Source organism: Lygodium microphyllum, chromosome 2 (assembly GCF_053477565.2).
Source record: "Lygodium microphyllum isolate KBCC chromosome 2, Lygodium_microphyllum_v1.1.10, whole genome shotgun sequence".
In the NCBI taxonomy this organism is placed as follows: Eukaryota; Viridiplantae; Streptophyta; class Polypodiopsida; order Schizaeales; family Lygodiaceae; genus Lygodium; species Lygodium microphyllum.
In genome coordinates this window covers 142,426,864-142,498,952 of record NC_141136.1, presented here as the reverse complement: position 1 = coordinate 142,498,952, position 72,089 = coordinate 142,426,864, and the positions used below count along the sequence as shown (strand labels likewise).

The window sequence follows — 72,089 nt, the reverse complement described above, 5'->3', positions numbered from 1 at the left end:
CCAAGGTATCATGCATGCAAGGAAGTTGGAACATGAACATCTCATTCGGCAACTTCATAAAAACACACATACCCCTCCCCCTTACTATGCATGTCATTTATTAGTCTTGCTACCACAAGAAAGAACCTTGGAGCTTTGGAGATAGAAGCCTCAACAATTGACTAATGTGCATGAGGGTCTCTACTCATAGAGCATGCATGTTGGTGGTACTAAAGAAAGGCCAAAGCAAAGTAGTCTCCAAAGGGACCCTTAAGGTAGGTAATCTTGGGCCAAATGATTGGAGAAGAGCTTCTTTAAGGATCCATTTAGGTTTGCCTCATGACGGAAGGCTTCTTTCCTAACTCATATAAGAACTGTCACATTTGTTGCATTGAGGGAGAGAGCCCAACCATAGATCCAATCAAGCTTGCAAAAATACCTTATTGGTCATATCACCATGCTAATTAGCACCATTTGGCATAGAAAATGATCTCAATGCTAAGAATGAAAAAGAAAATGGTCAAATATCTCACCAATAGGCATGGAATGATCTCAATGATGGAAAAGAAAAGGGCATCGGTAGCATCTCACACTGCAACATAGTATGATCTTGATTATCTTTATGAAGTTGATAAGGAAGAGAATGCATATGGTAATACCTCCCTATATCCTTTTGTTAAACTATAATTGTAGTCAAACAAGATTCTCACCTAGGATCTAACATGACACTAAAAAACAACACACACATTAGGAGAAATATGGACTCTCTTTTTTGCCCCTTGAGGGGTTTCTCTCACCTCTCTCTCTCTCTAAAAAGAGATTCCAAAATAATATTAGAATAAGAGATCTTCTGCAATTAAGTAAATCTCGTATTTGTATTTTCAATAGATTTCACCTATTATTTTATTCTCAAACTGTAGGATAAGGTCACTTTTTCTCAAAATCCTCATAACTAAAAAAATACAATTCTGTTTTTTGTAAAAACCGAGCCAATCATTAATATATGACTCTTTAATGCCCTCATGACTTTTCAACATGAAAATATATTAGAATCATTCTCATTATTGCTTCTTAAAAGGGTGGAAGTTAAAAAACAATATAAAATGATGTACATATCATATTTTAAATTTATTTTTTACTTAGAGATACCTTTTTGACTCAAGAGTTTTCTTGTAAATTTTTATTGTTTTTGAACAAGTATATGCCTATTTCTGGGCATTTCTTCATTCCCTCTCAAAGCTCTAGTTTTGTCCAAAATTTTGTATACTCTTCTCCTTCCCTCCAAAATATGGTTTCTTGCATACGAATTCTTCTGAAGCAATACTCAATACTATCTATAACACTCTCTACCCTGCTACAAGAAATCTCCCTCTTCAGTACTATGCTATAAGATATCTTCCTCTTCAACACTCTATACTACAAGCAATCAAGTGATTATGGAGGTATCTTTATTTTTTAAATCTCTATGATGTTATTATTCTTCATAGTTGTTGTTTAATCCTTAAGTGCCAATTCATAGAGAGAGATATATAATATTTTGGATAGAACAGAAGATAAGATTAGATGCTGATTAGAGGTAGATTAAAAGCTAAGATTACATGAATATTAGGAGTTGATTAGGGTCTATAAAAAAAACGTGGACCTTTGGGTTGATGGGCGCATTTATTCACCCGATCCAATTACTCAAAGGCCACCACAATTTGAAGGGCTTATATCATTTGTAAAGTTCGTTTGTGAAGGCAATGAAGGATTGTATGGATACACATGTAGACTTGTCACATAAGGATTAGCAAGGGTTCATCAAGCCTTGATAAATATGTTGACACGATTATAAAGGAATATACAGTCTTTGATGGAAAATGATATATTATTAGCTTGGAAGGATAGAGAGAATGAGAGTCTACAACAAGCAATGTGTGTCATTGAAGATGCTATGCAAGCTACACACGTGCAAAATATGGAGTTACAGTCTAAAGTTATAGACTTGGAGAAGGAGAATTGAAACATAAAGAGGAAGCTCATAAAAACTTTGGAGATTGGGCCCACTTTAAAAACCAAAGAAGCACGTCGGCGCATCTAATTAGTTAAACCAATTCACCAATTAACCAAAGGAAGTAGACAATATCATAGACAGTAAGAAATGTGTTCCCTCATGCAAAGAATGATATTATTGCCAAAGTCCTAATCAAGGATATGGTCAAAAGTGCATTGGAAAATCGCAAATTCAAGGACATTGTAGATGGTGTCGCAAGTGAACATCTTAGGGATGTGGGCAACTTGTTTATTGCTATAGATGCTCAGGGATTATGTGACAAGGTGGGAATGAGTTCTGAGTCATATAGTAAGCTCTATCAACAATTGGATACAGGATTTAAGCAAGTCTTCAAAACTAAGTGAGTAATGCCTCTGCCAAAACCATTTCATGTGAAGAAGGCTCGAGAACAACTAAATGAGAAAGTTTTAGAACTAATTGGTGAGCCAACGCATCTAGAAAATACACACATATTAAAGTATGGTTCCAAAGAAGTTGCATTTGTATTGAATGCATCCAACAACTTTGTATTGGATATATGTAGGGTTCAAATTGCTATGGTCAAATTCTACAATATGTCTATGGAAGAATGTAGAGGCAAGCTTAAGTTTGTCCTTAAAATTAATGAGAGTGAGATTATTAATGGGCAAAAACTTGAACGTGTGAGTATAACACTTATGAATCGAGCATTGGATCCCAACATTGATGAAAACCATCCTTTATACTTCAGTGTACAGCCAGAGAATGAAATATGGTGGCTTGTTTGAAGTACCAAAGGAGGACCATGAAGTACTTAAAGTTTTTTTTAACCTCACTAATAAACCCAATGTTATTCAACAGTAAAATAATGGATCAATTTTACACATTGAGGGGTTTTGGGACTATCAAGTTGAATGGCATCTTACAAGTGATTTAGAAACATTGAAGTGTATGTTTAGTTTATCAAATGCAGCGAATGCAAATTTTCCGTACATATACTGCATGCAAACTAGGAAGCCAAGCGGTAGTTTCTATCTCTGCATCCATGACCTTCTTGCAAGTCACTAGCGTTGTCGCATCCTCAGTCTTGAGAGTGACCTTTGCGTCCGTCTTTTTCTTCCTTCTCCTTCGGCTCTTCTTTCCTATTGAGGCTACATCTAAATTGTTGGACCCTAGCAGTGATATGCGTGCCTACTTCTGGTCATGACATGCAACGAGATGGGTGTGTCCTCCCTGTCGAATGTCTCAACTCCAAACAGCCCCAAGGACACTGATGGTACGATTGCCAAGCTAGGGGATGGCTTCCGTCTAGGGAAATTGGAAAAGAGATGAGTGATGCCACACTTGACACATCTAAGGTCGGCTTTTTCCTTATTCACTTGTTCTCTCTCTAGAGAGTGTGTGAGGTATGGCCCGGGTGATCGCAAGTCCAACACGAGATTGGATCTTGGGTCGGCCTTGCGAATCCTCTTCCCCTACCTCTACCTAATGCCATCACCGACACCGGTCGATAGTCCATCAGGACTTGGTTGCCCTCTTTATATAGGCTTCATCTTCGTTAGGCTCATCCAGGTAATGGACTGAAGCATCACTCGGTGGATGGATCATGTAGGGTCATGGCGGCAGGAGTATGCCCATTGGGTTGATCTCCATCCTAGGGGTGATAGGTTTTGCGTCGTGTGGTGCTAGAAGTGTGCCAGTTGGGCTCCTCTTCCAAAGAAATTTGGTGGCATGTTTCCCAGGTATGGTGGGGTGTACTACTAGACATAGGGGATCTCCTAGGCAACCTACAATGTGCATAGCATCGTGGCCTTATCTTCCACAGTTTGCGCAAGGCCTAGATCTAGGATCCTGGCACTCAGCTGGGAGGTGGCTGTCATCGCAATGCATGCATTGGACGTGTGGTCGCGCTAGTCTCCTCACCAATTCTTGCACTCGTGCTAGCTCCATCCTCACCTCGGCTAGCTCCTCGCCTCGATTCACACTCTTCTCCCTGTCCTACATGCTTGGGGTTGATCCCTCGCTAGAGGTTGTGGTCCTCTCAGAGGTCCTCTAATTGGAGTTGTCGTGGTTCAAACTTCGAGAGCTTCTCTCTCTCAACTGGTCATCCACCCTAATTGCTGTGTCAAAAACCCTAGCTAACATATCTTACTGCAAGCTAGAGTTACTCGCTAAAACCTTGTACAACTCCTCGCTGCGATTCCGTGCTCAAATGCACTGTGTGCTTTCTGCAGGGTTGATTTTCTCTTCCAGCGGGGCTTCCATCATGGTTCTTTGCTCTTGGTATTTCTATCGCTTTCTTCGTAATGGTTCTTTGTGGGGTTGGTGGTCTTGTGGTGACATGGACCTTAAACACTTTTGTACTAAGACCTGTGTCATCCTACATTCACTTGGGAACTCATGAGAGTACATGCAAGTCATATGTTTCAATCATAATGAACATGTGTAGCTCAAAGAGACATCACTTATCTAAATCCCATAGCATTGACTTTGATGCATATCACATGCACTTGATTATCATTACTTGTGTGTGTGTTGGCTTTGCTTTTTTGGTATTATCTATACACAGTCACAAAACACATGTTTATTTATATACATGTGTATAAAGCCATGTTGCTTCGTGAGGATAAAAACTAATTGTAGAACTCAGGATTATACTAGAATGTGGCTCATACATCTAGTACTCATAGCAGCCTACTCAATAACAACAGATATTTTGTAACATTGAGTAGCATGGTACCTTGTCCGAGTCTATTGGCAACATATAGCTCCTCCTTAGTGAGAATTTTATCAATCAAAGAGTTCTCTTGGCTAGTACCGGCTAAGTCTATATCCCAAACAGTAGTTAGTACTTGAAAGAAAGTTGGCACCACATAGGTTGGGTCTCTTTGAGACCGCCATTTGGCCAATCGCTCCTCTGAGATTGTTATAATTTGGGCTCCAAGTTCGGCCATTGTAGCATGGTTTTCAAACCAACGTTTTTAAAAAATTGACTTCGACCCTCTAACTATCACTTTAGTTGCTCTATCTCTAAGAGGTTTGGTTGGCAAAGCGCTTCGTTGAATGTTACAATTAAGCATAGTTCGTTGGCTTCCTCATTAGAGATGAGTCACATGCGTTCATGTAGGAGTTTGTCATAGTGCTCATTAAGATATTCTTGCTCTTCTTAGGATAGCAGATATGCCAAATATTCCTCAAGCTACTCCCTAGGGAACGTGCCCACATCCTCAAGGACATAAGCACGTGCGAATAATTTGAGTTTAGCCTCCAACTCGATCAAGCACTCTGTGACACTTCTATGTTCTATGAAGGCTTTCTCGATTGCTATCTCATGCAAGGTTTTGGGAGTTTCCCTAGGCTTTAGTATAGCTAGGGGCTCAGGCCTAGATGAGCAAGATTGGTCAATGATAGGATTGCTTTTGTCCTTGGGATTTTCATGTTTCTCTTGAGGCTTTGCTCTTATTGTGTCATGGTTCTCCTCGGATGTGACTAGTATAGTTTCGTCAACCTGTTGTGACAGTGTTGTATCCACTCTTGATTGGTCAATGTAAGTTTTGTTATCAGTGGATTGAGCATTGCAAGCAACCGTCAATGGTGATGGTTACTTTGACTTATCAGAACACATGGATGTGTCTGAGGTCTCACCGCTACTAGGAGATATGGCAATGGGTTCATTCATGGGTGGACTCGATGCTTTATTTCTCAGCTCTTCAACATTCTTGGTCTCAATCTTCTTAGCCTCTACAGCCACTTTCAACTGTCGTTGTTTTCTTCTTTTTTTCTTGGGCAATTGAGGTGTATCCTTTAAAGGCTTAGAACCCTGAACTAGGTCAGTCATTGATGTGCTTGGTTGGGCCTTAGTATTCTCTTTTTCTTGTGTATCCTCATGGGACATAGCTGTGGCCTGCTAAATAGCCTTGCAAGGTTGTGAGGGTACAATTGCCTCTCTTCATGGAGAGTCAACTCTTTAGCTATTTCCCCTATGTTAAGCTCCTCATCCCATTGCATTGGGAGTTGCTCCTGGCCTGGCATTTGCTCTAGAATCTTATCCTTACCTATTAGAACATGTCTCCATTGCTTCTTATCAAAGCGAGTATTGTGTTTAGAGCTATTTTTCTCTTGCTCAGGAGGTTTGAGTAACTCTAGTGTAGAACCAAGAGATGGTTTAGGATTCCTGTCATGTAGGCTTGGGTGTAACCAACTGAAGAAGTTAGGGTTGTATTGATGGGAAGCATAGAGATTTAGGATTGCTGGGTCTTGAGTGAGGCAGAAGACATATGCACTATATCAAGTACCACACTCCCTACTCCTAACCTACTAGCCATGTGTAGATCTTCTTTTACAAGCAGTTTATCATACAAGGGATGTTTTTGGACAGTGGTGGCAGAAAGATGGACCTCGTAGACCATTTCCAACACTCTTAATGAGGTCGGAGCAACGTTCATGGGATTATGTATTAATGTCCAAAGGGCTTTCCTTTGCTCAGTGAGTGTCATCAGTCAGAGGCCAATTTCAGTTAACTCTGATTGGAGTACCGTTTCTACACAAAGTTGCCTTGTCCTTTCCCTTTTCATTTGATTTCTTCAAGCTTTTCCTTGTTTGTCTCACATTGAGTAGTATAGAGTGAGGGTAATCAAGTGCAATTCTCTAGCTATGGCCTTTGGGATGTCCTTTATGACTTCTTCAAAGACAGCTACATAGCGAGAGCAAACATATTGTTGCTCGTCCCAAGTTAGGGGTTCGAGCTTTGTGTGCTCTGGTGTTGGCCTTCCAATGTCCACATGGACATATGCACGTGTGATGGCTGTCAGCTTGTGATCAAGCTTCATCATCAGGCACTTCGTCTTTGGTTCATTGGTAAGATGCGCCATCTCCTCGACCAAATCTTCAAGACATTTCTCCTCAAGCCTAGGCTTTAGGTGCTTTCGAGGTGCTAGAGGTGTCAAGGATGTTGGTTGCGACACCTCTTCCACAGGTGAGTTGCTAAGGACATGTTCTGCAATAAGGGGCATCATAACGGTCAAAGGCTGTGACTGCTATGATTCCTAATTGGAAGTAGTAGCGCCTAGTTCAGTGGATTGTTAATTGTTGGTAGATTGCGGTGTCAAGTCCTTAGGAAGATTGGAAGTGGTTGTGTCTTTTGTTGCCCTTTGAGCATTCACTTGTGTAGATCGAGCATTAGTTGAGCTAGCCATGATGGATTGTACAGGCATATCCCTAGGTTGAGAATTAGGGGTACTATCAGGTCTTGCACTTTGGACATTTGGAAGCTCAGATGGAGATAGAGATTGGGATTGAGCAGCTGCACTTGATGACTGCTGTTGTGACTCCTGTGTCCGTTTAGGGAAAGAGGGTGTAGGAGATTTGGGACTCTTAGGTGGACTTGACACTAATGGGAAGATTTGCTCATTGCTATTTGACGATTTTGCCATTTGCTTTGTTGAGCAATCAGTCTTATCATGAGCAACATTGCGCCTATGGTGCTCATTATCCTCTTGGGAAGTCAAAGGCTCCTTGGGCACTAGTGGTCTTTGTGTACACTCGACGATTGCATCTGATATCTGCTTGTTAAGCATGCTAGACCGAGGATCTACCTTTCGAAGAGTCATGGTTGGTTTCTTGATTTCAATCGTGAGGGGCAAGCTTTTAGTTTCAATAGTTACAAGGATTTTGCAATTCCTTGTGAGTGTCCCTCGTAAGGACTAAGAGTTGCATTAGTCGGTGTGAGCTCTGGTTGGCCTAGTAGGGTCCATGCTTCATAGGTCAAGATATTAAAATTTGCTCCTTCATCGATGAGAGCATCGACACTATGCTCTGTTTTTGCAATGAGTTTGACCCTAACTACACAACTAGATTTGGATTCTCCATTGATATCTTGGGTCATTTGTGCGGTGTTGTTCAAGGTGCATCTATCGTCAGGATTGTCATGTCTAGCCATCCTCGCAGTAGGTTGATGCTGTTGCATTCTGTTTTGACTAGATGCAATCTGGACGCAACCTCTACATGTTTTTGTGGTATGGCCTTTTTGCCCTTGTTGGCTAGATTGGCCCATTGAGATTTTAGAGTCTCTATTTGTCTTTGTTCGGGTATGGGCTTTTGGTTGTTGTTTTGCAAGTGAGAATCTATGCTTGTGCAGCCCTTACTACACTAGGATCTAATTTGGAGGACTTGTCACGGCACACATTTTCTCTCCAACCTACTTAGGGGAGGTGAGGAGGTGATTAAACTCCTCAGATTTTCAGAAGTCTAATTTTGAGGATTCCGATTATCAGAATCGAACGTCCCCGATCGGACGATTCGAGTCCAAGTGGTCTAATTTTGGTATGATTCTAGTGGTTCAATTATGAGTTGGTCTGATTTTCGTGTGTCCGATTTTGGTGCATTCGATTATAATCGGACGGTCCAAGTTTGGGTAGTCCAATTTTGGTTGATGGTCTGAGTATGAGTTGGTCCAATTTTCGTGTGCCCGTTTTTAGTGCATCCGATTCTAGGAATCAGACATTCGATTATGGGGTGTCCGATTTTGGATGGTTCGATTCTGGGATGTCTGATTTTTGAAATCGGACAAGGTATGTTCGATCAGACAGGATGAGTTAGTATAAGTTTGAAAATCGGACCGTTTGAGTCTAATTCTGGGAATCAGACTTTAGTAACAGTGTCCGATTCTTGAGGATGAGTTTTCAGCGATGATGAAAATCACTTGTTTCTAACGATTTTGGTTATGAGGGGTCACACAAACTTCCAGAATGTAAGAATAGACCCTAATGAAGGATTGTATATTCCTGGAATAGCAAATAAACTCCAAAATACAAATTGGCAAAAAAATCAAACCCTCTTGCCCTGTTATGACAACAGAAATCCCAGTGCCTGTTTTCCTTTCTTTTGTTTTTTGCTACCCTAAAGTATCCAAGTGGATGTTACTGTCATTTGTGAGGGCTGCGAGCTCCTAGTGCTACAAATGGAGGACGATTGGCCCTTGAGTATAATGTGCCAGGAAATTACAATGTTAATGGAGAATCCACCTGCTAGCTTCTATTTTAAACTAGATAGTAGGAAAATTTGAAGTCGAGTTGAGGATACTATTACCAGTGGAAAGTGTGTGGCTCCACATATTTTAAAAATTGTAGAGTCTCCCTAAAAATCGCAACACCACAAGTTGTAATATCCAACAGTACTTGTAATTTTTTGGATTTTTTTGGCCAATAGAATATTGTCACTTGCAAACTTGCAATATTTAAAAATTATGATATTTATGCAAAATCATACACTTGCTATATACTTTCATTTAGTTCATGCATATAAACTAGTTTATTGATTAATTAGTTATTATAGTGATCAAATAGTATGAAGTAAACCATTGGTATATTAATATTACTTAAGTTGTCTATTAATTTATATATTAGTATTAATCATTTCATAAAAATCAATGTATTAGTATAGTAAAACTAATTAATTAGTTAATATGATAGTACATTAATATACTAGTTGTATGGGATTTTTTTGGGGAAAAATGGAGAGAGAGAGAGAGAGAGAGAGAGAGAGAGAGAGAGAGAGAGAGAGAGAGAGAGGTGTGATGTAATGTTCAAGTTGTTTATTTGTTGGTTTATTTTTTGTTTGTTTAGTTTAGTTTAGCTTATTGGCTATATTAGCTAGTTTAGTTTATTAGATTGTTTATAATTTGATATGTGATGTGGTGTAATGTGGGAGTGGGAGACAAAGAGGGGTTTCGGGGAGGGATTGTAATGTTTATGTATTTGTTAGTTAGTTAGTTTAGATTAGTTTGTTTTACTTAACTTTATTTATTTATTTATGGAATGAGATGAGAGAGAGTGTGTGTGTTTCTAATTATTAAAATGTTGTGATTAGAGCTTTGATCGTGTGGTTGGCAGTAGGTTGGTTCATCTCTCCTTCCCTGCTTAGTGTTTGATTAGTAGTTAAGTAATGTTAGAATAATATGTAATGCTAAAAATGTTTAGTTTAGTATTTGCATTTGAATATTTGAATACCATTTAGGTGATTTTTTATTTTATAAGGAAAGGAATAGTTTTAGTATTCTTAGCAATTTATGTGATTTCATTTTGTAAGCAAAGTATATATATATATATATATATATATCTCTCTCTCTCTCTCTCTCTTACATCCATAACATTTTAAGATTTCATTTAATATTTCAATATTAAATGGGAATGTTGAGTTCTTTCTTTTTCTCTCTCGTGCATAATATTTTTTGCTAAGTCAATCAACCATAGAATCCTCATTGGTTGTTTATCAGAGTTATGTCATGTATGATTGTAATGTAATTGAGATTCTTACTATTTTCATACCCAACTATACCTAGTTTTAAGATTTCTTTGTCTTTCTATCCCCTCTTTCCCCTTTCTCTCCTCCCTTTTTTTCTTTTCTCTCTCCTCCTTTTTCCTTTTCTCTTTGCTATTTCTCTCTTTCCTTTTTTTGTTCTCTCTTTCTCTCTCTGTTCATATTCTCTCATCATCGTCATCATCATCATCACCATCATCTTCTTCTCTCTATCTCTCCTTTTAAATTTTATCTTTCCTCTCTTTATAATTCTCTCTCTTTCTCTCCCTTCCCCCCTCTCTCTCACATGTCCCCTATTTTTTCTTCTCTCTCTCTTCCCTCATTTCCTTTTTTTTCTTCTTCTTCTCTCTCTCTCTCTCAAATTTTTACTCTCTTTTCCCTATTTTTTTTCTCTCCTTTTTCTCCTCTCTCCTCTCTCCTCTCTCTTTTCTTTTTTCTTTTTTTCTCTTTCTCTCCCCCTTCTCTCCCTACTTTTTTAATTTTCTCTCTCATCTTTCATCATTGCTTTTCCCTCTCCTCTCTCTCTCTCTCTCTCTCTTTTGTTTATTCATTTTCTCTTTGCTTCTCTCTCTTCTTTTTTGTTCTCAGTTTCTCTCTTTTCTTTTCTCCCCCTCTCTCCTTACCTTTTATAATTCTCTCTTTGTGTTCATCTTCTCTCTCTCTTCTTCTTCTCTCTTTTCTCTCTTCCTCTTCTTCTTTTCTCTCTCCCTTCCCCCTCTCTCAAAGTATGTGAAAAATTATATCAAAAAAGTTTGAATTAATTTTTTTAAAAATATTTAATTTAAAAAGGAGAAAAGATATTTATTTTAAAAAAGTTCAACTTAAAAAGTTTAATCTAATTAAAAGAGGGAAAGAAGAGAGAGAAAAAAAGTTGGTGATTAGAAAGGAGGAGAAAGAAAAGTTTGATTTAATTAAAAAATAGGGAGGAAATAGAGAGAGAGAGCCTACACGTGAGAGAATTTAGGGCTTTCCCAACGTAGAGCAAAAATAATATAGTAATATCTTGCTACTATATTATTTTAGCTATAGGTTCGAAAATCCTCGAATCTCCAAGAGGGCTTCCCAAACCTACCCCCTTTTTCAAACCTCTTTTCTTTAATCAAAACCCCCTTCCCTCCTCTCTTTCTCAGGTGTAATATCTCATTTTCTCTTCCTCTTCCCTTTTTTTCATTAAAGCCTCCTTTCCTCACCTCCCTTTTTAAAATTAAAACCCCTTTCCCTTTTTAATTAAATTCCTCCCCTCTCCCTCTCTCTCTCTCTCTCCCTCTCCCTCTCCATCTCTCTCTCTCTCTCTCTCTCTCTCTCTATCACACACACTCTCTCTCTCCTTTAATTAAATTAAACTTCTTTTTAAATCAAAAGTTTCTCTCTCTCTCTCTCTCTCACAGTTAGATTAATTTTTTTAAATTCAATATTTTAATTTTTTAAAAATTTATTTTTTTCAAACATAGTTTTTCATACACTTTGAAAAGGAGACAGAATAAAAGAGAGAGAGAGAAGAAGAAGAAGAAGAAGAAAAATGATAAAAAGAAGAAGAGGGAGAGAGAAGGGGGAGAAAGAGGAAAGAGAATAGTTTTTTTTTAATTAAACATTTTTCTTCTCCCCCTCCCCCCTCTCTCTCATACATAGGGCCTAGGTTTTCTCTCTCTCTCTCTCTCAGATTAAACTTTTTAATGTAAACTTTTTGTTTAATTAAAATAAGGAGAGAGAGAGAGATATATATATATATATATATATATATATATACAAAGATCAAAAAAGAGGGAAGAGGAGAGGGAAGGAACAAAGAGAAAAAGAATTATAGAGAGAGAAAATATAAATTTAAGAGAGAGAAAGAGAAAAAGAAAAAATAAAAAAAGATGAGAGAGGGGGGACAGAGACAGAGAGAGAATTTGAACACAGAGAGAATTATAGAGAGAAGAAAGATAAATTTAAAAGAAAAAGAAAAAAAAATTTAAAGAGAAGAAAAAAAGAAAAAAGAAAGAGAGAGGAGAGGAGAGAGGGGAGAGAGAGAGAGAAGAAAAATAAGAAAAAGAGAGAGGAAAAGAGGAAGAGAGATGGGGAAAAAGAAAAAAGTCTTTTTAAATTTTAAATATTTTTTGAGAGAGAGAGAAAAGGAGAGAGGAGGGAAGAGAGAGAGAATATAAAATTTAAAAGAGAGAAGAGAAAAAAAAGATAAAATTTAAAAGAGAGAGGGAGAGAACAAAAAAAGGAAAATTAGGAGAAAGGGAAGAAGAAAAGGGGGAGAGAGAGAGAGAGAATATAAACGTAAACAGAGAATTATATATAAGAAAAAGATAAAATTTACATACTTTGAGAGTCTGAGAGAAGGGAAGAAAGTGAAAGAAGAAAAAGAAGAGAGAGAGAGAACATGTAGAGAGAGAAAATGAGAGCTGGAGGGAAGCACCCCAGCCTTCTCTCGGCGCGAGGCACGGTACTAAATTGTTATGGACACAAAATCACATAGTTGACGCCTCAAACTCACCTTTTTATAACGTCTGATAAGATTCCAGCGATGCAGGTCTATTTCTTGTCTGTATAATGAATACGCTCAGGAAGAAAACATGGTCCTTGATCTCCTTTCTGGGAGTCTTCCTCCTCCTCGCAACTGCAGGTATGGGGAGGCGAGAACGCTTTACTCTGTGCAGCTTGCTTTGTTCTAGATCTCAGGCATGCTTTATGTGTTCTGTATATCAGGGCCTATGAAACTGATTTCTATTGTCAAATGTGATGCCAGTTCCAACAACTGAACCAAACTGAGCTCCGTACGTGTACATACAGTGTATTCAAATTTTCGATTTTCCTGATCTAATAACAACTACGCTGACTGATTCTCTGATTATTCCTGATCTCATGATGACCGGAAAGGGCATGCTATTGATGGCTGGGAAAGTTCTGGCTCGCGGGTTCTTGCATACATTCTCAATTGTCATTTACGAGGATTTGCGAAAGTGCTGCAGCAATATCTTGTGCATGTGGTGGGCAATCTGTGATCTTTCCATTACTTAACTGGCATTTGCTTGCCGCATGCACGCGTGCACACATGAGTGAGTCTGCGTGTGCTTTTGAGATTAAAGCAGGTCATGAGGCCTACAGGACTTGGTGCAATCAATTGCTAGTGTGGATGGACCTGTACCTCCATATGTTGGCTTTGGGCATGCGTAATTTTTTGTGGCCAATTCATTACACACTTTTGCCGTATTGTAAATTAGCATTGCACTTCTTGCCCATTTCCGCTGGCATTCTGAGACAAAGTTGTTCCATACCATCAGCTTGAGCTGCTGTGCATTTGATATTGTCCAGACTTCTGGTATTTTAAGCTTAAGCCTCTTTGTAGGGAAGATTGTTCAAGAAATTTCTTGAGTAATGGACTCCCTATGATCTCCAACGTGAACTCAATCATTGGCAAATAGAACGCATGGGACAAATGCCCATAATCTCCTGAAGAGGCTGGGGGAGGTGTTTTTAGTTCTGCGAGAATGGCCACAGATGGAGTGTGGACATTTTCTGCATTATAGGTCAAAGTAGTCCTTGAATAATGTACCAAAGGGACCTTTGTCATACATACTCTCAATGCAAGAGGGTCTCCATTTCCTTTGAGCCAAAATATCACGGATGAAGACTGGTCCCTCTGTACTCTTTTGCATGATGCAGTTTTACTGTAGCCAGCAGCCAGGCTGAACACTGCAGGGCCTATCTTAACATGGGCTTTGTAATCTTTTGTAGCTGATCCATGAGACTTGTTGACAAGTAAATTGTGTGCACTGGAATACTTGGGGGACTGCTAAGTTTCATAACATGGGCCAACTTTGATTATGATTTTGACAATTCTCAAATACTGGGCTTGCTGTATCAGACTCAATATTGACTGCTGTTTGGACTGTCTGATCACTTCTGAGTGATGTGACTGGACCTGAGGCTTGTTCCTCTCGTGCAGATCATGGTTGGAATGCTAATCTGCTCAAGGAGTTAAGATATGCTAGGGTTTGCTTAGAGAAAGCACTTAAGAGTGTATGAACACAATGAACTCAGACAAGAATGCAAAAGAAAGAAGAAGAATGTAATAGGTGAATAAAAGAAAGAAGAAGAATGTAATAGGTGAATGAATGCTAATGAGTGAATGAGTGGAAGGAATGTGGTATATATGTAGAGAGCTCAAGGAGCAGAGACTGTCTCCAAGAGTCATTGTCTCTTGTGGAAGCTGACTGAGGGAGAATGACAGAGAGTGTCTTCCTCTGAGAATGGATCCCAAGTGCAGCAAAACCACTAATGATGATGTTGATGCACTAAAGTGGAGTTGAGGGGGATGAAAGCATATGCTGTTGTGGAGCAGCTGGTGGCGAAAATGCAGGTGCCTGGAGATGAATTGGAAGAAGAAAACTGCCGCAGATGAAGATGTTGACGCCGGACAGCAGCCTAGAACCAAAAATCCAGGTTGGGGTGATGTTAGATGGCGGCAACTAGATGATGAAGAAGAATGCTGATGATGAAAATGCAGCAGCTAGCAGGTCCTAAGGGGAAACACATAGCAGTTGGAGTGATGTGAATGATGGTGAGAGCAGGAAGGGGCCTCCAGATAGGCTGGCGGCAGCCCATGAAGCAAGGGTGGCAGATTGGTAGTAGGGGTGGCACCTCTTGGTGAGTGGGTTGCAGGTTGCAATAGGGTGTGGACAACTGGTGGAGAGGTTGCTGATGATGATTATGATGATGATGATGATAATGATGGAGTGCTTGCACAATCAGTGAATGATGGGGATGAAGATGGAAATTTGATGCCCACAATTATATACATGCCTTTACTTGGGATTTTGGGCATTTGTCCTTTTGATAAAATAAAAAGACCCTGTAGTGAAACGATTCTTTTTAGGACTGTTATTCTGGGCTAAATTTGGGGCTTAATGTACGATAATTTCGTGTTAATGCGGTCTTTTAATTTTGTACCTGTTGTCACTTGGTCTCTAGGGACCTTGCATTGTTATTGCCTACTCCTAGAGTTGATCCCCTTGACTGGAAACCACCCTGATCAGCTGGCGATGGCTGCAACAGCTTACTCGCTCACTATTTCACCTCTAGAGTGACTCTCCTCTCTCTCTTCTAGCCTTCAGCAGTCTTTTCTTAATTGCATGGAAAACTTTTGCTAAGTGATGACCTTCCAAATCCAATTTTCTGTATTATCTAGCTTTATTAAATTATTTTTCAGCATATTAATTTTTTATGGCTCAAAAAATTGATTTGCATTTTTGATAATGTAAAAGTTTACCTTTTTACAAGGCTGGATACTCTCCCAAATGATTTTAAAGCCTTTGCTAGAAGTATATATGTCCTTGGTATTAATGAAATGTGTATGATGGATCATGGACATTGTATGAATCTGAGGTCTTTTTGACAAGGCATTAGCTACCTTATTTTGCTTCCCAGGAATATGCAATATTTGAAAGTTAAATCGAGCTAAATAATTGGCCCATCGAACATGTTTCTGGTTGATCAAGAAAATATCTCAGATTGTCATGGTTTGTTTTGTTGAGAAATTCTCTATCTAAAAGATAGTATTTCCAATCTTGTAAAGCTTGAATGATGGCCATAAACTTGTTTTCATTGGTAGCAGTATTCTTTGCTTTATTTTGTAACCTTCTACTTGCATAAGCAATTTCATGTCCTTTTTGGTTTAAGACTGTATCAATGTAATTTTATGAAGCATGACATTTCATAAAGAAAAGTCTTGACAAATTAGGTATTATCAATTTTGGTCCTTTGGTGATATAGAACTTTAGAGCTTCAAAAGCTTTCTTCTCAAGTTTGGTTTATCGGAATGTCATAGCTTTCTTGGTCAAATCATGTAATGGTCAAGCAATCATTGCAAATCATTTAATGAATCTCCTGTAATAATAGCATAATCCCAAGAAACCTCAAACTTCATGAACATTAGTCAATTTTGACCATTGTATAATAGCCTTGATCTTTTTTGGATCCATTTGAATCCCATCTTTGGATTCAATATGGTCCAAATAGTGAATCTCTTCCAAAAAAATTCATGCTTTTTGCCATTTACATAAAGTTTGTGTTTATAGAGTTCTTGAAACACGATTTTCAAGTGTTGCTTATGTTCATCATCATCTTTTGAGTGAATTAAAATATCATCAAAGAAAATGTGTGTAAACTTCTGGTATGCTGAGATTAGCCTTTTTTTTGTGGATGGGTGGTAATTCCTTGATTACAACTTAGCTACAACAACAATATCTATTAGAAAATTGAGAAATGTAAATTAACTTACAATCTTGGACAATGGATACCTTGTTGGTTCCAAAAGTAGTACCCCTTTCGGTATTTCTTTAACTTAATTGAAGAAGAAGTTGATGTATAATGAGATTTTCCCAATCCCTTTTGATATTCCAACTCCCCTTGTTATCCAAAATGACGAGTAAGTCTTCAATTTGATTTGCCCCTTGATTCACGCAGTCAATTGGCCTTCATCTGCTTTGAAGGAGATGGAAAATGTGTCAAATTCATTGATTTGCTAGTCCTTCATTTGAATTTGATTGAAAATAGCTTCAGTCTTGTTGAATCCAAGTCTTGAGGCTTTCAATTTCTGGCACTTCCTGAGGCTGCTGTTGCTAAACTCTAATTTCTGATATTGTTAGGGTTTATAACCTAGGAATTTAAAATTTCTCAGTCTTTGGTGATCTCAATGCCGTAATCTTTGGAGCAAGGCTGTAGATAGACTAGAAGATGAGAGAGAATGCTGAGGAGAAAAAATTTAGACTTTCTTCATGAAGAACTGAAGAAAATCAAACATTTACCGTTGCTGTTCTGTCACAACAGCCTATAGATGCTGTCTCTTGTAAAGAAACTGCTAGGGTTTGGACTGAGGACACAGAGTGTACGACCACGATAGAAACACAAAGAGATAGATACAGACACAGACACAGAGGAAAAAACTCAAACCCTAAATGCAAAACTTAAAACTTAAACATAAACAAAAGAAGGGGGAGAGAGAACACAACTTTGAAGTGAATGAATGCTGTAAATGAATGTAAGAGTGTATAGTGTGCTCAAGGGCAGAGCAATGTCGGAGTGTGATGTCCATCGGAGATGGATCCCAAGTCAGTGACCACCATTTGGAGTGTAGGAGTGATGAATAGTGAATGGTAGCAGACTGGTTACCAAAACACATCAGTCTGGAGGCTGGAAACTGGTAAACGTAGAAGTATACCGCTGATCGGAGGCTGGAAAGTGCACATAGTCTGCTGTAAACAACAGGCTGAAACAGTGTCTGATGTGGCTGGCGATGACTGGATGATCAGATTGCAGCAGATGATGTCGCCAGCAGCTTACGTCAGCATGGATGAAGATGCCGGCAGCAAGAGCAAACATAGATGGAGTGGCAGCAGTCTCGAGGGCTAGACAGCCACATGAGAGAAGGCTGATGGCTGAAATCTGCACGTGGAGTGAGAAACCTGCACAGACGGAATGAGGTTGAATGGGGGCAGCCTGTCTATTTATAGATGTGGAAGGGCACCCCAAAAATTAGGGTTTCCACTAAACTCTCTCGAACCTCTCTCCGTTTTAGGGTTTCCACCGAACGCTCTTGAACCGCTCCTCACTTTAGGGTTTTACTTTAAAAGAGAAATTTTTAGTGTGTTTTGGGGCTGTTTAAGAGGCTAATCAATAAGTAATGCATGTTTTAGCTCAACACCTCCTCTTTGGCCCAAAACTAAGCCGAAAGGTTAGGCCAACCACTGTGATGTTTATTGATTCCAAGGCGTTCCACCCCAAAGCAGCCAGGGCATCTAACAAAGGTTGCACGTCAGCTGCCCAGTGGTCTTCCAAGACTACAGAGGTGATGGTTATTTTACCAAAGGAATCTAAGTAGTCACCCTAGAGAGGACAAGGCATTAGACAAAGGGTGTACGTCAGCTGTCCAGTCGCGTACTGAGCCTTACAAAGGAGGATGGAACTACATGGAACTTTTTTTTTTTTTGAATAAGTGAGGTAAATTTTATGGGATGTGGCCAATTGAGTAAAAGTGACCCAAAAGACGGGAGAAGAGAGGAGCACAAAATAGTATAAGCTAATCCATCCACTCAGGGTGTTGACGAGGAAAAATAGGCGAGATATCCATGTGATGAAGGATGGTGGGATGGTAACAATAGCCGTCAGTGGAAACAACTTAGGATCCGCTCAAGTGGTGCTCTACACAGTGAGAGGCAAAGTATACTACATGCTGAAGAATGCTCATGCAACAGGTGCCACTTGGACAGTGTCCCTCATAGAAAAATTGTTCACTTGCCCAAGCGTCCTAATACAAAGATGATGAAATCATGCAATGCAAAGGGTACGGTACAATAGGGGGAAAAAGCCGATGTCGAAGACAAAGTGCTGAAGCGTGTAGAATACCAAGAAGGGTAGGAATCCCCTCTCAACCTAGATGTAGATGCCAAAGAAGGAAGAGGAGCGTGATGTCGGTCTTTAGATGGTGTTGAGAACCATAAGGAATGAAAGAAGAGGAAGTGGATGAAGCACCTCGCTAGAAGAGCAAGGTAGAAGTCATTGCCATGATAGCATCGAGAGAGATGCTGCACGATCCGCCTCAGGAGGGGAAACCGCCATTCTGGAAGAAGAGTAAGTATTTCTAGGATGATGAAACTATGAAAGGAACAACGTGCACACTGCATCCCCATGTCTCTAGCCTAGGTAGGACCGAAGCAATCTGCAAGTTAGCCCTACACTGAAAGACAAAACCCTGCAAAAGAGATGAGAATTTGCAAACACAAAGGTTAGTGGTGAGATGCTCCAAAGCAAAACATAACATAAAGAAAATCTAACTCAAAATAAATGCAATGAATGTGTATGTGGGTGAGTAAATGCAGTAGAAGACAAAAGAAGGGAAAAGCTAAGGACAATGAATCCTATGGGTCCGACTATAAGAGTGTGAAAAATGAATGCTAGATTGGTCTAGGGTATCCGAAAGGACCTAGAGACATACTGATCTAAGAAGGTGGCCACCATCATGTACATCCAGTAGCAGGGCTCCACTAAGGGAACGCTTGACGAGGTGGGGAGGAAGGTGAGATAGAAGCATGAAGTGCAATGGGATCGGAACCTGCAGACCAATCAGCTAGTCCCTTAGGGGTAGTGAAAAAGATGGGTTGCTGAGGCTGTACTCGAGCCATATGTCTAAGCAGCAATAACAGGTGCTGAAGGAGCAGATGAAGCAGGAGCGAAAGGTGTAGCCCCACTGGACTGTGTAGTCGTAGCGGTTTGCAGAGGTTTTTTAGGTGGAAGGCCTTGGGCCTTGGAGCGACACTCCTCGTGCACATGGCTTGCTCTCTGGCAGTGTGTGCAAAACCGGTTTTTCTTAGGGAGTTGTTGCTAGATAGGTCTAGATTCTTTGAAAGGTGAGAAGGATCGAAGCTTGCTTGGAAGTAAGCTATGGTGGAGAGCAAGAGCAAGAAGAGAGACACACAAATAGGAACTCCAACAGTCACAATGTGTGACAGGGCCTTCCTTTATTCAAACTGTCACTAAAAGAATAAAGAATAAAGTGGCGGTGATGGGTGCCTGCCACCTGCAATGTGTAGTGGCGGGTACTGTCAGTGTAGTAATACATGGGTGGCTAGGCAGAGACGCCTTTACTTCCAACAACTTCCCACTTAAAGGCAAATCTGTCCCAGTGAGGAGTGAAAAGAAAAAGAAGAGACAGTACAATATACACATATACAACAGGATGAGGAAAAACGTTATCTCATCCAACGCCCATCAATCTCCTAAGGAAGGCAAAGCGCTCAGTAGTGAGGCTTTTTGTAAGCAGATTTGCAGGTTTTCGTCAGTGGAGATCTTGACAAGGTCAACAGACTTGTCCTCCACGACCCCACGTATGAAGTGATACCTCACGTCAATGTGTTTCGTCTTCGCATGGAGGACCGGCAGATTCTTGGCTAGCTGAATAGTACTCATAGAATCTGAATGCAATGTAAGTATAGTATCAATCCCAAGGTCATGAACCAAACGGCCCAACCATATGGTCTCCTTGCAAGCCTCAGTGGCTGCAACATACGCTGACTCAGTGGTAGAGAGAGCCGTATACTTCTGAACCCTGGACATCCAAGAAACAACCCCTCCAGCAAAGATGAAGACATAGCCAGAAGTGGACTTCCTACTTTTTGCATATCTTGCATAATCGGAGTCTGTGTAGCCCACAACTCCTATATCCTGGCTACCATAGCAAATATATATATCGGCTGTGCCCTTCAGGTATTTCATGATACCCTTTACGGCATCCCAATGCTTCTTGCTAGGTGTAGCCATATAGCGTGTTACAACACCAACTGCAAAGGCAATATCTGGACGAGTGGCTATCATGACATACGCCAAACTGCCCATGGTTGATGTATAAGGGATCTTGGCCATGTCGGCCCTCTACTCATCCGTCTGTGGACAATTGGCCTGTGAAACCTTCACATAAGAAGGTAATGGACAGCCAATAGGCTTTATGTCTTGCATGCGAAAATGCTCAAGGACTTTATGAATGTACTCCCTTGGTGAGAGGTAGAGTAGTCCCTGATGCCTGTTGCCCTTAATACGCATACCAAGAATGTGAGAGGCGTGTCCCAAATCCTTTATCTCAAAGCTCTTCTTCAGCTGAGATTTAAGAGAATCCAGCTCATCATGAGCTTTCCCTGCTATGAGCATATCATTCACATAAAGTACCAGAATAAGCAATGAGCCATCACAAGCTTTCTTCGTGTAAAGACACGGATCCATAGCACACCTGTTATAGCCCTGTGATTGCATAAAGGCATCAAACTTATGATACCACTTCCTAGGTGCTTGCTTTAAGCCATAAAGACTTTTCTTCAACTTGCACACTAGGTACTCCTTGCCAGGATCTGCAAAGCCCTTAGGCTGCTCCATGTAAATCTCATCATGTAAATCCCCATGCAAGAATGCAGTCTTGACATCCATTTGATACATGTCCAAGTCAAGCTGTGCGACTAAGGCCAAAACCAAGCGTAGGGTGGTCATCTTGACCACAGGCGAAAAGACTTCATCAAAGTCAACTCCATGCTCCTGTTTGAAACCCCTAGTGACAAGTCTTGCCTTATAAGCCAGCTTGGGATTTCCAGGGGTACTTTTCAGCTTGTACACTCATTTGCATGGCAAAGCCTTCTTGCCCTAAGGCAATGCAATCAAATCCCAAGTCATATTCTTATGCAGGAGTCTATCTCAGACTGCATAGTCCTCTCCCAGGAGTGATTGTCACCCTTGCGCATAGCCTCATCATAGGTAAGAGGCTCTTCTACATATGTAACCAAGACATAATGTATAGAGGGCTCAAATCTATCAGGTGGACGTCTATCTCTAGTAGACCGTCTCATCTACGGCCAGTTTAATACCCTGGCCATGTGTATCAACTGCTGCTGCAGGTTGTCCAACTGGCTGTGTAGGAGCACGTGGCTTCTCCTAGGATATAATCTTGCATATCTCTACCACCTTCTCAAGCTGCCTATGCATCTTGTCTTTATGAAAGACTACATCATGGCTGCGGATGACTTTCTACGCTTGCAGATCCCAGAGGTGGTAACCCTCGCCTGCATCCCCATAGCCAAGGAAAATGCATTTGACACTCTTAGGATCGAACTTAGTATGCTTGTCTTTGGGCACATGGTAGAATGGCTTACATCCAAAGACACGTAGATGCGCATAAGATGGAGGTTTCCCAGTCCATACCTCCTCTGCAACGTGAAAATCCAAACCACTAGAAGGTGATCTATTTATGACATGCACAGTTGTACTGATTGCCTTAGTCCAAAATCTCTGTGGTAAGCCTGCACGGCTAAGCATATTGCGTACATGCTCCTAGATGGTTCTATTTATCTGCTTAGCCAAACCATTTTGGGGTGGGGTATAGGGGGTGGCCAACTAACGCTTAATACCTCTCTTGTCACATAGTTGCCCAAAAGCATGTGACACATATTCTCCCCCATTGTTAGTCCTAAGGCATTTCAGCCTATGCCCAGTTTGGTTCTCGACCATATAAGCCATCTTTGAAACACAGCCAAGACTTCTGACTTAAGTTTAATGGGGTAAGCTCGGATTTTATGCGAAAAATTGTCAATGAGCGTCACAAAATACTTTGCACCACCCATAGACTGACAGGGCATGGGTCCACATACATGCGAATGTACCAATGCCAGGGGCTCACTCATGTGTGTCCTACTAGACTTATACGTATTCCTAGTCTTTCTGTCATAAAGACAATGCTCACATGAATCAAAACATGCGCAGTCAAGGGGTGGTAAGTACTGCAAATCAGAAAACATTTTCATTCCCTTCAAGGACATATGGCCCAAACGGACATGCCAAAGAGATATATGTGGGATGGAACCCATTGACAAAACATGGTCAACAAAGGACCCATCAACTACAAGAGGATAGAGGCTGCTAGCTTTGGCACCTCTAGCAAGCACAAGTCTGCTACGGGTGATTTTTCAAGTAGAATCCCCAAATGAAACGTGAAACCTAGCATCATCAAGCTGCCTTGCAGACACAAGATTGCGTGTAAGTGCAGGTACATGATGTACATCCTGTAACAGAAAAGTACTGCCAGTAGAGAATTGCAGCTGTACATCCTCAATGCCAACGATAGCAAGTGACATGTCATCACTCAAGCGAACTGAACCAGAGATAGTGCGGTAGGAGTGGAACCACTCATGGCATGGTGTAACATGAAATGAAGCACCAGAATCCAAAAGCCGGCACTGTGCATACATAGAGTGAACATCGGTCAATGGCGTAGCTTACAAGAACTAGCGGTAAGTATGTGCTTCCCATCGGAGTCATTAGTCTGCATGACATTTATCTCCTCGATTTTCACACTGGATTTCGCAGGCATACTGTGATCAGAGGACTTTTCTTGTACTTTGTCTTTCCCCTTCTCTTTGCATTTCTCATTGTGCAACTCATGACATAGTGGGCGTATATGACCCTTCTTGCCACAATGAGGACATGTCACATTAGCATTTCTCCCACGAGACTTGCTGTGCGACTTACCATGTGACTTAGACTTAGACTTCTGCGAGTCTCTGCCACGGCCATTTCCACGATCATTCTTGCCATTACCATCTCTGTCTCTAACAGTCAAAGCATGCGACACGAGGTATCCAAGTTCTTATGGTTGATCTTTTCCTGCAGAAGAGCACTCTCTACATCAAGCAAGTTCAAAATAGTAGCAGGAGCACATAAGGCAGTGTGGAATACATCCCATGACTCACTTAGAGTCCCAAGCAAAAACAATGGAGTAACCTCATCATTAAAGGTAATACCCTGCGAAGTCAAGTTTTTAAGAATAGCATGGAACTGGCTCAAATGAGCAAACATTGTCATATTCTTCTTCATGCGCAGGTCCGTAAGTTGCTTCAGCCAATACATTTGACTTACTAGACTTTTCTTGTCATAGAGGTTCTTAATTTTATCCCAAAGGTGCCAAGCACTCTGTGCTTCCTCAACCACATTGTAATGCACCTGTTCAATGAGAGACACGATGAGGGTGGGCTTGCATAACTCATCAAGCTCATCCCATTCATCATCAGTCATGGTTTCAGGTTGCTCGCCATGTATCCTTAGTGGCTTTATTTGCGATTTCTGCACCAATACCTGCCAAACTTGGCTCTTCCAATAGGTATAATTTGTATCATCAAGCTTAGTGATGTTAAAGATAGCACTGTCATTGGAAGAAGAATCCATAATGTAGTCCAAAACAGTGTAGACAGTTCAAATCTGCTTGCTGCTTTCTACTGTAAACAGCCAAAATACCACCAAAACCAAGGTAAAATGACCACGAACTGATAGCTAATGATGTTGCCCACCAAGTATCATCAAAAGTACATAAAATCAGAATGATTCAGCATGAAAATTCCACATCAGTCCATACATAACTGCTTGTTGTAATAAATTATAGCCAGGTACAATGAGAGCAAATTGTAGGCAAAATCAATGCACCAAGTTAACCACTAACTGTCAAAGCATAACCAGCATCAAACCGGCATAAATCAGCATATGACAGTCATACAGACACCCAAGCATGTCAAACGAATCGGTCAGTAAGCGGGCATACTCCCTGTGTAATAGGGCAAAGTGTGCACAACACTGGCAAGACCTGACACAAAGAGGTGTATGCTTAGGGAGTGCGAAGCCCAAACCAGCCCAAGTACATGTATGCGGACCACGGCATATAAACCATGCAACATCCAAGTGAGGAAGATTCCAGTCTCAGAAGACTTAAAGCTCAATAGCATAAACCACCCACTCTGTCAAACATCCAACGATGCTCCCACTGGCACAAAAGTTGTATGGATCAAGCCAAGAAGCTCAAGAAAGGCATATAAGAGCACCAGTGACAAAAGATCCAAGACCAAGCATCAATAAGACATCATGAGCATATAAGCTATGTAGTCTCCAATTAGAGCATCCATAGACATCAACTATATCCCAAATACAACTTTGGCAAGCCAAGAAATATCCCAAGTAAGTTCCAGGAAGCGTGATGCAAGCCAAGGCAAGGCACTAGTAGCAATCGGCTTCAAACAATGTAACTAGCATGTAGTAGTGGCATAGGCCAAGCATGTCAAGACCGGTCAGACATAGGTAACATACATGCCATATGTACATCCAAGATGGAGCATCAAATGCATTCCAAAGCCGAGCTCAAGCTCAAATGAAGATCTGGAATCAAGGACAAGCTCGATGTCGTATCACAAAGGTTAATACTTCATTGCATATCCCAAAGACATAGCCCGAAACCAATAGGCATAACCAAACATGAAGTAATAGGCTTCAGCCCATTGTTGTACAGTAGTGATTCACTATTCAAAACTGAGTATTTTCAGCAAGAAAATCAGTCCAAAATGATAGCATAACATGTGCCTTGCATCCCCCAAACAATCGGGCATTAATAGGTACCAAACCGGTTGAGTAAAAGTGCCCAAGCAAGCATAGCATTAGATGCCAATGTTACTTTTGCATAACATAACTGTGGGACTGCTGTAAACAGTCCTGGGAATGTACAAATCAGACCCAAATCTAATGCCAATGATCAAGGAGGCTTCAACACATGTTAGAGATCATTGCCAAGTGCATTGCCAAGCCCAAAGAAGCATGACATGGCCAACATTGAAGAGTAGGTGAGCTGCTGTAGTATGCTATCCAAATCAGCCAAAAAAATGACGCAAATTTGTTGATGTTTGCTTCTGCTACTGTGCATCCACGTGGCCTCAATGGTGGTGGCTAGAGGCTCCAGGGGGTGCTCAGGGAGGCACACAAGAAGCCTCAAGTGCCCAAATGCAAGAGGGAGCAAGATACAAGCTCCAAGGGCTTGAGCTATGGTTGCCCTGATTTACTGCAACGTGAGAAGTAAATAAAAGTACTGAAGGAACACTTCAATACCTCTGTAGCAATGCCTTGAGGGTGCCTCAATAGGCCGAGAAGGTGCTTAGGAAGTTGGGGAGTGATGGGAGCTCGGGAAGGTCGGCTATGGTTGTCGGGAAGGAGGCCCAATGCTGTAGGTATTTGAATGGAAGCTTAGAATGCCATGAACCAAGCTCGGGAAGTCAAGAAGCCTCGCTCTGATACCAATTGAAAGGTGAGAAGGATCGAAGCTTGCTTGGAAGTGAGCTATGGCGGAGATCAAGAGCAAGAAGAGAGAGAGACACAAATGGAAACTCCAACAGTTATAATGTGTGATTGGGTCTTTCTTTATTCAAACTGTTACTAAAAGAATAAAGAATAAAGTGACGGTGACGGGCGCCTGCCACCTGCATTGTGCAGTGGCGGATATTGTTAGTGTAGTAATACACGGGTAGCTAGGCAGAGGTGCGTTTACCCCCAACATTCTTTGGTTCCATGTGAGGAAGAGAAGTCACCCTTTGATTGGCTTGCCTTCACATCTTACGAGTTCTTGCCATTGGTGGTTTGTCCTCCCGAAGAAGAGGCAACCAACCCCCTCTGCTTTGAATAAGGTTGTGATGATGATTTCTTGTGGACTTGATCATGTAGCGTTGTGTAACGCAAGAACTGGCACTCAAACTCGTAGAAGGTTGGCAATCGAGGTTGGGAGATGATGTGTTGAATTAAATTAAAGTACTTTTCGGGCAACTTATTCAAGAAGAATGTAACCTGATCATCATCTGACTTTGGAGAGCCAGTAGTAGCGAACTCGACTGTCTATATTCAGCCAGCTTGACTTTTAGATCATCCTCTTTTTTAATAGAGAACTCTTGAAGCTCAAAGTTGAGATTGATGTGCCGAGTACGATTACGAGCCGATAGTGGTCGAGAAGGTAACTCCAATGCTCTGACGTAAGCGGGAAGTGCTGCAAGAGTGAAACTCAGGAAGCAATCCATGCATCAGATCAACATTGGCTGTGGCATTGCGGGCTCTTCATTGATGGATGTAATCAGGGTGAGCTAGTCGAGGGTTTGACATAGGCTCTAAACCAATGACGAGGTCTCAAAGACCCTGAGACTCAAGCACTTGTTGCATGAAATTAGACCAAGTGGTGAAATTTGATCCGTTAAAACATGTCTTATCCGTGAAGGCATTCTTGGCCATTGCAATATGAGTGATAGTGCTTGGAGATGGATAGTATAAAAAAGTGTAGTGGGGGTAGGATGGGGAAGTAGAGTATACTTGGGAATGGGCCCTAGAGTGCCCACCAGGCATGCGGAAAGTGTGCAAGGTGGATCCATAGGTAGGGATGGGCGGACTAGGTATGGGCATGGTAGCCACATGAGGAATCCAAGGAGGTGGGATGGGGACACGGGGAGTAGAAGATGGGAATCCTTGTGTAGGTGTAACCCAAGGAGAGTGTAAAGACACACCATAAGCTGAGGATGGAAACCCCTACGTATGAGTGGTCATGGGAGATATGAAGCTGGGGATAGTGAGAGGAATGCCCATCATAGTTGACCTAGGAGTTATGGGTGTGCTCATTTGCTGAAATGTGAGAGACACTGTGTTAAAGGGTGGTATCCCCCCTAACAAAGTACCATGGTGCAAAGAGGTAGAGAATGGGGTGGAGAAGGAAAAGAGGCTAGGAGCGGAGATGGAAGATCCAATCCCTAGGGTGTGTGATGCAGATGTGGAGTGTAATCCAAGGTTTTGGAAAGATGATGAGAGGTGATCAAGGTGTGATATAGAAGAGGGAGGGATGGGAGGGAAGTGAGAAGTGTCTGTGACATGCTCAAATGAAACAGAAGTTGTAGATGTACCTGAATTTCGTTTGCTTCGTGAGCCCCCTCTATTGAAGTTCACATACGCAAAGCCATCCGGATCCTGTACCTCAAAAGAAGAAACAGGTGAGGGTTTTGATTCATGCAACACAAAAGAATTGTACAAACTTGACATTGGACTTGGCTGAGATGATGAAGATGGATCGCTAAACGTTTCAAATGCCGTATGTCCTCCATGATCGGAGAGGTGGCCAGTCTCACTAACCGGTTCGGATGTGGTAGCAAAACTGGTAGGAGAGATGTAAACATCACCGTACTTGATGCAATAGTACTCTTCAAAGTCCTCCTCTGTCATGTTAGTGATATTTGGAATAGGAGTAGAAGATGGTGAAGGTGAAAGTGGAGTGTCGTCCTCCTCACCAAGTCCATAATGTTGTCTCAGGGCCTCCAATGATGGAGAAGCTTAATAAGACATCATAGAAACTAGAGAAGGAGGTGTCTGGGACATTGTGATTCGGTTACGAGTCATATTGTGTGCCTCGCATAAAGACTAGCTCTCCACAATATTCGCAGGATACCCTTTACGAGAGCACCAGCTTTGATACCATGTGAAGAAAACTGCTACGGTTTGCATTGAGGACACATAGAGTGTATGACCATGATAGAAACACAAAGAGATATACATAGACACAGACACAGAGGGAAAAACTCAAATCCTAAACGCAAAACTCAAAGTTCAAATATAGAAACTCAAACACAAACAGAAGGGAAAGAGAGAACACAACTCTGAAGTGAAATGTTGTAAATGAATGTAAGAGTGTACAGTGTGCTCAAGGGCAGAGCAATGTTGGAGTGTGACATCCATCGGAGACGGATCCCAAGTCAGTGACTACCAGTCGGAGTGTAGGAGTGCTGAATAGTGAATGGCAATAGGCTGGTTACCAAAATGCAGCAGTCTGGAGGCTGGAAACTGGTAAACGCAGCAGTGTACTGCTGATCGGAGGCTTGAAATTGTGCACAGTTTGCTGTAAATAGCCGACTGAAACAGTGTCTGATGTGGCTGGTGATGATTGAATGATCAGATCGCAGCAGATGATGATATCGCCAGAGCTGACGTCAGCATGGATGAAGGCGCCAGCAGCAGGAGCAAACACGAATGGAGTGGTAGCGGTCTCGAGGGCTGGACAACCACGTGGGAGGAGGTTGATGGCTGAAATCTACACGAGGAGTGAGAAACCTGCACAGACGGAATGAGGCTGAATGGGGCAGTCTATCTATTTATAGATATGGAAGGATGCCCCAAAAATTAGGGTTTCCACTAAACTCTCTCGAACCGCTCCCCGTTTTAGGGTATCCATTGAACTCTCTCGAACCGCTCCCCGTTTTAGGGTTTTACTCTAAAAAAACATTTTTTTGTGTGTTTTGGGGCTATTTAAGAGACTAATCAGTAAGTAATGCATGTTTTAGCTCAACATCTCCTACGGTTGATTGGTCTTCATTTGCCCTTGGTTACCTCAAAAGGTCTTCCAATGGTTGCAGATTAAACCATCACCATCTCCTCTCTCCCTCTTGCAAGCTGAATACATTTAAAATATATTTCTTCAATCTCTAAGGACCTTTTTTAGTCTTGCATGGGCATTTTCGACAAGTGGTAGCCTTTCCAAATGTTTTTTACATCATTATTTATAATTAAATATTATTTTTCAATCTTTAAATACTGAAAATTAATCTAATAATTATTTTAGTGTCCAAAAAAATAATGACTGGCCAATAATTAAATTGGCTAGGCAATTTTCATTTTCGAGTGTCTTTGCGTCATCTTTAACCATCAGATTGGCATTAGGTATCATTAAATGTTACTTCTCTAGTATCACCAAACTGACACTTATGGTGAAAAGAATAATCTAAGTCAATAATTGACATTGAATATCACCAAGTACCTATGCGGTATAACTTATAGCACTTTTGTCTTTGATATTCCGTGATTTCCTTGGATTGCGGTGTCGGAGGGGTTTTTGTCGAAAGGTCGAATCCACCTGGGATCAGAGGTAGAAGGAAGTAGAGATAAGAGACGCAATCTGCCATTTTTTATGAAAAATCTCATAACTAACTGAAAAAGCAACTTGCTTTTGGCATGCCATCCTAATCTAGAAGCTTTTTTTAACTTTTTTGGATTTTTACAATAAATAATATAAAAATAAGCTAAAATTATCCAAAATCTAGTATTTTTGGATAATCAAATAGGCTAAAATTATAAAAAAATCTAGTATTTTTGGATAATTCAAGCCACTCACACTAGTATTGATGACTCAGATTACATTGACTCTCTTCATTAATAAGAAAGTCAGATGATGATGCATTCCATGCTTTTTCACACTGTGTCCGTATAGCATCGCAACAACGGGCTCGTAAATTTACTCTAATAATCCCAGTTACACCTTACATATGCAACATTTAGTTAACTATGTGATTAAAAATTAATCCACATATTAAGTGAGGTTTCTAAAATACATGTCCTCATGACATGTGTTGTATACTTCAAGTAGCAAGCTACTTCTCTTCTTTAGTGCTTGAACTAGATGAAGCTAAGTAAAAAGTGCTTCTTGGATGAGTGACAGAGAGAGAGTAGAAAGCATGAGATCTTCAAAATGAAAAGAGAGCTTCAATCATAGGTATAGGGCTTGGGTGTTCAAAAGTGAAAAGTAGAGGTTATATATGACAAGTATTTGTTGAAAATGATAAGTGTAAGGACACTTGTCTCTTCAAAATAACACATGGCCTATTCTAGATGCCACATGTTACTTTTTTAGAGAAAAAAACTTTTAAATCTTCTACTCTAAAAATCTCTCAAATGGTTAAGAACTTGAGATAGTCATTGAAGATAAAATTGTTCATTGTAAAATTTTAGAGCCTTTGTCGTGAACAAAATTTCCATTTGAGCAACTTTCAAAAATAGTAATCTTCTAAATTTTAGGAGTTACCATATCTAGATTCTGGAGAGTTTAATTGTATAGCTTCACTGGTTCATGGTTTATTTCTTTGATCATCAGCATCTGGTTTTGCTTTCTGAAATTGCTCATTATATGGGCTTCTAGTCAATGTGACTACTCGTGTAGAAAAGTCTTAGTCATTTAGGCTTTCTGGTCAATTTGACTATTTGACTAAACTTGTAATTTTTCTTGGGCATCTTGTCAATGAGGACGCAAATATAATCTTAGGGCATTTTGGCAAATGCATAGAAAAATGAAAGACAGACAATCCAATACCTAATGGAATGTATATTATAGGGATCAGAGCAATTATCCATTGTTTTTGGACATGAATTGAATGTTGGTTTGCCGTGACAGCAATGCAGATCTAAAGTGCAAGTGGAAATTTACTCAAATAGAGAGTAAATTGAGTATACAAAGGTTAGGGCAAAGCATTGGGATTGATGCATGAATAGAGTTGAGGCTTCATAAAGTAGATCGAATTAGTTTGGAATTGAGATTTGCATGTATTAAACATGTATTCTTATGCATCATACTTGTGAGTGTGAATGGACAGATTTGTCGTTCATTTGGTTAATGTTGGTGAGAGCATTGATGATATTACGTTGGAGACAAGTCTAGGCTGATTCAAGATTTTTATATTGTTTTTGAAGTCCGGTTTAAGCCTTTGAATGACAATGGCCATCTTTGTGGCTTGATCAATGGGGAGGGAGATATAGTGTATAAGTAGTATCTTTGGTGATTTATAACCACTCCCTTGTCCCTTTAATGAGGTAGGTGGATCATTAGCAAAGGAGGGAGGTGCGTGCTCTTAATCTACCAAGGAGGGTGGCATGGTGGACTGGAGGGGGATGCCCCACACGATTGGACGAGAGAACAAAGTGTGACTTGCTTGCGAGTAAGTGGGTGGCACATAGTGCACAAGGGGCATTCTTGGCAATGAAGCTTTAGGGTGCAAGATAGTACACATTTGGGAAGCCTTAAAGCTTGCATGTGAATGGTAAATTACATGTGCTTAAACTCAATTCGGTGGGTATGAAAGAGGGCTCTAAATCTAATGTTAAATAACTTTAGAGATTAAATGAATTGGGAGGAAAGGGCGGGAATTGAGAATGCAAAGCACCATACTCATGAGACAAAAGGTTTGGAAAAACTTGATGGAATAGTTTTGATCATAAAGTTTTTCCCTTGTCCATGTTGGTACCCATCTTGGTCTCCATGATGACTTACAACTGGTTCTTGCATAAAAATAGGAGCAACATAGATAAAATCAGGCTCATATAAAAGGGATTATACAAATTTGACCCTAGGGATGGCTGAGATAAATGCGTGAATTTTTGGCTAACCGTGAGTGGGTTGTCCTCCCTTGATTGAGAGGGGACCAATCTTGTTAGCTTTATGCCCATTTCAGAAGCAGCTTGTGAACTAGAAATATGAAAAGATGTTGGGCTTCATTGAATGGTGATGAGATGAAAGATATGGAAAAAGATGATGGAGCCTTGTCTTTCACATCGGGACCATAATACCTTATTAGGGACTCCAATGAAGGTGCAACTTGAATGGACGCCATAGGATTCCAAGATGGAGTTTAAGCCACTATGAGTTAGATTCATGTGGCTCGTGCAAAGTGAGCAGATACTCTTTGGAAGGGCATTGGCTTTGATACCATGTGAAGATATGGTTGGTTTTACTTAGAGAAATTAGTTTGAGTGTATGAACATGATTAAAATACAGTGAATTCAGACCATAGAAACATGAAACGGGGACGAGGACGGGGACAGGAACGCCAAACCTAGGGAAAGGGGACGTGGGAACGGGAACGACATATAAAAAATTAAAATTCATGAAAAAAAATTAATATTTCACTCATAATCCATGTGGACTCTGGAGTGTTAAAACTTAAAACCAAGGTATATAATCCACAAGGACAAATCATTTTAAGTTTTAACTTCAAGATATCATGCATCATTCTAAAACTACTCATTAGAAATTGAATTGCAACTTACAAGGCTCAAGAGGTAAGCTATTCAATTATAAATAATAAAATACATAATACATATGCCATAAATGATAAAACAATGAACAATGAACTAAACTTTAATGTCTAAGCTGAAAGAACATGTCTATGGTCCCATTGCCAAAAAACTTAAAAGATTACAAATATGAAATTGAAGTCTAATCTTTGAAAAAACATGCTCATTGCCCCAAAAAAGAACTATAAATATAAAGTCTAATCTCTAGATTGAAGCAAAATGCGGCATGCCAAAATAGCCCAAAGGGCAACTGCAAGATTCAAGTACAAATATAATATCGGCATGGCACAATTGTCAACAGCCCAAGTATCACATTGTCATCAATGATCATAATATCATATACAATGTACATGTGTCATGTATCATGAGACTCATGATATGTAAACTAAATCAAAGATCATGATTATGATTTGAGGCTGCTCTAGCTACTCCTGAAGTAGCAGCCTCATCATCATGTGTACCATGAATTACTGCATCTCCCTCAACATCAGCATGTGTCTCCTTTTCTTGTTGCATCTCCCACTCTGTGAATGGATCGGGCTTTGCTGTCATACTGTTACATAACATCCTCAAATTAGCACTAATGAATACTAGATTGTTTGCCCTCTCCACACCAAGACGGTTCCTCTTCTTTGAAGCAATGTGGGCGTATGTACTCCACAATTGCTCCAAACAAGAGGAGCTAACTGACTGACTCAAAATACAGATGGCTAGTTGCTGCAACTCAGGACTATCCGAACCATAGTCCTCCCACCACAAAGCTGTCCCAATCTTACAGTGATCCTCCTGTGCACCCCCACAACCAAAAAACCTCGAAAGTCCTATAATATGAAAGTTGATCTCTGATCTTTCGTCTAGTGTCATGATCTGGCACTAGACGAGACGATATAAGTCTCCATGCATCCATAACCTCAGTGTCATTCTCTTGACCCTTGCCTTGGAACTCAAGATCCACAACAAATGCAGCTGCATGCATGGGTGAGCTATAAGAGTTCCACCTTGTCACAACTAAATGACGTATCTCCTTATACGCCTCATCATTTGGTGCCAACTCCTGTAACTTTTCATTCAATCTATCCATAGCCTCATATACCTTGCCGATGCAAGGTTGTATAGCATCCATAACCCTCAATAAATGTATAATAGGTGATACCATAGCATCTATCCGCTTTACATCATCCCAAAAAGTGGAGTTATTTGCTTTCTCCAAGCATAAGATACGTGTAGGAGTATCTGCCAATGTTGATGAGGTAAACTCATCACTAAGAAATAACTGTCTCAAGGCACCACTGCATTCTCTTAACCTACCTAGCATCAAGAAGTTAAAGGCAAATCTGGTATCAGAGTATTTTAAAAGTGTCTTCTTCGACCGCAAAGAGAAGTGATGGCGAAGAAACTGGTGATTTAAAACAAAGCTAACCATTTGAGCTCCTTGCTCTATGATAGGTACAATCCACAATAGGTTACAAATATCCTTTAGTAGGTTGTTCAAGCAATGAGCCATACAATATGAAACTGTGATATGCGGATAATATCCCTGGATAATAGCACTTGCTGTCCTATTTACGGGCTCTCCATCTACAACAAATCCCACAACATGCTCTGGGTCGATAAGCTCAACACCTGTGATCCACTCTGTTGCAAGTATATCTACTGACTTTTCTGTCCTCGATGTATCATGTGAAGATATGAAATACATTTTCCCACAAGAATAAGCAACCATACCATGAATGGATCGCTTGCGTGTATCACTCCAACCATTAGCAATCAAGGAAACTCCATTTTTAGCCCACATGCTCTTTCTAGTCATTGCTGCTTGCTCAACAAGGTGCTTTTCCTTGTCGAGCAAAGTGGTGCGTAAGGTCTCTGATGATGGAGGTATATATAAAGGGCCATACTTACCAATCTTCTTGCATATCAATTTAAAATACTTTGACCTGGCTGCACGAAATTGAATGTGGTCATGATAAAAAAAGTATGCCATTGATGTATCCACCTCTTTCTTCTTCTTGGGATCCCAACTAGCATCAAGTGTGCTTTGTCTACGTGCAATATGTAGCACTCTTGATGCCATGGCCGATGCAATGCCTGCAGTAGGTGTGGAGGTAGCACTTCTTGATACCGACCTTGCTCTAGATACATTTGATGGGGATGGTGTTATAAAAGTTGTAGGGTGGATTGCAACACGTCGTGGTCTAGATGCAAGATAAGCTTATTGACCTGCTATACGGTCACGAAGCTCCCCTTTGCTTCTCCAAGGTCACATTCAGACAAAACTGTATCTCTGAATTTGGCTCATGTAGGAGATGAGCTCGGACTTGATTATGCATAAATATTAAAATGGAACAAGCGGCAGTTGGTATTCCATATTCTAATATTTAAGTAACTTTGAAAAATTAAAATCAATAAAAATTCGAAATGCAAATACTCGGCTCAATGGATTATCTTGTTTGCTCCACTAGTTTGCTTGTATGGGCAAAGCTTGCAAGTCCATGGTCGAGATCCTCCACCACTCAATGGGCGGTGAGTATTTGCTTCTTCCCACCATGACCAATCATGGGACCTTCTTCCTCGATCACCAACTCGACGAGCGGGGCGGGAAGATGAAGCCATTTCAGGCTGAAAATTGAAGGCTTGAGAGAAGGGAGAAGGCTAAAGAGTCAAGATTCACTCAAGAGTTGACAGACAAGGGAAAAGGAGAGAAGGGAGAAGAAGAAGAGAAGAGGAGAAGAACGGAGAACTTGGAACTTGGAGAAGAAGGAAGACTCAAGAGAAGAGGAGAAGAAGGAAGAGAAGGGAGAAGTGAAGAGGAGGAAGAAGGAAGAAGGAATAGGAGGAGAGAGAAGGAAGAGAAGGAAGAGAAAGAAGAGAGGTTGGAGGCAGGAGGAGATGGGGGATTGACCGCAGGCGGCTGGGACTAGTGCATTGCAATAGGGAATGGGGGGCACTGTGGATTGGTCATGGGGGCAGGAATAATGGGCAGACGATCTCGAGCGGGAGCAACACGTAGGGGCCGGGTGAAACACGTAGTTCGCTGATGATCCGGACGGGAGTAGTGGCCGGCTGAAGGTAAGTGGTGCTATGTGGCGTTCCCTATCCTGTTTCAAATAGGAAATGCAATAGGGAACACATTTCCTACTGCATTCCCTGTTTGAAATGGGACAGGGGATGTTCCACCAATTCGGAACGCGTCCCACGACGACTTGTGTTGGGGATGGCGATTTGACGTACCGTTTCGGCCGTTTCGGCCGTTTCCTGTCACTATGATTCAGATGATAACACAAAAGAAAGAAGAAGAAAGTAATGAATGAATGCATGCTAATGAATGAATGAATGAATGGAAGGAATGTGATACAAGTGTGGAGGGAGGTCAAGAAGCGGAGATTGTCTAATAGTCACCATCTTTTGTGGAAGCAGGTTGAGGGAGAGTATTTGAGAGTGTCATTCTTTGAGAATGGATCCCGAATGCAGCAAAACCTCTAGTGATGATGTTGATGCAATAGATTGGGATTGGGGGTGATAAAATGCAGCCATTGCGGGTAAGTTGATGCTACTACTTTGGAGATGTAGTCTCACATGCTCTCCTCCTCCTATTGCTCAATGTTTAATAAGTAAATGATAAGGTTGTCACCATAATTGGCCTCTATAAAGTGCATGATAAAGAGATCCTTGATCAAGATGAATGAACATTTCTTGATGACATCCATCCTGATGAACCAAGTTCCTTGCATCCTCCTTTCACAAAGCCGCTATCTCCTTTCCATAGAAGTAGCATTGCCTCTTCTTTTTCTTGTCACTTATCTCTCCAACTATACAAAATAGCCCTAGCTTAGGAGATGGCAACTGCCAGAAGTCCCTACTGCACATTGCTAAATCCCTCACCTAGAGGTGTCAACCTTGCTGCCAACCGACCTCCCTTGTGCTTGGGCTGCCACCAACTAATCTGGAGATCCTTCCTATTGCTGCCATCATACAGATCATAGTATGTTTTTGAAACCAACTTTCTCCTCGGATAGGGTGGTAAATAACCTAATTAAGCACTATTTACAGCAATTAACAAATTCGCAAAATTGAAATGCACACTTTACCATATAATCTTGGACATTGGACACCCTATTGGCTCCAAAATTGATGCCCCTTTCGGTATTTATTTAACTTAATCAAAGAAGAAGTTGATGCACAATGGGATTCTCCCAATCCCTTTCTGTATTTCAACTCCCCTTGCTGTCCAAAAAAGCCTAGCAAGTCTTCAATCTGACTTGCCTCTTGATTCGGACAGTCAATTGGTTTTCACCCACTTTGATGGAGATGGAAAATGCCCCAAATTCATTGATTTGCTGGTCCCTCCACTTGAATTTGATTAAAAACAGCTCCAGTCCTGTTGAATCCAAGTCTTGGAGCTTCCAATTTTTGGCATGCTTCCTGAGGTTGCTGCTAAACCCTAATTTTTGTTGCAGATAATGGTCTATAGCAAAGAAATCTGAAATTTCTCAGCCTCTGGTGATCTCAATGCTGTTATCTTTGCAGCAAGGTTGTAGAAAGGCTGGGAGATGAGAGAGAATGCTGAGGAGAGAGAAAATTCAGACTCTCTTCTCGAAGATTTGAAGAAAATTTGTCATTACTGTTGCTGTCGTGTCTCAACAGCTTGTAGATGCAAAGAACTGAAGAAAATCAGTCATTTACTGCTGTTGCCCTGTCTCAATAGCCTGTAGATGTTGCTGCTTGCTGTTGTTTGGTCTTCTCCTGCACTTGGCTACCTCAAAATGTCCTCCAATGGCTGCAAATCAAACCAACAACATCTCCTCCCTCTCTCTTGTAGACTGAATACACTAAAATCCTTCTCTTCAGCCTCTAAAGAAGTTTTTCAATCTTGCATGAGCATTTTTGACAAGTGGCAGCTTTCCCAAATGGTTTTTTCAGTATTATCCATAATTAAATATTAATTTTCAGTCTTGAAATATTGAAAATTAATCTAATAATTATTTCAATGCCCTAAAAAATAAATTGACTAGCCAATAATTAAATTGGCCACGCAACTTCCATTCCCGAGTGTCTCTGCACCATCTTTGACTATTAAATTGGCGTTAGGTACCTTTAAATGACACTTCTCTAGTGTCACCAACTAACACTTATGGCCAAATAAATGACCTAGACTAGCAATTGGCACTAGATGCCACCAAGTATCTGTGCGACATAGCTTGTAGCAAGGTTTGCCTTTGACATCCCATGATTTCTTCGGGTCTCGGGCTCGTAAATTTACTCTAACCCCAGTTACACCTCACATGTGCAACATTTACTTAACCATGTGGTTAAAAATTAATCCACATGTTAAGTGAGGTTTTAAAAATACATGTCCTCATGACAGTTTTACCTATGAAGACCTGCTAGCTCTTACATTTTCATCATCAGCATTCTCCTTTATCATCTGGCTGCTGCCATTTGCCAGTGCCCCTCCCTGGAGGCTGCTTTTGCTTCTGGGTTGTTGTCCAGCATCAGCATCCTCGTTTGCAGCAGTTGCCTTCTACCAATAGTTTGTTGAAATACCCATTGCCAAGGCTGTGATAAAAGCATTCGTCAAGGGGATCCACGATGGAAACATTTACAAAAGCATGGCAAGAAACTCGAGCCTGAAACACTCTTGACATCAACGATACTCTCAATGAAGCAATGAACTAAATTCTTGATCTTTGTCCAACTCCAGCTCTGATTTTGGTCAGGCAGTCAAAGCAGCTATGACCATGGAATCTGCTTTCTAGCCTTGGTGATGCTATCACTTGTGTTTGCTGAGAGACTGAGAGGTGGTAGTAGTGGAGCATCTTGGCCTCATCTTTGATGCGGTGGATTCCTAAGAATGGCTTGCTGCGTGCACCAAGTTGTTTGGCATCTTCGAAACACTGAAGCTGGTGTGCCTTTAGGTCCATGATGGGATACAACAACGATTCGGCTCTGCTCCTAGTGGGTTCTCACATGGGAGACCCTTGTGGCAGGATGACTGAAGCAGAGAATCCATGGTCATGATGTGCTTTTGTAGTGTTGTTTGTGATAGGCAAAGAGATTCAGTAGTTCTACTCTGTGTGATGGAGGTTCAAGAATTATCGACATCAACATTAGTATCTTTTCCAATGCACCTTAGTATTGGTTTGATCAGCCAAGGCTTGAGTACCTGTGGTCTTGTTTGTTGTCATTTTTGATGTATTATGGTACAGTTTTAGGTATACTTCCCACTATGGTATGGGCATGGTGGTGCTTCCTAGGGACTTCTGTGGTATTATCAATTTATATTTTATCTATTGTTTCACTTGCAATTTGAGAGGGTGCTAGCTTTTTGCATATAATGGGTTTGGGCACTCTTTAGTGGGCATTTTATTATGCCTTTTGTTGGGCAGTTGGGTTGCATATTAGATATGCTGGACAGCTGGATTTCACTGGCTGTGCTCTACTGTAGCCTATTTATAGGCATTCCCACTCTTGATCATCTTGGCATCACTTGTATCCTTAAAGAGAGGTACTCGAGGTTCTGAGGCTGGTGAGAGGTACTGGAGGCTCTGTGGCTGGTTACTCAGTTCTGGTTACCCTGGTGTTATTGTACCCATTCTTGTGCTCTCATTATTGATTCCATTGCCTGCTTATGATTCTGAGTTTTTTGTTCTCCATGTTCACTGTCCATTGTGTTGTGTTTCGTGTCTTGCATTTATTGCTTCCACTTCTGTTGTGCACTCTCACAAAGTCCAAGGGTAAGACTGGCAAAGTGATCCAAAGAAGTTAGCAGTTTGCACCTCTGTTTGGTTCCTAAGTGTATCTGAACTAAGAAGTAAACAAGTGGGCTGTTTGGTTCTTTGTTTTAAAGTTGAGCAAAGCTCTAATGCTGTACTTATCTTTTCTGTGACAGCTGAAAAAGCGAGGCAGTTAGTTGGAGAAGATGTTTCTTCACAAAGTGGAAAATTTACTTGGATAAATTGCTTTGATTTTGGTACGGGTTCATTGGCATGTATTGCAAAAGAAGGAGCCAAATCATATGTTTACAGCATAAGAGCAGGACATATTGCAAGAGTAAGGCAAAGGGCTTTTGAGATCAGCTATGCAAATGCTCTGGCTGAAGGAAAAGTTCCGGATGTTGCAGCTAAAGAAGCCAAACGTGCTGGCGGTAAAGCAGAGAAGTTGGCTTCAAGACAAGCCCGGCGTATGTTGGGGCCGATTTCAGCAGCAGGTTGGGAAGTGTTTGAGGCTCTTTACTATGGAGGAACACTGTATGAGGCTTTCATGAGGGGTGTGGGGACTGTTGTGGGCACTTACATGGGAGGCTTTCAGGGAGAGGCAAGTCTTGGGCGTGTAGGCTACTTCCTTGGAAGTCATATTGGAAGCTGGCTTGGTGGAAGGGTTGGATTAATGTTGTATGACATTTCAGTGGGAGTTCATTTCCTCATCAATCAGTACTCTGGAGAAACCATTCCCTCAGAAGTAGATTATGGTACAGAATTTTAAGGAGACTGATACAAAATGTACAATGATCATTCAAACTTGTGTTGATACGGACCCTTTCAGTCCAGGGTATTTGCAGCACTAGTGCTACCATTGTCTGTTTATTGAATTGTACTATTGGAACTCAATAAATGTAACATACCAATCTTCACACATTTCTGAACATGTCTGAGGTCAGGTTGTCTTGATTGGTTTTTACTTGTGGACCGTGGTGCTGCATCATGAGAGAGTGATCTCTTCTTTTAATTACTAGGTAGACTACCAATTTGCTCTTCCAATTTCAATGGAAATTTCTAATAGCTTTTATGTACAAATCTCAGTGGATTCAGCTGTTCTATCAACGTTGGCTTTCAGATCGGGCATTGTCTACTTGACTGGAGTACCTGAATGTAACCTTGTTCTGATACTAAACTAAGAGGTTATGTGGCTTCTAGCTTGTAGCTTCCATTATGCAAAACCTAAGCTAGATAGCATATGAGATTGTGTCAATTGACTATTGTGCAATTCTTTTCCTTCTCATGTGTATAGCACAGAAACATGATCCAAGGAATTTGAGGATGGCAAATCATGGCTTACATTTTGGGGAAGGTTGGACTTGTTTAACACTTACCATCTATTCTATGCAACTTTATTAATATGTGATAATTTTCATATGTTATGAGGTTCTCTTTGTGTCCTACTTAGTAATAGACAAAATACCCTGGACTGAAAGGTATGCAAATGCACCTTTGTTCACATACCCTGTTAAAAGGTATGCAAAAGCACCTTTGTTCACATACCTTTTAACATGATTGTGAGTATCACATACCTTTTAACATGAGTCTCCTAATCGATTTGAGAGTATTGATGCTCACAATGTTCATGTTAAAAGTTATGCAGATGCACCTTTGTTCACATATATAAGCACATTGCAAGAAACCAAGTAGTTAGTAGAAGAGCCAAAATAAGTCTTTTTATCATGATCCCATAGTGGAAGTAGAGACTTTTTAAAAGAGGGCTAGAAATTGGAAGTTACATGTTTGTTGTTGTGAAAAACTACAAAGAGAGATGAGAGAAGTTGAAGGATTTGGTGGTGATGAGGTAGAAAATAATGGCCATGATGGCTATAGCTAGCTTGAGTGCTCCTTTTGAATATTGTTCAAAATAACCACCACCTTGATAAATAAGAATAGGATATTTCGAGTCCAAATAGGGGAGTTGGAATTTAGCCAAGTTAGACAACTAGAAAAAGCATGAATAACAAAAGTTAGGAAACTTGTCTTCTCTAATACTTTCTAAGAGGTGTTAAAGTATGAACATCACATTGAGTATGTTGCAGTATTTGAGATACTGTAGAATATTTTTCGCTAGTTCATGCTGAATGTGCTATATGCTTATTCAAACTCATATTTTAAATTGTGAAAATGAGATTTAATTTTGAAATTGACAAGGGAAGGAGAGGTTAATGATGCGTTGAAAGTGAGCATGAAGAGGGAGGAGTGGAAGGCTTAGTTTTGAAACATACAATCTCTTAAGAGGCTCAAGTTTAAAATTGAGCCTAAGAGAGGGGTGCAATCTTCCCACTTAGAGGCTCAATTTTGAGATTAAGCCAAATAAAAAAGTTGGCCTCTTGGAGGCTAAATTTTGAAACTTGGTATAGAGATAAGGAGATTGCATGCTGAATTACTTAATTAAGCCTAAGAAGAGTGACTAGAAGCCCAATATCAAATTTAAAGTCAGGAAGAGGGAAGGCGAGGATTCAATTTTGGAATCGAGCTTGAGGGAGGAGAAGGTCCAAAGTTAAAATCAAGCCTAAGGCTTCTTAGAGGCTTAATTTTGAAACGAAGCCTTGGGAAAGAGAACCTAGAGGTTTCTTAGAAGGTCAATTTTGAATTGAGCCCCAAGGAGAGGGGAGCTAAAGTCCTCTTGTTGGTTCAATTTTAAATTGAGCTTGAAGATAGAGGACTTGAAGGTCTTTCAAAGACACAATTTTAAAATTGAGCTTGAGCCCTAAGAAGTTGCAAGCTTCATCGAGGTTCAAATTTGGAATTGAGCTTGAGGAGAGAGAGGGGATATTGGGCCCTTAAAGACTTGAGTTTGATGGAAATGAGTTATTTGGACACATATATTAAGAAGCCTTTGTACTATTCTACCCATGGTACATAGTACTTTTGACATGTGAAGTTCAAACTTGCCATAAGCACCATCTTAATACCTCCTCTCTGTGAGGGCTTAAATCAAGGTCCCAACAAAAGAAACATACTTTTGGATTTGTCCCACCCAATAACCCTCCAATAAATGTGAGGTTGGTTATACACCAAACGATGTATGCGGTTAGAGTGTGGGCATGTAGTTTTTGAAACTAGGTGCAGACATGAGCACAAAGCCTTTACACATCAAAACTACACATTTTGCAAAAAAGTAAAAAACAATATGTTTGTTTTTTTAAATTTATTGCAAATGCAAAAAGTCTCCCTTGTTTGTCACTTTACAAATTGGGCAAGGTCCAAAAGTGAGGAGGAAGTTCACATGTTTAGTAGGTAAACAACAGGTAATGTTCTCTTTGGTATGTAAATAACTATGAATGCCAGACCTGTAAATAAGTACTTTCATTGGTTAACACTTGCAAAGTGTGCGTTTAATGTATGGATATCCGATGGGCCTTCAATCTCTCTCTTTCTCTCCCTCTCTCTCTCTCTCAGCAACGCCTTTCTCTCTCGGCAGCATCTTTCTCTCAGTACCATCTCCAAAGAAACCACCCACGAACTAATTTTTAGAATCGGCCTCCATACTGCAGGAAGGCCGACAATATTGAATGTGTGGGTGGCTGTCGTTTTGATAGTGGGAGTGATCGCACTCTTCGGCTTCATTGCTACTCCTCATCATCCTCGCTCCTCGCCATGCCGACAAGGCTGCAGCAGGTGATAACATCTTTCTAACTGATCGATTCGTATTACTATGAGGAATGAATAGCAGTAATAGCTTACGCAATACTACCGCTACTGCTTACGAGTACTTCTTCTTCTTGCTGCTCTTCTTCCTGTTCTTCTAAGGTGAGGCATCAACTTATTTGGATGCAGCCCGCCATGTTGATGATCATACACCAAGCAAACCACATTGTCAAGTGTCGGATACACTTTTCACGCGAGTTGTGAGAGAGAGAGAGAGAGAGAGAGAGAAAGAGACCCCTTTCTCTTTGTGTATCGGCCCCAAAGCTACTGCTCTCTCCTGCTAACGACCCCAGCTCCTTGACTATCTCACCTTCACTGTCAGGTTTGATCATAACCTCACTGGATACATCCTCTCTCTACACATGCAGGCTCCTCATAAGATCCATGAAATCACCCCCAAACATGCAACCATGTATCTTTGAAACACCCATAATTATTACCTCACATATAGCTATGGAACACCCCATGCAAAGCTTGGTATCAATGGTTACATAGATGCAGACTAGGCTCACCAAGATTCACACATACATAGCATTTCCAGACACATCTGCATGCTTACAGAGGGAGCAATCTCCTAGTGAACTAAATGAAAAGCTACCTTGACTCTTTCATTTGCTGAGATTGAATATATTGCACCCTTTCTTGTACTAGTAGAGAGGGTCTTTGGCTTCGCCAATTCCTTTATGAGTTATCTGCAACTTCGGAGTGTCACACCACTCTTCTAGGTTGTGACGACAAATCAACTATCACTATGGCTCATTTCTCACAAGTCTTGAATTAGTCTAAGCACATTACATATGTACCAACTCATGAGAACTTGGCCAGAAAAGACTCAATGCCAATGAACATTGCACGTATGCAAATGCTAGGGGATTAGAAGCTCCAACTAACTCCTAGTTTTATCATCATTTTAGATCTCAAAATTTTCTAGTTTTATTCTTACATTCTAGGGGGAGAAGCACAATCAAAACGATTGAATCATGTTTGTAGGGGAATGTTGAAGTGCACTCATAGCCAAGCATGATTCTTACCTAGTTTCTAGCATGGCACTCATAGCCAACTTAAACTCATACTCAAAGACTATGTTTAGTCAATCCTTTTGTAATTGAAGGGGTACAAGGTTATCGCTTAGCAATTTACAAAACTTATCGATGAGTACAATTCTCCTAAATCTATCCCGCTTTGCACTTATCTAAGCTTGAAGTTGTGGTGGTGGCAAAACCCACTTCCAAGTAGTGCAAGGAACTATGAGAGAAACACTCCATGTTTCACCTTATTTGGAAGTAGCAAAACCCACTTCCAAGTAGTGCAAGTATGGAGAAACACTCCATGTTTTACCTTGCCATGGAAGATCTACTAGCTCATTGACAACTTTGATGAGTTATCTAAAGCAGAAGCATGAACAAACATGATTGTGGATTCTTGGCCCCTACATTTGAAGGGATATGGATAGAAGCCCAAGCAAGAAGTCCATGAAAATCCCATGTCTAGTGAAAAAATGAGGAGAATTCCTCCCAATATACAAGCATTAGTAGGACTTTCATCAATTATAGGCTCAATTATAAGAGTTGCTAGTAGGACAAAGGAGTCTTCATCAAGAGCCTATGAATGAGTGCTAAACCTCACCTATTCTAGGGAATGATGGTCTATCAACAAAAAAATGGCACTAGTGTATTTGAGGAGAAAATAGCTCAAAGCCCCATGTGTGAGCCTTAGCAACCATGTGCCACATCACATGAGTTGATCCAACAAGGCCAAGCTATATGTTGATGATCCACTATAAGGTTACTACCAAAGAACTATAAGAATCTTGCACTAAAGAAGTCCAGTTTATGTGATAACATTTGTTTGCCACTCTCCCATATGCATACCAAGAACCAAGATGTTGTGTAAAGACGTGTATCACGAAGGAATAAAATCGACAATGAGGTTTTGTCATTACAAGGGATCTTCTATAATGACAATATGGGTCATTGAATGAGTGCAAAGTAGGTAAATAAGGGTATCACGAGCAACAATGTTTCATCATTAAAAATGTTCTTCCATCATTAATGATGACAATATGGCCCAATTATTAAGTGCAAGCTGGCCAAGCAAGAAACGTCACCGAAAATCCATCTATATGGTAACATTACAACTGAATCAAACTATAGATGCGATTGGCAAACATGGCTTTATGGTGAGCATGGTTAACTATGTGTGAAAACTTGCATGTAAAAGAGTGGCATGTATCAGTATCAAGGCATTCCAATAAATGCATAAACAAGTGCTACATAGCTAGTTGTTCTTCCAAGCATATAAATGCGTTTTTATGCACATGAGTTTTTCACACACAAAGCTAGTTGTGAAAGCCCTTGACATTGCAGTGCTGTGAAGCACTTGGAGAAGAAGAAGCTACTTGCTTGCACCTCAAAAAGGTATGGAGTCTCTCTACTTTGCTGTTGTGAATCTTTGCACAATATTGAACTATTTCAATGGTAGAATGTAATGGATTTTTTCCACCAAGATTCATGTGACTACTGAAAAATTTCTGCATGTGAGCTTACCTATATTAATAAAAGTATTAGGGTGAGAACAACATGATACTATACATGTATGTAGATGTACTCAGTTTTGTAGTTTACACACTTTGTTAAATGTGCTCTTTGTCTACATTTTACCCCACTATGTTCAATACATTCTTTATCTATAATTTACCTATTATATTAAACATGTGTTGCTCTCTAATTTCTATAGGGTTTCTTATATTTGCTAATTGATTCAAATCATTTCTCTCTTTGTGCTTTAGTTTACATGCTTGTTTGATTGTTATTTTGTTATGGGTTTAAGGTTGAGTGTTGGAATTGAATCTTGAATGTTTCTTAAATTTGCATATTTGGTTGGATTTCTCGTACTCACTATACTAAAATAGTCAAATGGGTAAGGGTGTCTAAGCCATTGTTTAGCATCATTAGGATATTTTAGGGACTGATATAAGGATTTGTGGAGTCTATGTATGTGATGATATGTGTATAATAATGGGGACGATCGGGTATCTAACCCTGAAGCCGTGAGTAGCACCTATTTTAGAGGCCATGATAGTTAAGTTGTTAAGAGGATCCTACGCTATTATGATGTGGTAACATGGTCATTGATTTGTTTAGAAAGATCCAATATGTTGGATTTGAGTTTGATAGTTATTAGATGCGTAGCTATTAGGCAGTTACTAGATCATGCTTATGCATGTACATATATTCATATGTATGTGTTGAGGCTATACATATACATGTACATAGCATATGCCTACATCTATGCATATGTGTAGCTTATATGTATCCATAAATTATGCCACAACAATGGATATAGACTCGTGTGTGTGTGCGTGTGCGCGCGCGCATGTACATATATTCATATGTATGTGTTGAGGCTATACATATACATGTACATAGCATATGCCTACATCTATGCATATGTGTAGCTTATATGTATCCATAAATTATGCCACAACAATGGATATAGACTCGTGTGTGTGTGTGTGCGTGCGCGCACACACACACACACACACACACACACACACACACACACACACACACACACACACACACACACACACACACACACACACACACACACACACACACACACACACACACACACACACACACACACACACACACACACACACACACACACACACACACACACACACACACACATGTATGTATGTATGTATGCATATTCTATATCTTTGTCATGACTATGTATATATGTATGTATGCTCATAGGATATGCGTACATACATGTGTATACATAGGCCACGTATACATATATGCATACATATAGGCTACATATATATGTGTGTTTCCTATGCATATGCATATGTGTACGTGTGTTCCTAGCCTATGCTTATGCCTTTGCATATGTGTAGCATACATATGCCTTTGCATATGTGTAGCCTATGCATATGTGTAGCATACATATGCCTTTGCATATGTGTAGCCTATGCATTTGTCATGTCATGCTACTAATCGTGATATGTTGTGTTTTTGTATATATATCTATTTGTCTTATAACAAATGTAATGTAGGTGGGATCATCATCTCAGATACCTAACATTAACAATGAGAGAGAGAATGATAGAAAAGCCATAGGCTTTTTCTGGGCATCCCCCCTAACCCAGTGGAGTTTTATGATGAGTATATAACTAGACTTTGGCCTTCTTGACCATAAGATGGTCTCACAGTCTGCTTTGAAATCATAGAGCTTGGTTGAGTCAATAATAGTAACATTGCCTAATCAAGTTGCAACCACTACATCATCTCCATCATGGGAGTTGTTTAAGAAGACTCGTAATAGTGATGGATGCAATTGTAGAGGGGGAGAGAGATCAAGGGCAGAGGTTGTTTTAGATGTTGTCGAAAGACTTGGTGTGTATGGCCTATTCTCAACACCTCCCCTCAAATGATGAGTCTCTACCCTTGTTGGCTTTTGCCCCCCCTACATGATACCATGGCCCGAGAGACTAGCTCTTTGGCAACAACCTAGTCAAGTTAAGGCTTGAAACTTTACATCTTGGTAGGGTTTTAAATCCACTTTGGGAAATCACATCCACTAAGGAAAATTCTTTGTCAACAACATCGGAAAATATCTTCTTTATTTTTCTTTGGCTTCTTTTGGTGATGTTCTCGATCTTCTTGGTCTTTTGTTCTTCATCTTTGACTTGTTCTTCATTACCTTGTGCTCTAGTCTTCTTTGTGAGGTCCTTTTGGTCTTCTTTCTCAGTGAGTTTGAGATGGATACAAACACGTACATTGATGTAGATTGACATGACATAAACCTTTGGGATACATAGATTTGACTTTTGGCTTTTCATGGATCTTAGGATACATAGCTTTTGAGTCATCATGGGTATCGCAGTGCTTTAGGCATACAAGATGAATACATTTCCTTTTGAATGCCTCTCGAGCTTGGAATACGTGGCTTGACAACACATTAACATTTAATTTTCTTCCAAGGTTTGATATGTGTGCATGGTGCAAATAGATCATCTCTTCTTTGGGAAGGTCTACCATTAATGCAAGATACAAAAAGAAATGACCAAGTGCACATAAAAAGAAAATGTAGCTGATCATTGCTCTAGCAAGAAGAACAAAGTAGATACCACTCTTACTTAAGTAGCCACCAAAAACTACCCTAACAAGGTTTTTACCATGAGTAACACATGGACATCAGAAAGTTTGCAAGGTAGTAATTGGCATCAAATCCCTATATCCATAGTAAATCCTCCGATGACAACTTGCCTATTTTGGACCCGGGGATCCAATGCTGGCTAGCAGTAGGGATAGACTCTTTTGAAAAAGATTCATTGCATCACATTTAGTAGAGTCATTCAAACCAATGATTGTCTCGTAAAGCACCTTAAATTGCTCCTCCAATCTCTTCAATTCACTGGAGAGGCGCTGCCTTTTTGCTTCTCTTCCATCTTCGATCGAAGAAGGATTCTGCTCCATCGGTAATGGATGACCATTGCAATGGCTGTTCCTAACATTATGATTAGGAACCTCCATACTTCCTTCATTTAGTGACCCGAGAGGGCTCCCATCTCCATTCATTGCAGCCATGCCAGAGCCAAAGTAAGATACTCAATTGACTGACACAGCGCAAGACACAGGGCACTATAGTCACGGATTAGGGATAGGTGACAAAAAATCAACAACTTGCAATGACTATATTTGATTCTCAAGCCCACAGAAGCCAAGCTTGATTGCTAACCTTTGCATCAAAGCTTTTCAAACACGCTCCCTCAACATTATGCAGCCGCACTAACCCCTTTCCTCTTCTTTCTTTGAATCTTCTTATGATAAAACTCCAGTTCCTTCCTATCCAGGATGTAGCCCATCAACTCGCCCACAGTGCCTATGATGAGATGATATCGCAGCCAACAAGCGACCATTGGCAAAGTGATCTTCAAGATGGGGATCCAGCTTGTGATCCTTTTGACTTCTGTAATTTTCCTCTGGACATGGTTACTTTTCTTCTTATCCTTCTTTGTTTTTTCTGCCTCAGCATCCTCTCCTTCCTTCTTGAAACTAGAAGACTTCTTCACCTCTCATATGAACAATGGATGTTGGAAAGCTTGAGATACTGAAATGAAAATAGGCTTGTACAAGGGAGAGAACGAGAGAGGAAGGATTTTAGAGCATGCAAAGAAGGAGAGAAACTTCACCTACTAGCTACCTAGCTCAACCTAGCTCTGATACCATGTTGAGAAACACAGATCTAGAGCTAGTTAGCTATGGTGGATGCAAATCAAACACACGATACATGATAGAGAGAAGAGATTGTCACTCAAGTGAATTAGGTTCCAAGATAGATTAGCTTGGACTCATAAAGACAGTCTTGAGTAACTTAAATTGATAGTTCCATTACATTGTTATGAGTGTCAACCAAGTACATGCCTTTATAGCTTTTTGGATAGTATCACTCTCCTCACTGTGCATATGGGATTTTGAACATCTCTGCCTAGAGTATACATAATTTATCTATCTCTCATACAAAACCACTTATGTGCAAGCATCATTTGCTATTCTCAACACATCCATGGGGAGTTGTTCACCCATGCATGGGGGGATATTTTACCCAACCTTGTGTTGCACAAGTCTTGGAATTCTCATCTGTCATACTATTTGTTCACTTCTTATTTTTCTCACAATGATTGGCTATTACATGGTGAAGGCAAGCAATATTGAAATTAGAGTGACTTGATTGGTTTGTGTGTCAGCATCAATAGGGGAGTCCTCTATCCGTCTTGAAGACTATATCCTCATCCACATCAAGCATCACTAGAATAATGGATGGGCAAAAGCTTTACACACTTGTTTCTTGTCTTAAGCTTGGGAGGGTGGTTTCCAAGGTACAAAGATACAAAGGTTGAAAAATACATTAAAGGTTTAATACAAAGTCTTTTTTTCTTTTTTCTCTTCAACAAAACCACATGACCTACAAGAAAGCCACTCTTACTAGTGGTTGTCTCTCCTAGTAGTGGTTTTTAAATAAATTTTTAGAGAGAGAGAGAGAGAGAGAGAGAGAGAGAGAGAGAGAGAGAGAGAGAGAGAGAGAGAGAGAGAGAGAGAGAGAGAGAGAGAGAGAGAGAGAGAGATTTGATGCCATCAATTAGTCTATGTTGCCTGTCTCAGCTCAAAATCACTACATCAATGAAACTTTGCCATCGACGCCTCTCTCCGCCATGAATGGCTGCCACCAAAACCATTGTCACCATTGCCATAGGCCATCGGATTCAACCAACTTAATCATTTTCAAAGCTTAGCACTAGTCTTGTAATTTGCCATAAAAGTGGTTGCAAGCCACTTTAATGGCTAAAGCTATATTTCACTATATTTGAAATAACATGTGCATATGATACCAAAATTTGATGGGAATTTTTCGACACTGTAAGATAATAGATTAAAATATTTGGAACAAGTATCAAGTGAAAAATTTATTTTTACAAAAAATGAATTCCCAAGAGTGCATGAAAATTGGTCAAAACAATACTCAACACTATTTGGAGCTTTTAAAAAGTTGACAATTATTGTCTAATTCCAAATCTCTTAGTGGGAATACATACTATATATATCAAAATATTTATCACATGAAAGTTTTAGCATGATCAAAATGTTTTGAAGATGGTTTTGATTAGAAACACTAAAAGCTTTCAACTTTCTATGAAAATGGTCTTAAAGATGAACATAAAAATATACACTTTTGAGCGTGTTTTGACTCTTTCTATTTTTCTTCAACTACTATCTTGTGTTGATCACATTTTCCTAAAACCATTTATTCTTATTCTTTCTTGTTGATGAGAAATGGATTTTTTTGTGGAGGGTCCGAATTGCCACAAAAGTGACTTTTTTGCTACAAAACTAGTGTTAAAGCTTAAAAGCTTAAAAATATTATTGTTGGTGGGCAACTATGTTTTCTTTTCAAGAGGGGGAGGGGACAATTCAATTAAACCCATTTCCCACCGTGCCAAATTATTTTAAGAGGGAGAGGAAGGCCATTAATCAAATACATTTCCCATTATCATTGGCTCTTTTCTCCAACAGCCTTGTTCTTGCATAGTGGTTTCATCTACTTATTTCCAGTATATGTATAGATAATGCTAAACCTCTGTTCTTGCATGGAAGAGATATGGAGTATTGACTGTTCACATGCAACGCCAAATGAATTTTATTTTTCCGGTTATCTAAGAGATTTTTCACAGGAAATGTATGTTTTTTTGTAGGTTTTCTAGGGGGATTATCCACACTCATTGGGTTTTATTCAAGGCTATTCTTTGTGCATCAATTTTTTCTCTACCATGTTAGGTTCTTCTAAACAAAGTTAATATGGAAAATGCGGAATCACCTCTTCTAGAAATTTCCTTCCAACAACAAATCTATCTTCTTCGCTGTCACATGGGAGCTTCATGAGCGTGAATATCAACACAGTTCTATGGCTCATGATGAAGATGATCATATTGCTCAAATCCTAAATGGTGTATTCAATACTCAACAAATAAAAAAGGACCATAAAATAAGCCATTCCTCTTTCTAGTTTTTTGAATTTGATGGAAAAAAGGATGGAAAAATTACTTCGTCTTGGTCGAGCCAATTTAATGATTATTTCGACGAAGTAGCTTTTTCTAGGAAGGATAAAATCAAGTGCACAACCAGTTATTTGATGGATAAAGCTTCACTTTGGTGAAACGGCCTACACCATAGTACTAATTGTTGACTAAGGACATTGTTGATTTTCAGGAAAAAGGTAAAGAATCTTTTCTTTCATCCCAATTTCATCTTCAAGTAAGGCGTAATTGGTCTTAATTGTCTTGGTAAGAAGGTGATAACGCTTCTATCTACATTGAAAGATTTTGGCAATGGCTTTTGCTCTTGTGCATGCTCAAGAAAATTCCCGAGAGTGCACTGTGACACAAATATGAAGATGATATTTAGTCCATCATTCAAGCAAAAGTAATTTCTCTTAAACCACTTTGTAGTCAACAATCCAATAGACCTCGTTCCTTCGTCAACAACAACAATTGCAACCCAAAGAGAGCTTTAGCACCTTATTTCCCTAACTATTTTTTGTCTAACAGGTCTTCCAATTTCCAAATATGAACTGACAACATACAGAGGTACCCAAACAAAAATCCAAACAACAAGATAAAGCTTCAAAGTGCAAGTCGTAATATTAAAATAAAAAGGCCAAATTTATTTGTCATCATTGTTGAGAATTTGGATATTGTTGAGCGGTTTGTCGAGTTTGATTACCACCCAACAATAAGTAAATCATAGCTCAATTACATAACCTTGAAGGGGAACCTAAGTACATGCCTAATTGGACTATCGACTCACAACAAGAAGCGACATGATTGAAGAAAAGACATGTACACATGTTTCTTTACATGCTTTGTTAAAGATGAAAGGTTCAGTGCATGATTCAAATGTGACTATTTTGTATGACAATTGTAGGTCTCATGATTTTATTTCAAAAAAAAAAAAGGAGGTTGCAACTAGAAACTTTCCTTCATATTGTACGAGGTAAAATCTGTATTTTAAGGCATTAGATACAATGGAATGTGAAAAATTAAGAGATTAGAAATTTCTAGGGAAAAATAAAAAGAAAAACATGATTTTAGTTGCACCTCTTCAATCTTCACACATTATCCTCGGTATGCCTTTCGGATATCAATTTAATCCTGACATTGATTATTATACTCACATGATAAAATTTGAATTCCAAGGCCAAATTCTTTGACTAGTGACTATGAAATTGAATTGTTCTCATTAATTAGTCTTACACAAGCAACACAAGGCATGCATGATTTTTGTAATTGTAGTTGAAAACTCTGAGCCTTCTACATTATCATTGTATAACAAAAGTTCTTAGATTCATATAAACATTATTTTGCACACAATTACCCACATGAGTTACCACAATCATGAGGAGAATTAGATCACAAAAGCAAATTATTTCTTGCTGTTATCCAACTGCATAAAGCTCCATATAGACATAGTCTTTTGCATCAAAAAGAGATTCAATGAATGACAAGTGACTAAATTGTTGCATAAGACAAGAAAAATAAAACATACTGGATGTGTATTGATTATCTAGCTTTAAATAAAGTGATTATTAAAAATTGATATCCAATTCTTAGAGTTAATCATCTCCTCGATAAACTTAAGGAATATAAAATTTTGGGAAGATAGATCTAGAATTAGGATATCATTAAATTTGCATGGATTCAACTAATATATTTAAGACTGCACTTAGGACATATTTTGGTTACATTGGCCAATAAATTGTACCTCCACAAAGAGGCAAGAGAAAGCAGTGGTGCCATGAGTGGCACAACCATGGGACCCTCCCACACTCCTAATGGTACTGACATAGGGGGAATGTAGGAGCATGAAGGTAGATCTAGGCCTTGTGCACTATTGCTAGCAATATCAATTCTTTCTTCCTTGGCTCAATGTTTCTCTTTGAAGGAGGCAAGGACCATAGAGTATACACTAGAAGCTGACATGGAAATGCTAATAGTCTCCATGACTAAGTGGGAGGTTCGTGTGCAAGCCAAACTAGCAAGAGAGTGTGTTTGGACTCTTAACAGATCTACATGCTTACAAGCCTTCAAAAATCCTAAAATAGTGTTTTCCATACATTGAAAATCTAAGATAAGAAAAAAACATACAAACCCATACCAAGATCACCTCCTTAGTGATTTCATCATAACAAGATTTTAAGTATTTCAATTTTGTTGCATCCATCTTGTTATCACAATGGCCAATTATCTCTTCACATGTAGGGTAAATGCAATGAGGGCATGCTCACGAGTCTTTCCATCTTTAGAAATATGAGCTTCAAAACAAGTAGCACTTGACTGTCGATGATAAGGCCTACACACTTAATTTGAGAGGTACCATTAATCATGTGCTTGATGAGGACATGTTGACCAAGGGCATCAATGACAGCACAATAGTATCCCGTTGTTTCAAATTTCCAAAGAGAGATATCAATGGCAATGCTCACACTTGGCCTTTAGCTTGTTTAACACCCATGAATACTTGAGTGGCCTCTTGTTGTGCTACTTGAATGGCTTCTTGTTCATCTCAGCTAATTCTTTCTTAAACCATTCAAGTACATTTAGTGAGCCACTAAAGTGCTTGAGGTAAAGGCCTATCCTCTTCATTTCGTTTCAAGCCATTAGATTTTCAAATCATCTGATCATGCACTTACACCAAAATTGCATGACATGTCGTGGGCATCAAATCCATACCTCTTTTTCCTTAAGCAATACACATGTTGCTACAATCTTTGGATCTCCAAACTTGCTTAAATAATCCATTGAACAAATGGAATTTTCATTGAAGATAATTGGAGGTGTGGGATAGCTTAGTAGAGCAAATTGTCCTATCTTTTCCTTTGTGTTGCATTGATTAAGAGGAGTGTAGACCTATCCATTGACTTCACTACTAAACCTCTGAAGAGGAGCACTGGAAATTGTACTTGCTAGTGAAAAAACAATTAAGACAATCAATTATGTACAGTGAAAAGTATACAATATCTCATACCAAGATGCATTGCCACACTTTATTTGGCATACTGCCTTCCTCAACTCCATCACCATGTCAAAGCTATAAAAGGAACCAAGTTATCCTCAACATTTGTTTTAACACTTGGGTTCTAGAAGACTGCACAACACAGTATCATTACATCACACATGTTGAGACATGGTGCATGTTTGGACAGTTCAGACTCAAAGATCGAATTGCAAAATTTTATGTCCTAAACTTGTTATGACATGCTATAGCTCATCTTAAAGAGGGAATTATTGGCTTCTATTTAAATAAAAAATTTTAGAAATCAAAGCTTCGTGGCTCAAGTTATAGCCAATTTTCTAATAGGGGGTATTGCAAGACTGCACTATTATGGCAGGGCATAAATGAAAAAATAAGGCCCAAGATGAGTATGCTCAGCAAATCGGAGATTCTATACTGGATAATATATCCCAAGAGATCCCTGAAGAGCTTCAAGTGCATGGAGAAATCAGTCCACTTAACAATACCATGTGTGAACATGAAAATAGGCATGCCCAATGTCATATGGAGCTATTATCAAGAGTGGAGCAGATGATCTTGTCTACTAGTCAAACAAAGTCTTCCATTGCGAAGTTAGTGGATTCAACTACCCAAACAAAGGCTGATATAAAGATTCATTTTGCTTCCTTGCATTTGGAGGGATTTGCACATACTTGGTGGAGGTATATTAAAAATGAAAACATGCTTGTAGAGAATTTGGAAGATTTCAAGACACTTATGGCTGAGGTCTTTGTCTCTCCTCTTGAAAAAGAGAAATTGGCAGTGATGAAGCTAAACTCCACAAGTACATGTATGGTTTAGAGGCATCCTTATTAACTGATGTCATGGCACAAAACCCTACCACTCTTTTTAAAGCTATTGAGCTTGCGGAGTGCTACGGAAGGAAATATAGAAGAGAGTCTTCATTTCAACCTGGTTATGGACAGCCAAGGACTGTTTTCAAACATGGACAAGTTGGCAATGTTTATGGCAACAATCATGAACCAAGGGGGAGCTTAAGAGTGCCAACTTATCCACCATTCAATGCTTCAAGATCTCAAAGCAATTTCAAGATAGCAAATAGCCCTAGCGTTGACTTCAAACAAGGGGACAACAAGCCTAAATCTATTTCAGCCACAATATGAATCCCAAGTCTATTCCTATGGACCTCTAAAAAGAAAGAAAGAAAAAAGGCTTATGCTTCAAATGTGGAAAAAAGTATACACTTGATCATGCCACAAAGTGTGTACAAAAAAATGAAAAAGCCAAGGTTTATAATATGTTAATCTTTGAGGATTCTGAAGATGATATTGATGAGGCTAATGCAATTGCATCTAATGCTGAAAATGATGATCTTGAGAAAGAAGTTGGGCAAGAGTACTTTTATGATCCGACTGACTCTTTTCCTTTTGATCTAGCTGAGAGTGTTCCTTTTGACCCAGGTGGAACTTATGATGAGCCACTTGCTGCCACTAGTTGTTTCATTTCCATGGATGCTTGGACAGGTTCTAAGAGCCCTAATACACTCTGTATGAAGGGTAACATTCATGGGAAGGCCGTGTTCATTTTGATAAATAGTGGCAGTATGTATTGTTTTGTGAATAAGTCCATTATGGACAAGTTGAATTGTCTTTCCACTGACTCACATCAACCCATAAGAGTTTAGGTGGCCAATGGTGATGAAGAAGAAATCAGTACCCAAATATGCCCACATGTTTCTTTACAACTGACTAAAAATTATGAAGCAAAAGTAAATCTAATTACCTTGGAAATGGGGCCCACAGATATTATACTCGGTTGTGATTGGTTGATAACAATAGGCAAAATCACTTTGTATTCCTCACAATTATATATGGAGTTTATCTTTGATGAACAGCTCATCCAGTTACATTCCTAGTAGATCAAATTTTCAGCTTATCTCCATTCAACAACTAAAAAAGGGTATAAGAGGTGCTCACAAATATCTATTTTGCACTTGAATAAGGAGATTGAAGATCAGTCCATAAATTCAGCAAGTCACCAAGCTTTGAAAGCTCTTCTTGAGGAGTACAGGGACTTGTTTGAGGTGCCTACTTCATTCCCTCCCAAGAGAGTAGTGGATCACCCCATTGATTTGGAGCCCAACTCAAAGCCAATCAATAATCCACCCTACAGATTTTCCAAGTGTGATCGGGAAGAAGTAGCCAAGAAAATCAAGGAGCTTCTTGAGATGGGATTCATTGAACCTAGTTCTTCACCCTATGCATCTCCGATCTTGTTAGTAAAAAAGAAAGATGGATCTTTCAAGATGTGTATTGACTAGAGGGATCTTAACAAGATCACAGTGAAGAACAAGTATCCAATACCCAACATTGATGATTTGCTTGATGAGCTTAAGGGGGCTAGATTCTTTATGAAGATTGACTTGAGGTCAGCGTATCATCAGATCTGCATGCGAGAGGGTGATGAGATCAAAACTGCTTTTAGGGCTGATCAAAGGCTCTATGATTTCTTAGTGATGCCATTTGGGCTTAAAAATGCTCCAGCTACCTTCCAGAGTCTGATGAACAAGATTTTGCATCCTTTCCTCTTTCAGTTTGTCTTGGTCTTCTTTGATGACATTCTAATTTACAATAAGACACTTCAGGACCATCTATCACACATGAGGAAGGTTTTTGATGCATTGAGACATCATAGACTCTTTGCTAAAGGAGAAAAAATGATCTTTCATGCACACTATAGTGGAATACTTGGGACATATTGTCATTGAAAAAAGGATATATGCTAACCCCAAGAAGGTGCAATATATTAAAGATTGGCCAACACCTACGACCACTACTTCACTTAGAGGATTTCATGGTCTATCTTCATTTTATCCACTGATTCATCAAGAATTATGTGGCTATTGTAGATCCTTTGACTAATAGGTTGAAGAAGGAAGTTTTTTTTGGGATGCTCCTGTAGATAGTAGTTTCAACCAGTTAAAAGAATTCCTTACTTATACTCCTATTCTATATGCTTGGATTTTTTGAAGGAGTTTACCATACATTGTGGTGCCAATGGCCGAGGCATTGGGGATTTTTTTTACATGAGCATGGAGTAATTGCCTTTGAAAGCTGCAAGCTTGTAGATAAGAAAATGGCTATGAATGTTTATGACCAATAGATGCTGGCTATCTTGCATGCAATAAAGAAATGGCATCATTATTTGTATGGCTGCCACTTGACAGTTCAAAGTGATCACAGGGTTCTTAAGTATTTCCTCACTCAGTCCAATCTGACTCCTAAAGTAGCATAGGTGGGTAGCTACATTGCAAAATTATGCTTTTGACATCACTTATATGAGGGGCAAAGACAATGTAGTGGTTGATTCCCTTTCTCGTATGGGCTTGCAAAGTTTCAACAATGACTGAGATACATAGTGAGTGAATTGAAGAACTATAGGAGGCTTATCTTTTGCATGAAGAGCTCATCCATATTTTTTAGAAATTACAACAAGGTCTCATTTAAGGTAACTTGCATTATTAGCTTCAAAATGGCCTCATTTGGTTAAATAGCAAGATTCTCATTCCCTCTACTTCTTTTACATGGAAAATTATGGAGGAGTTGCATTATTTGTCTTTTGCGCTGGACATCTTAGAGTTTTCAAAACGTATGATGGGATCAAAAAAATCTTCTATTGGAAAGGGTTGTGAAAAGATGTCAAAGACTTCATCATGAAGCGTATACCTTGTCAACAAAATAAGAACATCACCCATAAGCCAGGTGGTTTGTTGCAGCCATTACCTATTCCTACATGCAAATGGATGCACATTACCATGGATTTTGTTACTGGCTTGTCTACTACCAAAAAGAGATGGAATAGTATATATATGGTGGTGGATAGACTCACTAGGGCAGCCCATTTCATTCCAACCAATACCCGGTTTACAATTTCTCAAGTGGCCAGTCAGTTCTCATGGAGCAGATTTTAAGACTATATGGATTACTGCTGGTGATTGTTCATGACAGAGATTCAAAGTTCACGAGTAACTTTTGGTAGGTGATATTCACATCCATGGACACTAAATTGGCTCCCTCTGTGGCCTATCTGTAGATTGATGAACAGACAAAAAGGGTAAATAAGTGGTTGGAGATTTATCTACACCATTTTTGTTATGATGTCCAGAATTTGTGGGATTCTTGGTTACACTTGGCTGATTTTTCCTACAATAACTCACTCATGCTAGCATTGGAGTTTTGCCCTTTGAGGCTATGTATGGCTATAAGGTGACCTTATCCACAGTCATCTTTAATGAAAGAATCAATTGTCATGAAAAAGAAGAATGGGAAAGAATGCAAACCTTTCTTCAGCAATGTAAGATGAATATTAGGAAAGCTCAAGACCAAATGAATATGTATGCAAATGAGAAGAGTTGACCTTTAGAGTTCCAAGAAGGATAATTGGTTTTGTTAAAGGTGCCCAAGTCTTTGTAGTCTACTTTGAAAGATGGATCCAGAAACAAGCTTGCTCATAGATTTTATGGCCCCTATCGGATCTTGAAGTGCATTGGAGACTTGGCATATAGATTGGAGCTGCCTGTAAAATATTACACGGCGCAGCGAACATAATCTGAGAAAGAGATAGAGAGTACACAATAGATAAGAGGAGAATCAGTAAATTCTTTAACTCCAAACAACTGATACAAAGATGGCTCTGTCCACCCGTGCGCTTCCACTGTGTGAAGCTTAGATGGCGATCTAGATAGAAGATAGGTGAAGAGCTTAAGGCTAGCTGAAACAACAACTCTGACTGGGTGAAAGATGAGTGAGTGATGGCTGCGAAGGGGTTTAGCTTTTATAGCCCGCGAAGGTCGTTAGGTCAGCCTGCTGACCGACCTACCATATGAGCCTCCACTAGTCGACCAGGGAATATTCCCTTTACCATCGGGCCGGGGGCGCTGCCCCCGGACCCTCGCCAGGGGGGCGCTACCAGCTTAACCACTCCGTCTAACCCAAAGATTAGACCCACAATGGTCACCTTTTTGCCATCCGGTCATATAGACCTCATCTGATATACAAGTTAGGACTCCACCAATGTCCGGGCTCACGCTTGGCTTCTCCTCATAATGGGGGCCTTACAACTTTGAGCACCATGGATCATTGGTAGTACCTAATGAGGGTGGGGCATTGATCATATCTAACACTGCCCTCTTCTACTAAGATTCATAATGTATTCCATGTTAGTCAGCTCAAGCCTTTCTATGGTAATCTTGTTGATCAAGTTGATGAGCTGCCACCTATTGATGAAAAATGTCTTATTCAATACATCCTAAAGGTTGTCATAGGTCAGCATGAGAAGGAGCTTCGATATGGTTCCATCATTGAATATTTGATAAAATGGAGAGGTTTACTACCTGAGGAAGCTTCTTGGAGGCCCGATTCCATATTATATGAGTTTCTTTTCCTAAGGGACACATTGGTGTGGCTGAAGCTTATTGACTATGGAGCCAGTTATGGTGCAGACAAGGACATGACAATAGACTATTTTAGAATAACTTTTATTCTACTTGATTTTTAGAATTATGCCACCTACACAAGGTCAAAGTACTTCTCAAGAGCTACATTTTGACATATGGTATACTTCATTTGGACACTTCTACCAGAAGTTATGGTAGATTTGGTTTGGTAGGGTCTGCTTATACAGTAAGTTGTCTACTTCATTTTGAGCTCACCAATTGAAGACTCTAAGGCTCCAAGTACCTTTGAAGCATTCTTAATCATGTATATAACTAAGGCCTAATCTTATTCTTCCATTTCAGTCCATATGTCTTGCATGATCTCTAACTTGTCCTCCCATGGGCCCTCCAACGTTGTCCTTTTCTCATCGTCTCTCCCTCCGCCCTCCAACGTCTTCTTTATCCCCTTCTTCTTCATCTCTCCCTCCATCCTCTTCTTCATCGTCTCTCCCTCTATCCTCCAACCTCATCCTCTTATTCATCCTTTTCCTCTTCTTCTTTCTCTCTCCCTCCTTGCAACTCCTTTGCTTCTTCTTCTTCTTCTTCTTCTTCTTCTTACCTTGCTTCTCCTCCTCCCTTCTTCTTCTTCTTCTTCTTCTTCTTCTTCTCTTCTCTTACCTTGCTTCTCCTCCTCCCTTCACCTGCCACTTCTCGTCTCTCACCCTACTCCTCCTCTGTCAACATGCGGATAACTTGCTCCTCCTCCATCACCCCTTTTGGTTGTTGATGCCACTGCCATGCATCACCACAACTGAAGCCACAACTATTGCCATCGCAAGAGACTACACGACCTTTCTTTTCACAGTGATAACACTGTGTCTTCGACTTCTTCTTCTATGAACCCCTCTTTGAAGCTACAAGAGCCTCACTAGAACCTAATGATGAGGTCATATGTATAAAATTGACAGGATTTGATGATGTCTGTGCCCTCAAAGCATTCGCCACTCCATCCAACACAAGAGGGAGTTTAGAGAGTACTAGTCCAATAAGATGAGCCTCTGGAAGGGTAGATTGCATTTATTGAAGCTGGTCCTAGATTTGGGTCACACAAAGTAGAAAAGACATGATAGTATCTTTGGCCTCAAACATAATTTGTTGGAGCTGTCCATAAAGTGTAATTTCCCTCATGGTGGAAGGTGCTGCATATGTTAGCTGCAACTTTATCCATACTTCAGAAGATGTCCTACAAGAGGTAATCGGAGCTAGGATGTATTTGGAAATACACTGAAGCAAGATCGAGTAAGCACGACCATTGTCTGAATCCCATATAAGCATTGCTTCCTCATGGTTGTCTTCATAAAAATCGCATAGAATAGGAGAAGGTCGCTGAGGATGTTCAATAGCATTGCAAACCACATAACATAACTACTTTTGTATAAACCAAGCCTTCATCACAACACTCCATGTAAGATAATCAGGTCCATGTAACTTATCATTAGTGGATATGCATGGAGGAGCCAACTAGAGAGGATTTAGAAGAGAAGTAGAGAAAAGAAGGTATTTGCAGAAGAAACATAGGTAAACCACAAGCATAGACTAGAGAAAATGAGAGTTCACATGCAGTAGTTACTAAAATCTAACTAAAACAAGATGAAATTTGTTTCAAAAAGGTACTAATTCACTCATAAAATACTTGAAACAGTAGAAACGGTCAGAGAATGTAGTCACCCAACCACCACAAGAAGATGCAGAGATACCAAAACATAGGCTAGAACTGACATGCAGGCTGTAGAGGGGCTTATGCGGGTGGGATAGATATTGATATAAGCAAAAATATAAGAAAAACAGGTCGCATGGTTGGAGCAACAATCATGTGATCAAGAATTGTCAAAATAGTCCTAAAACTAGCAACGAGAGAGAGAGAGAGAGAGAGAGAGAGAGAGAGAGAGAGAGAGAGAGAGAGAGAGAGAGAGAGAGAGAGAGAGAGAGAGAGGCATAGCAAGTGCTCTCTCTCCATTTCTCTATCTCGGTGTGGAGAGAGAGAGAGGCCATTAGACCATGCTAAGAGAGAGAGAGAGAGAGAGACAGATACACACATCAAGTGTTCTTTCTCTTTCTCTCTATCTTTGTCTGGAGAGAGAGGCCATAAAACCATGCTAAGAGAGAGAGAGAGACACGCACATCAAGTGTTCTCTCTCTTTCTCTCCATCTTTGTGTGGAGATAGAAAGAGAGAGAGAGAGAGGCAACCAAACCATGCTGAGAGAGAGAGAGACATGCATATCAAGTGTTGTCTCTCTTTCTCTCTATCTTTGTGTGGAGAGAGAAAGAGAGGCCATCAAACCATGGGGCAAAGCGAGAGAGGGAGAGGGATGGAGAAGTAGAGAACAAACCTCTAACAAACCTGAGTATAAACACCATACATGAGCAATGAGCAGTAAGATTAGCACCTAAAATGTATTACCCAAAGAAAGAGGTAGGAGGAGGAGTGGGTCATTGATAACCCCCTAATCATGATGATGAGTTGAGCCTAAAATTAATCACATTTGAAATTTGAATTTTTTAAAAAAGTGTAAAAAATGTCCAAAAAAGATGAGGTAAGAGGCTTGAATCCCTCTAGGCTTCGGATGAATTTGGAGGTTCGGTGTTTTATTTGAACCTCCAACCAATTTTTCCTCACTCTCTCTTTCTCAAGTCTTTCTTTTTTGCTCTCTCTCTTCTCACCTCTCTCTCTCTCTCTCTCATCTTTTTTCTCCCTCTCTCTTCTCTCTTTTTGATGTCTCCTCTTTTCCCTCCCCCCCTCTCTCTCAAATTTTTCTCACTTTCCTCTCTCTACCTTGAACTTTTTTCTTTCCTCTCCCTTTGCACATTTTCCTTTCTCTCTCTGTCGCAAGTCTATTTCTCCTCTTTTTCCTCTCCCCTGCTCTCTCTCTCCTCTTTTTTCATAGCCTTTCTCTTCTCTCTTTCCTCTTTCTCTTCCCCCTCTTTTCTTTTTTATTTCTCTCTCCTAATTTTCCTTCTCTATTTCTCTCTCTCTCTGTCCGTCCCTCTCTCTCCCTCTCTCTCCCTCTCTCTAGTTTTTTTTCATTTTTTCTCTTCTTACCCCCTCTCTCTTTCCTCTCTCTCTCTCTCTCTCTCTCTCTCTCTCTCTCTCTCTCTCTCTCGATGTTTTTTTCTTCCTTTCTCTCTTCTCTCTTTTTCCTCTCTTCTCTTTCTCCCCTCTCTCCTCCTTTTTCTTTTCTTCTTGTCTCCCTCTCCCCTCTTTTTTATTCTCTCTCTCCCCTCTTTTTTCTTTTCTTCTTCTCTCTCTCTCTCTCATATTTTTTCTCCCTCTCTCTCTCTCTCTCTCCTCTTTTTTCTTTTCTTCTTCTTCTCTTTCTCTCCCCTTTTCTTATCTCCCCTCTCTCCTTGCTTTTTTCATTTTCTCTCTCCTCTTTTTTCTTCTCTCATATTTCATCATTACTTTTCCCTCTCCTCTCTTTTCCTCTTCTCTTTTCCTTCTCCCCCTCCTCTTTTTTCTTTTTTTCTCTTTCTCTTTCCCTTGTTTATTCCTTCTCTCTTTTTGATTATCTCTCTCCTCTTTTTCATTTTCTCTCTTCTCTCCTCCTCTCTCTTGCCTTTTATAATTCTCTCTCTTTGTGTTCATATTCTCTCTTCTTCTTCTCTCTATCATACTATGTTTTGAGAGAGAGAGAGAGAGAGAGAGAGAGAGAGAGAGAGAGAGAGAGAGAGAGAGAGAGAGAGAGAGAGAGAGAGAGAGAGAGAGAGAGAGAGAGAGAGAGAGAGAGAGAGAGAGAGAGAGAGAGATGCATAGCAAGTATTCTCTCTCTATCTTTGTGTGGAGAGATAGAGAGTGAGGCCATCAAACCATGCTACAAAAAGAGAGAGAGAGAGAGAGAGGTAATTAACAAACCTCTAGCAAACTTGAGGAGAGATACCATATGTAAGCAGTGAGCAACAAGATTAGCACTTGAACTTTGTATCACCCAAAGCAAAGAGGTAGGAGGAGGAGTGGGTCATTGATTATCCCCTAATCATGATGATGAGTTGAGCCTAAAACTAATCACATTTGAAATTTGAATTAAAAAAAGTGTCAAAAATCTCCAAAAAGCATATGGTAAGAGGCTTGGAAGCTCCCCAAGCTTGGGATGAATTTGGAGGTTCGGTGTTTCACTAAATATCTAGCCAAAATTTTCTCACTCTCACTTTCTCAAGTCTTTTCTCTTCTCACCTCTTTTTTATTCTTCCTCTCCCCCTCTCTCTTTTCTCCTTTTTCTCTCTCCTCATTTTCCTCCCCTTTCTCTCTCTCAAACTTTTCTCACTTTCCTCTCTCTTTCTCAAGTCTTTTTCTCTTGCTCTTTCTCTTCTCATCTCTCTTTTATTCCTCTCTCTCTCTCTCCCTCTCATCTTTTTTCTCCCTCTTTTCTCTTTTCTCTTTTCTCTCTCTTTCTCTCTCCTCTTTTTTCTTTGCCTTTCTCTCCCCTCTCTTTTTTCTTTTTTTCTCTCTCTTACTTTTTCAATCTCTCTTTGCTCTCTCTCTCTCTCACCCCCTGAATCTCTCTCTGATTTTTTTCATTTTTTCTCTTCTCACCCCCTCTCTCTCTTCCCTCTTTCTCTCAAACTTTTTTCTCCCTCTTTCTTCCCTCTTTTCTCTCTCCTATTTTCCCTCTCTCTAATCTTTTTTCTCCCTTTCTCTCTTCTCTCTTTTTTCTCTCTCCTCTTTCCCCTCTCTCTTCTCTTTTTTTTCTTTTCTTTTTTTTTCTCTTCTTCTTCTTCTTCTCTCTCTCTCTCATATTTTTCTCCCTCTCTTTCTTCCCTCTTTTCTCTCTCCTCCTTTCCCCCCTCTCTCTCCTTTTCTTCTCTCCCCTCTCTCCTTGCTTTCTAAATTTTATCTCTCCTCTTTTTTCTTCTCTCATCTTTCATCATTGCTTTCTCCCTCTTCTCTTTTCCTTCTCTCTCCTTCTTATTCTTATTCTTTTTCTCTCTCTTTCCCTTGTTTATTCCTTCTCTCTTTGCTTATCTCTCTCCTATTTTTTGTTCTCTTCTTCTCTCCCCTCTCTCTCCTTGCCTTTTATAATTCTCTCTCTTTGTGTTCATATTCTCTCTCTTCTTCTTCTTTTTCTTCTTATTCTCTCTCTCTCCTTTTTTTCTCTCCTCACTTTTCTTCTCTCTCTCCCTCCTTTTCTTCTCCCCCCTCTCCTCTCTTTTCCTTCTCTCTCTCTCTCTCTCCTCTTTTTTTTCCTTTTTTCTTCTCTCTTTTAAATTTGTCTTTCATCTCTCTATAATTCTCTCTCTCTCTCTCTCTCTCTCTCTCTCTCTCTCTCTCTCTCTCTCTCTCTCTATTTTCCTCCTCCCTCTCTCTGTTTCTTCTTCTCTCTCTTTCTTCCCCCTCTCTCTTAACGTATGTGAAAAACTATGTCAAAAAATTAAATTAAAAAAAGACTTTTAAAATTATTTAATTAAAAGAGAAATTTAATTAAAAAATATTTAATTAAAAGAGGAGGAAAAATATTTAAAGAAGAAAAGTTTAATCTAACTATGAGAGCGAGAGAAGCTTTTGATTTAAAAAGGGAGAGAAAGAGATGTTTGTGAAAAGTTTGATTTAATTAACACAATGAGAGGGAATAGAGAAAAAGAGTCTATATGTGAGAGAGATGGGGGGTTTAATTAAAAAGAGAAGGTGGAAGAGAGAGGGAGAGATTACACGTTGTCGTGCCACTATGCACACACTGTGTAAAAAAATCTAGAGTGTGTCTTCCTTTAGATTTAGAGAGCCAATGCCACTTTAGGCATTAGCGTTAGTGTCCATGGTTCAAAATATTAGATTTTTTTTGACAAGTTTTTAACCAATTTTTGATATTCTAGATATTATCTCTTATAAAAATCCATAAAACTATAGATAACTTCTAGATTAGGATGATATGTAAAAGAAAGCATGTAGCTTTTAGCCAAATTGAGAGGATTTTATGTAAACAGAGAGATTGACTAAATCGCGCAACGCGCGATTGTTGTTTTCAGGCAATGAACAACATTCCGAAGGGGAGATGAAGAAGGAGTGATTTGGTAGAATTCTGGCCAGGGGTGTTGGTATTTTACCCCCCTTTCAAAGCCAATAGAAATATCAGATTGGCGATCCGAGCAGCATAGAGGAAGGTATTATTTTATACACGTTTTTGTCATCTTCTCATAATGCTGAAAGAAACTGACAGGCTTCATTTGTGTTAGTATTCTTCTTCATTTTTTATTTCTTTTTGGGAGTATTCTTCTATGTCTTCAATTTCTTCGAACCCCTTCTCTTCTGTCTACTCCTCTCCTTGAATCAACCTTCACCCTGTTGTCTCTTATCTTCAAGAACTTGGCTTGAAACCTTCAATGCTTCTCTTATCTCTACCATCTCTGGAGTCTAAGATCTTGAACCCCCATACATTCTTCTCTTGCCAAACCCCTACGGTGACCTTCAACCCTACGTACTGTGACATTGGTGAATGTGACGTGAAGGTCGGTGCAAGAGTTCTCCAAGATGGGGGATTCTTCAGGAGATACTCTACAACAATTGGTGCGCATACTACAACAGTCTCAACAACAACAAATCCAAATGTTATAACAACAACAACAAAGGTAAGACGAAGAGAAGATTAATTCGATGGCTATCAAGGTCCTAGAGGAAGTTGGGCATGAATTAAAACAATTTAATGGTCAAAATGTCTCTGTTTTTATTCGCTTGTATGTCGAGAAAATGCTATTCTTTGGTGTATCACCGCAACACGCATGGAGTCGCTATTTTGCTAGACTAGACAAGCATGGTCTTCAAGAAAGAATTCATGGTCTTCAAGAAAGAATTCTTCTTAGAAGACTCTGGCCTAATGACGAAGAAAAGTTTCATTGATTGTGTTGAGAAACCCAACAAAGGTTTAGCTGCAACAGCTTTGTACCATGAATTTGAAAGTAAATGTGGACAACTTGATACTGAAGACTAACAAAGTATGGAAGGTTAGAGGTTTGAATTATTCCTTAAGACTGCAAATCTCGTTCTGCAAGAGAAGCTTGCTGATCACCTAGAAGATACTACCTCCGAATCAGGAGTCAAGATTGCATGGATAGATGTTACTGATGTAGTTAACATGATTGCTCAAAGAGAGCGGATGCGACTAAGATTGGGCTCTACTTCAACTTCAACAACTCCATTGATGGAGCTTGTTCCACCTTCAAAATCTCCTATTTCTTTGACTAATCAACCAACTCTTTCTTCTTCTATTCCTTCTAAAAATGATATAATAGATGAGCTCATTAAAATCATGCGTGACCTTCATCTGAATCTTACAAAAATTAGTTCCAAGGTGAAGAAGCTGGATGTCAAAGTTGAAGAACATGGATGATCATCAACCCAAAGACCCATAAGAGAAGGCTACAAGAGGCACTGTATTTGGTGTGACAGCCAACAACATGACAAGAACGAGTGTTCTGCCTTCCATGAGGCTGAAGCACAAAAGCTCGTCTTTTGGAAAGACGGAAAAATTCATGCAGCTGAAATTGGTCTTCCAATGGAGCCAAATTTTGGCAATGGTGGAATGAAGAAAATATTAGAAGATTTAGTTGTAAAGAATGCCTATGCAACAATTGATGCAGCTATCCATGGGCTGTAAATTGAGCCAACTAAATCAAGTTTGAAAGCATGTAAAGCTAATGTGCAATCTAAGGTATGGATGTAGGCATTAGACCAAATGGAACATGGCAAAGTAGCCAAAGATGATTTGACTAACGCTAGTCAGTGCATTAGAGGAATAATTGGTTGGAAAGAACTGGTAGATTATTTTTTTGCCTTTGCACATTTGGCTGACGTCAATCATAAAGAAGTCTTGATTGAAGAAAAGAAAAGAGGAGAAGATAAACCAGGGCCTTCCTCTTCTGGCCCTCCAAAATGGGTAACCAGAAGAACACCTGAACAACCAAAGCTTGCTAAAAATATAACCCCAGATCAAGAGATGGAAGATGTGCCACAAATAAAGAAGACTGAAGAAAAGAAGAAAGGTAAGCAGCTAGGCTACAAATTGCAGCCTGACATAGAATCTGCACAACCGATCTCAAACGAGTTCTGGAAGAACGAATTCTGGGAAGTAAAATTGAGTTCATGTTAGGTGAAATTCTTGGAATTGCCAAACATGAATTCCATGATGTAATTATTAATGTAATCAAAAGAAAAAGACAATATGTTGTTGATGATGCTGAAGAAATAGTACATGATTTTTTGCAAGCTCTTCGAGTATTTGTGCAAGATGAAGAGAAGATGACTGCACAAGGAATTCGGCTTGAAGTAGTTAAAGAGTTAATTGCAGCAATTGAAGCTGAAGATAAAGAAAGCATGGATGAAAAAAATTAAAGAAGTGAAGGCTGAAAATGTAATGGTTGGCTGGTCCAAACCAGCTGGGTAGCCCATCTCTCAAAAAGAAGGTCATCTACAGTACATGCATGATGAGGAAGAAGCTCGATTCATTCCAAGCAGTCACTACTCCCATACACATTGGGCAAGAGAAAAAACGGAGGCAAATGTCAAAATTGCTCTATGAAAGCAGTGGATGGCCCATAGATGTTGATCTAGGTTGGCGAATGAGAGCTGCAAACAACTCTTCTGGAGATTTATACGTTGCGTGTCCTAATGTGTAGGTATATTGGAGACATAAAAGACAATTTTCACTTTTTTTATTCAAGACTCTTGTACTTACCCTATTATTCTTGGGCAACCTTATATTTCTAAAGCCTGCTTGGAACAAAAGCTCTTGATGATAGTTCTACCTATGCTTGAATCCGGAGAAAGGATAATGAACGAGCTGTCCAATTTCTTACTGTGTGTGTTAACCATTATCGGAACAGAGATCGCTGGTGATTATCTTGTGCCTCCTAATGCCCGCGAATTCAAGGGTTTTCGGGCTGCACTGCTATAAAAGGAGGCTATTGTAGTGCATCATGTAAAAAGATTGAACCTCCTTATGCTACAAAAATTGTGTCTCTAGCAAATCTCTATGTATGTATAACCAATAGTATGGGCTGTTATAAGTCTCTTCCGACCATGACTAAAGCTGAAAGAAAATATTTATGTTATGTCAAAAGGGAGCTGAAAACTTATGACATGATGGTTGAAAATGAAGATATTTTGGGCATTTTTTTGGATTGATTACTATTGACACATTGGCTGAAATATATGTAGCTGCTCATACATAAAATCAGGCTAAAAATCAGTCCATAGAAGTATGTACATTGGATTTTTATCAAACAATTCAAGAATTTGTTGAGCAGGAAGACATTGGTTTACTCAACAAGGCTGAAGCGCAAGTGGAAACAAAATACAAGATGGTGGATAAGAAACTCAAGCCTGTGGGAGTCCCACTACCTTCTAAAAGTGAAGGGCTAACTGATAGGGCAGCAAATCAGCCAAGTCTTCGTGATCCTTCCAACACTGGTCACAAGTTCACAATCACCGATTGAAAAATAGTCTTTTATGCAAATGCTAATGAAACATGGAAAAGATTTTTCATTTTAGCCAAGTGAAATAGGTTGTGTGAATCCAAATATTATGGCTTTGCCCAAATTATTGAAACTTCTAAATGATAAGATCAGAATGAAGATTTTAGAACCTTCTTCAGCACCTTACTCAAACCGATGGTTTATCGTGCCCAAGAAAAATGGATCTTTACGATTCATTCAAGATCTACAGTCTTTTAATCGTGTTACAATTCGAAATGTTGGTTCGGGTCCAATTGTTGACAAATTTCTGAAGCTTTTGCAGGTAGAGCAATTTATTCTATGGGCAATCTATATTCAGGATATGACAAATTTCAGCTTTCATTAGAAAACTGTGACATTACCACAATGAAGACACCTCTTGGATTGGTCCACATGTGCACTCTACCACAAGGTGCAACAAACTCCGTAGCCCATATGATGAATGCCATGCACAAAGTCTTAAGGGACTTTATTCCACAACTTAATCTTCCATTTCTTGATGATGTACCTATCAAGGGATGTGAAGTCAATGAAAAGAATGAAGAGCTTGATGAAGATGGTTGTAGGACATTTGTAGTTACCATATTCATGATTGTGACATGATTTTAACAAGGCTCAAAGAGGTACATCTTATCCTTTCTAGAGTTAGGTCGATTTTCGGAGTAGAAGAAGTCCTAGTGGTCGGTCATCTATGTGGCCCCTATGGACGCAAACCTTCGCCAATCAAGATAGATGCCATCAGCAGAATGTAAGAAAAATGCAGAAATGTTTGAGAAGTAAGAATATTTCTTGGCGCATGCGTATTCTAACTCATATGGATACCACATTTTGCTCATGTAGCAAAAAATGTTTATCAATTATTAAAAAAAGGCCAAAGATTCTCTTGGGGTAATGAGCATACTCTCACTATACATAAATTAAAGAAGCTGTCAATTTCAGCCCCACTCTCAAAAGGGTTGATTATTCAAATGGTCAACCCATTATCCTTACTGTGGATACAAGTCCCATTGGGATAGGATGGACTATTGGCCAAGAGGATCTTGAAGGTAACATGTATGCAATTCATTTTGGAGCAAAAGTTCTCAAGGAACGTCAAAGAAGGTATGCACAAGTAAAAAGGGAATTGTGGGGAGTTGTAATACTTTATAGGTGCTTCTGTAGTAGTAGAAACTAATTGTCTTCCACTCTTGGGCATGATTGCCAATTGCTCTACACCCGACATTGCTATGCTAAGATGGATTGCATATATCAAATCTCTCAACCTTGAATTAAAGCATATTGCAGGAAAAGTGAATCCAGTTGTTGATATGCTATCATGTGCAAGATATGACAATGAAGAAGAGCTGATGGAAGAAGATAAAGATGAAGAATCTATACTTGCTAAATTTCATTCCATGGCTGCTGAAAATACCTTTTCAGTTTACTGCATATATTGGTCCAAAGTTGAAAATAACAGGGTGGTCAACTAGAAGCTAGCATTCTCATTGCATTGCTCAAGTTCTAGTTCATTTCCTTGAAGAAGATTATGAAGAAGATTGTTGTCTGAAGGTTGGCCAAAATTTGAGCACAATGAAGAAGAATGAGACTTGGACTGATGAGGAGTTCAACCATATCAAGAGGAAAGCTTATGGATTTTTTCTTAAAGAAGGACATCTATGGAAGCACGCAAAGAAGAAGAAAGGAGCGCCTGTCCCAGTTTTAGGTAACAAAAGATTGCAACAATAGGTAATGAAGGAATTTCATGAAAGCCTGTGGGTTGGCCATAGAGGCATATGGGGAACCTTTAGTAAAGTCAAAGAAAAATATTTGTGGCAAAACATATATCGGAACATAGCACATTTTGTTGAAACATGTTATGTGTGTCAGATGTATTCTATGGTCAAGTATCGAGATGTGTTACAACCGACTTATCCCTTGTCTATACATTATAGATGGGTTATTGATCTTGTAACCATGCCTACAGGAATATGGAATATGCGATATTTAGTGCTTGCAAGAGAGGATCTAACCAATCAAGTTGAAGGCAAAGCCTTAAAAACCAAGACTACTCAAGCTGTTTGTCATTTTTTGCTTGAAGAAGTGTTTTGCAGATATGGTTGTGTGGGTAAAGTAATTGCAGATAGAGGAGAGTTGGATGTTGATGAGGCACGCAACTTCTTTGCTCAATTGGGTATTAAGTTGGCTTTGACATCAGCATACAATCCTGAAGGCAATGGAAAGAGTGAGAGAGGTCATCAACCTATTCTCAAAGCTCTAGCAAATTCTTGTAGAGAGGAAAGATCAAAGAATGGCCTAAAATGCTACCTTTTGCATTATGGGCTGTCCAGACTACTCATGGTACAATGACTGGCTATATGCCAGCTGAACTTATGCATAGACAATATTCAATTATGCTAATTGAATATTCTATTCTCACATAGAGTCTTCTACCTTGGGAGGAAGGCATCAGTAGAGAAGAGTTGCTAACTTTGCGCAACTTGATAAGTGACATCGACTTCGGCCAAGAGTAATTCAAGAAAATGACTGGGTGCTTATCTATGATAGTAGCCTAGAAAATCAATACAGTGCTTCTAGGAAGATGGTAAGGCATTGGTTTGGCTCGTATGTGGTAAATATC

At 39.7% G+C, this 72,089-nt stretch overlaps 1 protein-coding gene across 1 annotated transcript; it reads left to right on the top strand.

The window, feature by feature from the left end:
* The first annotated feature begins 12,662 nt into the window (after window positions 1-12,662).
* On the top strand, window positions 12,663-40,363 carry LOC148040415 (uncharacterized). Its single transcript, XM_087699440.1, has 2 exons — window positions 12,663-12,920; window positions 39,444-40,363. The coding sequence occupies exons 1-2, from the start codon at window positions 12,848-12,850 to the stop codon at window positions 40,034-40,036; spliced, it is 666 nt and encodes a 221-aa protein (XP_087555566.1). The 5' UTR covers window positions 12,663-12,847; the 3' UTR covers window positions 40,037-40,363.
* The last annotated feature ends 31,726 nt before the right edge of the window (window positions 40,364-72,089 follow it).

Bases quoted from the DNA above. Each gene is read 5' to 3' on its own strand.
- LOC148040415 (XM_087699440.1), top strand. From the start codon at position 12,848: ATGAATACGCTCAGGAAGAAAACATGGTCCTTGATCTCCTTTCTGGGA. The intron at 12,921-39,443 runs GTATGGGGAGGC...TTTCTGTGACAG, and splicing joins CCTCCTCCTCGCAACTGCAG to CTGAAAAAGCGAGGCAGTTA.